Below are 72089 nucleotides of genomic sequence, written 5' to 3'. Positions count from 1 at the left end.
TCACCAAAATGGGCCAATGTTCACTTTAATGCAGTCAGGATTTCTTATTGGGTAGGTGTGATAACAGCCAGTTAATGTCACATGTTTCAAGTCTTGTCCTTGTGGGGTCATTTCATGTCAGACACTCTTTCTCTAGTCTATCCTTGATGGGGGAGGGGAACTTAACACACTTGTATGTTTCTAGTCTCAACCGTATGGGGCCCTTCCGTTTGGTTCTCACTGAAAGTGTTTTTATGTGACTGTGGCAACACCTGGCATTATCTCAACTTTGATTTTAACAGTCATTATTGTACACTGTGTGAGCTGTTATGTGTTTTAAAGTGATATTTCAAATGTGAGACACTGCAAATCCTTGTAATGACTCATGAGAGTTGCTGATACCTCAGAAAGACTATGCCAAAATGGGCCATCAATGTTGAATGCAGTCATGATGACTTATTTGGTGGTGTGATAACAGCCAGCTAATGTCACACACACTTGTTTCCAGTCATGTCATGTCACAAACACGCTCTTTCTCTAGTCTCAACCGTATGGGGCCCTTCCGTTTGGTTCTCACTGAAAGTGTTTTTATGTGACTGTGGCAACACCTGGCATTATCTCAACTTTGATTTTAACAGTCATTATTGTACACTGTGTGAGCTGTTGCATGTTTTAAAGTGATATTTCAAATGTGAGACACTGCAAATCGTTGTAATGGCTCATGAGAGTTGCTGATACCTCAGAAAGACTATGCGGTGATCTCAGTTTTATAGTTCTGTGCTGTTTGAGTATCTGTTTTACTACTAGGTAACATTGTTAGCTGTGAATGTCTCTACATACAGCTATGATTTATGTCAGCTCTAAGTGTCTTCTTGTCTGGCATCTAAATTTCAGGCGGCGGACCCTCAGACTCCTGCAGCAGCAGTAGAGACAGAGACCAGTCCTGTAGCCCAGATGTTCCTTGAGGAATCAAAGCCAGATGAGACTAACACACAGGTAAAAAGACATTGTAAACACAGTCATCACAACTAATCTGTGGTGACTTGCATGTGATGCTGTTCTGTCACCAAAATGGGCCAATGTTCACTTTAATGCAGTCAGGATTTCTTATTGGGTAGGTGTGATAACAGCCAGTTAATGTCACATGTTTCAAGTCTTGTCCTTGTGGGGTCATTTCATGTCACAGACACTCTTTCTCTAGTCTATCCTTGATGGGGGAGGGGAACTTAACACACTTGTATGTTTCTAGTCTCACCTGTATGGGGCCCTTCCGTTTGGTTCTCACTGAAAGTGTTTTTATGTGACTGTGACAACACCTGGCATTATCTCAACTTTGATTGTAACAGTCATTATTGTACACTGTGTGAGCTGTTATGTGTTTTAAAGTGATATTTCAAATGTGAGACACTGCAAATCCTTGTAATGACTCATGAGAGTTGCTGATACCTCAGAAAGACTATGCCAAAATGGGCCATCAATGTTTAAAGCAGTCATGATGACTTATTTGGTGGTGTGATAACAGCCAGCTAATGTCACACACACTTGTTTCCAGTCATGTCATGTCACAAACACGCTCTTTCTCTAGTCTCAACCGTATGGGGCCCTTCCGTTTGGTTCTCACTGAAAGTGTTTTTATGTGACTGTGGCAACACCTGGCATTATCTCAACTTTGATTTTAACAGTCATTATTGTACACTGTGTGAGCTGTTGCATGTTTTAAAGTGATATTTCAAATGTGAGACACTGCAAATCGTTGTAATGGCTCATGAGAGTTGCTGATACCTCAGAAAGACTATGCGGTGATCTCAGTTTTATAGTTCTGTGCTGTTTGAGTATCTGTTTTACTACTAGGTAACATTGTTAGCTGTGAATGTCTCCACATACAGCTATGATTTCTGTCAGCTCTAAGTGTCTTCTTGTCTGGCATCTAAATTTCAGGCGGCGGACCCTCAGACTCCTGCAGCAGCAGTAGAGACAGAGACCAGTCCTGTAGCCCAGATGTTCCATGAGGAATCAAAGCCAGATGAGACTAACACACAGGTAAAAAGACATTGTAAACACAGTCATCACAACTTATCTGTGGTGACTTGCATGTGATGCTGTTCTGTCACCAAAATGGGCCAATGTTCACTTTAATGCAGTCAGGATTTCTTATTGGGTAGGTGTGATAACAGCCAGTTAATGTCACATGTTTCAAGTCTTGTCCTTGTGGGGTCATTTCATGTCACAGACACTCTTTCTCTAGTCTATCCTTGATGGGGGAGGGGAACTTAACACACTTGTATGTTTCTAGTCTCAACCGTATGGGGCCCTTCCGTTTGGTTCTCACTGAAAGTGTTTTTATGTGACTGTGGCAACACCTGGCATTATCTCAACTTTGATTTTAACAGTCATTATTGTACACTGTGTGAGCTGTTATGTGTTTTAAAGTGATATTTCAAATGTGAGACACTGCAAATCCTTGTAATGACTCATGAGAGTTGCTGATACCTCAGAAAGACTATGCCAAAATGGGCCATCAATGTTGAATGCAGTCATGATGACTTATTTGGTGGTGTGATAACAGCCAGCTAATGTCACACACACTTGTTTCCAGTCATGTCATGTCACAAACACGCTCTTTCTCTAGTCTCAACCGTATGGGGCCCTTCCGTTTGGTTCTCACTGAAAGTGTTTTTATGTGACTGTGGCAACACCTGGCATTATCTCAACTTTGATTTTAACAGTCATTATTGTACACTGTGTGAGCTGTTGCATGTTTTAAAGTGATATTTCAAATGTGAGACACTGCAAATCGTTGTAATGGCTCATGAGAGTTGCTGATACCTCAGAAAGACTATGCGGTGATCTCAGTTTTATAGTTCTGTGCTGTTTGAGTATCTGTTTTACTACTAGGTAACATTGTTAGCTGTGAATGTCTCCACATACAGCTATGATTTCTGTCAGCTCTAAGTGTCTTCTTGTCTGGCATCTAAATTTCAGGCGGCGGACCCTCAGACTCCTGCAGCAGCAGTAGAGACAGAGACCAGTCCTGTAGCCCAGATGTTCCATGAGGAATCAAAGCCAGATGAGACTAACACACAGGTAAAAAGACATTGTAAACACAGTCATCACAACTAATCTGTGGTGACTTGCATGTGATGCTGTTCTGTCACCAAAATGGGCCAATGTTCACTTTAATGCAGTCAGGATTTCTTATTGGGTAGGTGTGATAACAGCCAGTTAATGTCACATGTTTCAAGTCTTGTCCTTGTGGGGTCATTTCATGTCACAGACACTCTTTCTCTAGTCTATCCTTGATGGGGGAGGGGAACTTAACACACTTGTATGTTTCTAGTCTCACCTGTATGGGGCCCTTCCGTTTGGTTCTCACTGAAAGTGTTTTTATGTGACTGTGACAACACCTGGCATTATCTCAACTTTGATTGTAACAGTCATTATTGTACACTGTGTGAGCTGTTATGTGTTTTAAAGTGATATTTCAAATGTGAGACACTGCAAATCCTTGTAATGACTCATGAGAGTTGCTGATACCTCAGAAAGACTATGCCAAAATGGGCCATCAATGTTTAAAGCAGTCATGATGACTTATTTGGTGGTGTGATAACAGCCAGCTAATGTCACACACACTTGTTTCCAGTCATGTCATGTCACAAACACGCTCTTTCTCTAGTCTCAACCGTATGGGGCCCTTCCGTTTGGTTCTCACTGAAAGTGTTTTTATGTGACTGTGGCAACACCTGGCATTATCTCAACTTTGATTTTAACAGTCATTATTGTACACTGTGTGAGCTGTTGCATGTTTTAAAGTGATATTTCAAATGTGAGACACTGCAAATCGTTGTAATGGCTCATGAGAGTTGCTGATACCTCAGAAAGACTATGCGGTGATCTCAGTTTTATAGTTCTGTGCTGTTTGAGTATCTGTTTTACTACTAGGTAACATTGTTAGCTGTGAATGTCTCCACATACAGCTATGATTTCTGTCAGCTCTAAGTGTCTTCTTGTCTGGCATCTAAATTTCAGGCGGCGGACCCTCAGACTCCTGCAGCAGCAGTAGAGACAGAGACCAGTCCTGTAGCCCAGATGTTCCATGAGGAATCAAAGCCAGATGAGACTAACACACAGGTAAAAAGACATTGTAAACACAGTCATCACAACTAATCTGTGGTGACTTGCATGTGATGCTGTTCTGTCACCAAAATGGGCCAATGTTCACTTTAATGCAGTCAGGATTTCTTATTGGGTAGGTGTGATAACAGCCAGTTAATGTCACATGTTTCAAGTCTTGTCCTTGTGGGGTCATTTCATGTCACAGACACTCTTTCTCTAGTCTATCCTTGATGGGGGAGGGGAACTTAACACACTTGTATGTTTCTAGTCTCACCTGTATGGGGCCCTTCCGTTTGGTTCTCACTGAAAGTGTTTTTATGTGACTGTGACAACACCTGGCATTATCTCAACTTTGATTGTAACAGTCATTATTGTACACTGTGTGAGCTGTTATGTGTTTTAAAGTGATATTTCAAATGTGAGACACTGCAAATCCTTGTAATGACTCATGAGAGTTGCTGATACCTCAGAAAGACTATGCCAAAATGGGCCATCAATGTTTAAAGCAGTCATGATGACTTATTTGGTGGTGTGATAACAGCCAGCTAATGTCACACACACTTGTTTCCAGTCATGTCATGTCACAAACACGCTCTTTCTCTAGTCTCAACCGTATGGGGCCCTTCCGTTTGGTTCTCACTGAAAGTGTTTTTATGTGACTGTGGCAACACCTGGCATTATCTCAACTTTGATTTTAACAGTCATTATTGTACACTGTGTGAGCTGTTGCATGTTTTAAAGTGATATTTCAAATGTGAGACACTGCAAATCTTTGTAATGGCTCATGAGAGTTGCTGATACCTCAGAAAGACTATGCGGTGATCTCAGTTTTATAGTTCTGTGCTGTTTGAGTATCTGTTTTACTATTTGGTAACATTGTTAGCTGTGAATGTCTCCACATACAGCTATGATTTCTGTCAGCTCTAAGTGTCTTCTTGTCTGGCATCTAAATTTCAGGCGGCGGACCCTCAGACTCCTGCAGCAGCAGTAGAGACAGAGACCAGTCCTGTAGCCCAGATGTTCCATGAGGAATCAAAGCCAGATGAGACTAACACACAGGTAAAAAGACATTGTAAACACAGTCATCACAACTAATCTGTGGTGACTTGCATGTGATGCTGTTCTGTCACCAAAATGGGCCAATGTTCACTTTAATGCAGTCAGGATTTCTTATTGGGTAGGTGTGATAACAGCCAGTTAATGTCACATGTTTCAAGTCTTGTCCTTGTGGGGTCATTTCATGTCACAGACACTCTTTCTCCAGTCTATCCTTGATGGGGGAGGGGAACTTAACACACTTGTATGTTTCTAGTCTCACCTGTATGGGGCCCTTCCGTTTGGTTCTCACTGAAAGTGTTTTTATGTGACTGTGGCAACACCTGGCATTATCTCAACTTTGATTTTAACAGTCATTATTGTACACTGTGTGAGCTGTTATGTGTTTTAAAGTGATATTTCAAATGTGAGACACTGCAAATCCTTGTAATGACTCATGAGAGTTGCTGATGCCCCAGAAAGACTATGCCAAAATGGGCCATCAATGTTTAAAGCAGTCATGATGACTTATTTGGTGGTGTGATAACAGCCAGCTAATGTCACACACACTTGTTTCCAGTCATGTCATGTCACAAACACGCTCTTTCTCTAGTCTCAACCGTATGGGGCCCTTCCGTTTGGTTCTCACTGAAAGTGTTTTTATGTGACTGTGGCAACACCTGGCATTATCTCAACTTTGATTTTAACAGTCATTATTGTACACTGTGTGAGCTGTTATGTGTTTTAAAGTGATATTTCAAATGTGAGACACTGCAAATCCTTGTAATGGCTCATGAGAGTTGCTGATACCTCAGAAAGACTATGCGGTGATCTCAGTTTTATAGTTCTGTGCTGTTTGAGTATCTGTTTTACTATTAGGTAACATTGTTAGCTGTGAATGTCTCCACATACAGCTATGATTTCTGTCAGCTCTAAGTGTCCTCTTGTCTGGCATCTAAATTTCAGGCGGCGGACCCTCAGACTCCTGCAGCAGCAGTAGAGACAGAGACCAGTCCTGTAGCCCAGATGTTCCATGAGGAATCAAAGCCAGATGAGACTAACACACAGGTAAAAAGACATTGTAAACACAGTCATCACAACTAATCTGTGGTGACTTGCATGTGATGCTGTTCTGTCACCAAAATGGGCCAATGTTCACTTTAATGCAGTAGGAATTTCTTATTGGGTAGGTGTGATAACAGCCAGTTAATGTCACATGTTTCAAGTCTTGTCCTTGTGGGGTCATTTCATGTCACAGACACTCTTTCTCTAGTCTATCCTTGATGGGGGAGGGGAACTTAACACACTTGTATGTTTCTAGTCTCAACCGTATGGGGCCCTTCCGTTTGGTTCTCACTGAAAGTGTTTTTATGTGACTGTGGCAACACCTGGCATTATCTCAACTTTGATTTTAACAGTCATTATTGTACACTGTGTGAGCTGTTATGTGTTTTAAAGTGATATTTCAAATGTGAGACACTGCAAATCCTTGTAATGGCTCATGAGAGTTGCTGATACCTCAGAAAGACTATGCCAAAATGGGCCATCCATGTTTATATTGCTTTAAAGCAGTCATGATGACTTATTTGGTGGTGTGATAACAGCCAGCTAATGTCACACACACTTGTTTCCAGTCATGTCATGTCACAAACACGCTCTTTCTCTAGTCTCAACCATATGGGGCCCTTCCGTTTGGTTCTCACTGAAAGTGTTTTTATGTGACTGTGGCAACACCTGGCATTATCTCAACTTTGATTTTAACAGTCATTATTGTACACTGTGTGAGCTGTTATGTGTTTTAAAGTGATATTTCAAATGTGAGACACTGCAAATCCTTGTAATGGCTCATGAGAGTTGCTGATACCTCAGAAAGACTATGCGGTGATCTCAGTTTTATAGTTCTGTGCTGTTTGAGTATCTGTTTTACTATTTGGTAACATTGTTAGCTGTGAATGTCTCCACATACAGCTATGATTTCTGTCAGCTCTAAGTGTCTTCTTGTCTGGCATCTAAATTTCAGGCGGCGGACCCTCAGACTCCTGCAGCAGCAGTAGAGACAGAGACCAGTCCTGTAGCCCAGATGTTCCATGAGGAATCAAAGCCAGATGAGACTAACACACAGGTAAAAAGACATTGTAAACACAGTCATCACAACTAATCTGTGGTGACTTGCATGTGATGCTGTTCTGTCACCAAAATGGGCCAATGTTCACTTTAATGCAGTCAGGATTTCTTATTGGGTAGGTGTGATAACAGCCAGTTAATGTCACATGTTTCAAGTCTTGTCCTTGTGGGGTCATTTCATGTCACAGACACTCTTTCTCTAGTCTCTCCTTGATGGGGGAGGGGAACTTAACACACTTGTATGTTTCTAGTCTCACCTGTATGGGGCCCTTCCGTTTGGTTCTCACTGAAAGTGTTTTTATGTGACTGTGGCAACACCTGGCATTATCTCAACTTTGATTTTAACAGTCATTATTGTACACTGTGTGAGCTGTTGCATGTTTTAAAGTGATATTTCAAATGTGAGACACTGCAAATCCTTGTAATGGCTCATGAGAGTTGCTGATACCTCAGAAAGACTATGCCAAAATGGGCCATCAATGTTTATATTGCTTTAAAGCAGTCATGATGACTTATTTGGTGGTGTGATAACAGCCAGCTAATGTCACACACACTTGTTTCCAGCCATGTCATGTCACAAACACACTCCTTCTCTAGTTTGCTTTCCTGGATGCATCTTTTTAATCAGACTATGCCATGTTTATATGCTACTACTATCTCAGGAACAGTTTTTGCTTTGGCTAACCTTTCTAGTTGACAGATTCCACCATATATATGGACTCTTCAAGTTAACAGATTTTTGCTGTTTTTTTATGTTTAGGTTTTTAAAATCCAAAGGTTTTCGCTCGTTGCTTATTCAGATAGTGATGAAACTGATGAAGACTGTATGGAGAACAAAACTTCCACTCCACACCGTGATGGAACGAAGAATACAGAAAACATAATGGTATGCCTTTAATGCTTTGAATTCCAGTCATTTTTTTAGTCAAGTAATTGTATAAACTTTGCTGTTATTATTTTATTTCCCTATTTTGTTTTGTAAATGAATACCAAGTGTGTTCCCTTTTTAGGCTTTATTGTATATATATTTAGATTGTTTTGAAGGTTTTTACTAGGGATGGGCACGATTCCTAATTACACAAACACCCATTCATAACAATATTATTTGAGTAACAGTTCACTATTCTCGCTGGGACTGGGAATGTGAACATGGAGCAACAGCCAGCTGCGAGACCATCAGAGAGAGAGAGATAACACTGCCGTAAACTTGTGGTGTGAGGACAGGGAATGAACTTCATTTTGCGGGCAACTTCTCATTTTTTGTATGAACAATTGAACGTAAAGTTGCTGTTTTACCAGCTGCAGGCTATATGTGTGTCCTCTCACTTTGTTTTAATTTGAGCCACTGGTGTTATGCCGACTTATGCCTGCTAACAACTGCATTCACCTCAGGCCTTAATTTTCCTGTCCATTGAGAATTCTAAACTGCTCAGTGTGTTTGTTGTGACTACAACTCATTTAGTAGTACATGCAATATCTTGTCTGCCTGGAAACACTGGCGGAACCAATGTTAACAGTCGGACATGGACCTAACAGATTTAATTTCATGGTTAAAAAAAAAATGCTAGTATTCGTTCATTATGTAATGTGAGTAATTGAATATAAAAGTAAATGAAAACGCCCATCCCTAGTTTTTAGTCCAATGTTTTGTCTAACATTATTTAACAGTATGTCTTTTAATTCATAAATTTACTTAGACTTAAAATGCTCCATGTAAAAGGCTCCATACAGAATTTTCTTTTCTTAGTATGCCTAGACATTCAAAGTATGCTCAGATTTTTGATACTTAATGTTTCAAAATGAGTGATTGACACATGATTTTGTTGTTGTTGTTGTTTTGAAAGATTCAGATGAATGTTGTGGAATCGGATGACTCAAACATAGATAGTCAAGATGAGTACATTCCATGTTCCATTGACGAAAGCACTGAAAGGCTTCATCATCTAGCTGAGAAACAGCAGCAACATTTGAATGATCTGCAAGAACACCCATCACCATCAAACTGGAAAGAGCTGGCAAAAGTGACCCTGACACAGGTTGTACTGTTTAACTGCCGGAGAACAGGGGAAGTGTCCAGGATGCTCCTGTCTTCGTACCTGTCAAAGGACACATCAGACACACTCACACATGAAGATGTAAGCTTGGCTCTTACACCACTTGAACAGAAGCTGTGCAAACATTTTGTAAGGATTACAATTGTTGGAAAGAGAGGAAGAAAGGTTCCAGTTCTTTTGACCCCACTCATGAGAGAGTCACAATTGGCCAAAATCAGCAAAGTACTACTGGCCATGGAGCAGGGACGCCTAGGAGAATACAAAGGAAAAAGTCTGGATGAAATTCAAGTTGACGTGAATGGTACTAAGTGTTATTACTTTTAAAAGTGCAATATATGACATTTATTCTTAAGCATCCAGTAAGCAAATATTTACCCTGTAAAACATATGGGAGTAATGGTGACTGGATGAGAATGACCGTTGCTCTCACATAGACACAAACATACAGATAAAAAGTAAGTTTTATTGATCTGTATTGTATTTTGACTGTATCTACCTCAGTAGTTATTGAAACAGTATGATCAGTCAAGCAGTTTTCTGCAGTATTTACAGTATGTATAGTCTTAATTGGCAGATTGCCCACAGTTTCAGCTTTCCAACTCAATAATATTAATATTATATCAATTAACATTTTAGAGACCATTGGCATGGAGGGGCCTTCAGAAGAGGACACTGAAGGTATGTGATCAATGTTTTTAAATTGGTTATAAACTAGCCATCATTGGTCATTAATTTTGCATTTGGATTTTGTTCGCACCATTGAAAGACTGCAGGTTTCCCTGATTATCAATGTCCTGACATTGTGTGAAGACAAGTATACAAAATATATCACATCTCCAGGATTGAGGGTACAAGTCTGATTCAGCAAGACGGGGGTCTGGGATTTAAATCTACTATATGATACACTGTATTGTCAAAGTACAGTGACAATATTACATTTCTCTTAACTGTCATTCATCTGTAAAACCCAGCTCACACCAAAGATTGAGGACAAGACAAAATCATTATAAAATGTTGCAGGGCAAAGGTGCAGCAGTGTGAATAGGTCATTTGCAGAACATCTGCAGCTGTTTCAAATACTTTATAAAGATCTGGCTTGGCATGCGGTGGCTTTCACAGTTAGGGAAGCAGAGCCAAAGACTCAACCGCACATTGAGAAATCACTAATTCAAAATGTGTGATTAAGTTGTTTTATAAACCATCCACACTAAAAGAAACAATTTTATGATTGTGTGCTGCCTTTTGTCCTACTTCAGAGTCTCCCCTCTGCATCTTACTGCTCTCTGCCTGGACATCTTCAGCTTTACTGCATTGAAAGCATTAATCAATATGGTAGCTGTGCAAAACTCCATCAAATGCTTAAGAATTATGTTAAATTGTAAATATGTAAACTAAATGAATTAAGTCTTAATAGACCAGGCTAAAATCATAACTTGTAAGAGCAGTGAGGCAGACCAGGCTGCAGGCAGCGGTTGCTGCGGGAGATGGTGGATCTGTGGAAACAGAGTGCGAGACACCAAGGCCAAACTACAAGAAGAGACTGTTAACAGCTGCTCCACAGTTCACCCTAACTCTGAGTGCTCACACATGTTAACTACTACTACTGTGGCCAGTCTACATGAGAAATTATTCATTCTTTTGTTTACTTATTTTTGCTTTGCTTTTGTTCACTGAGCTAACGCGCTACTAACCACTAACTGCAAGACTGTTGTTGTAGTAGGTAAACAACACAAGCACCGTTTCCACACGTCTGTGGATGTGGGACAATAAGCTGACCAGCTGTTTGACTTCTTCAGACAACTCTGGATTATATTAGTTATGAATAATTATTATAACTAGCAGTGTTAGGCTCTGTCTCGATATTCATTCCCTGATCTGCCTGACGGGTATTACAGGGAATGAATGGCAATTTGGTTAATATCCTTATCAAGCTAGCTTTACTGACTACTTAATATTAAAGTTAATATGTCTCTCTTGCATGTTTGAATAAGCCTTTTCTGTGTCCAGGAGAAGAGGGGTCGGAAGATGAGGTCAGTATGTCATCCCTGCACGAATGTACCTCCACATCACAAGTCCAAGACCAGGCAGGGTCTGCAACAGGTGAGCCTGAACAATTAAAGCAGACTGATTTTTACCACTTCTATTTAAGAGACGCAAATGCCAAATACTAGATTCTTTTATAAAATAAAATAATCGCTCTACTGACTGTTTCTTCAATTTTTTGTCATGCATTATTTAATAAAGTTCTTTCTGTGTCTACTAGATGTCAGTATGCCAAGAGAAGATGGGTCAGAAGATGGGGTCAGCATGCCAAGAGAAGAGGGGTCAGAAGATGAGGTCAGCATGTCATCCCTCCAAGAATGTACCTCCACATCACAAGTCCATAAACAGAATGTGTCTGCAAAAAAAAGAGGTAAGCTTTGGGGCTTGGATTCTCTTTTGGGCCACTGCCTTTTACCTTGCTTTTAATGAAAATGGTCTATTGCGGGTAAGGATGTCCCGATTGCGATCCCCAGGTCGGATCGGGCCCCACTGTTACCTGTTTTATACTGGCCTCAGCCATCTACGATCCCTAAAACACAGGCGACCAGTGAGCGATCACTGCTGCCTGAACAGTAGCCTATAACTTAATTAACGCACCTGGTGCCTCAGCACGGCAACCAAGCTTTGATAAAGTAGTATGTATCAAGTATTGGGTTGGTCAAGAACAAGTTAAAGCCTACATGGGCATGGCCCGTGAGCCGAAGTGCGAGCCGAACTGCTATTATGACCCTATTGCTTTAATTACGTTGATGCGCACTAATCAGCTGTTTGAAACAGTGACAGCCCTGTTAGAACAGGAGCCTGCACATCGCAGACAGAAAGTAACCTCCTCCAGGTAGAAGACAGACGGCTGCTCAGTCTCTTTCTCTGTCGGACACCGGAGCTCCGACTGAGGAGAGAGAGGAGCCGCTCTGGTGCAGGTTTTCTCCACAGCGGAGTTTCTGATCACCGCGACCTGTCAGCGGTAGCCTAGACCGCGGGACCGGGCCGGTGTTTCACAACCCTCCGTCAGCCTAATCATAACTGCTGACGGTTACAAAGCCCCATCATGGCACCTAATTATTATTTCCCAAACACTGAGGTTTAGCAAACTGTGATTAAAAGAGCATTTTATGAGATCGCCGGGTTTTCTGACGTGATCGACCATATGACTGATTTTTCATGTTGGTGCTGTTAGGCAGCAGCAAATGAGTATTGTGTTTCTTCATAAATAAAAGGTTATCTACATACAAATGGAACAGTCTCACTGAATCAGAACTGAAAAGGATCTGAGTGCTTAATTATAATATTCAGGTGTCTGTTAACATTATTAATTGGTGCAGTCATTTATGGTCAGTAAGTTTTGATAAAACAATCTGCCTTGAGTCCATATTTATATCATAATACAGCATGTTTCTTCAGTGATCTGTGATGGATATAAGTTGAAAATGCGATAACATGGTTTGTGGGCTGTCAGCCTATTGTAATGCAATAATTTCCACCAAATATATGTAGTTATATAGGCTAATATATAATTATATATAATTCAGCAATAAATATTTGTTGTTTCAATTTGATTTCGAATCATGTGGCCCTTCACTCACTTTATCGGAGTCAGTGTGGCCCTCTGGAAAAAATAATTGCCCACCCCTGAGTTAAAGCTATGGTCTACCATTTGGAAGATTGGTAATTATTATTAACATCATTTATACAGCGATTATGGTCCTATAGTCCGATCTACACAATATGAATAGCAAAAAGAACCAAAAAATTCAGTCTATCAGCCGTAGGCCTGCATAGAAATTGACCAATGTTATCCATCTGTCACGGAAGGCTCGCATTGGCTCGTACCCTCCATCCAATGCCCTCGTCTCCCCTGCTCCTCCTCGACCCGCATTGTCCCCACCCCCTTCCGCGTAGAAACTACAAGTAATTGTAACTGCCCTGAGCGGCTCAGCCACAGACACATGAACCCATGAATTCAGCGCCTGCTGCCCCCCACCCCCGGTCGGTCTGCCGCTGAAAGCCCACTAGGATTCAGAGAAGCACAGTACAGAAGCACAGAATGTGTTGCTGCCCTTATTACTGGTACCGGTGCCGCGTCGAGTCTCCCTGATCCTCTCCCCGACACACAGCCGCTTCCAGCCAACTTAATGACGGATCGATTGTCTGTTTGTTTATCAGTTCAGGGAGTCGGGTAAGGTGCTATGCAGTCAGGGCTCCTGCTATGCACTAAACGATTCGGTGAATTAATTCTTTGAGCAAATCATTTTAATGAATTGATTCTAGAGATTCAGTATAATCAAAAGAACTGCCATTCCCATCACAAAGCGGATCACAGCTCTGGAAATTGTCAGTTTAATCAAAATGTAATCTTTTTCTGCCTACTTAGGTAAGCAAGCTGCTGTAAAACGTTGGACACCGGAGGAAATTGCTGCAGTAGAAAAACACCTGAAGAGGTTCTTGGTGAGGCAAGATGTTCCAGGTAAAGCCGACTGTGAGCGCTGCATTTCTGCAGAACCTCAAGCGCTGCAACAAAGAGACTGGAAAGCAGTCAAATATTTCATCAAAAATAGAATAACTGCCATGAGAAGAAAATTAGAATGAAAGCAGTGGACTGATCAGAAGTATGGACACACGTTTTCAGTTTGCTCTCTGTTTCCCTCTCTGTCTGTCTTCTATCCCCCCTATAAATCTCTTAAAGAATCTGGGCACAATAACTGCATACAACCCCAATTCAAAACACACAGTTGTACAGTAATATCAACTGATGTCACATAAATATGGCTTTTCAGCCTGTTTACAAAGTCTTGGCTAAATTACTCAATCAATTCTGTCTCAACTAATACAAAATGAAAAGTTGATTCATTAGTTGTATTGTAAGTAGGCTGGCTTTCCTTTTCTTTTGGCATACGTTTAATTGACAAAATCCTCCAACACTTCTTTGTTCAAAGCGGAAATGGGCTGCAAGTTGAAGTAGCTGCTGTGGTTCTATCAGTTAACAACACATTAAACAAATACATGTTTTACCTCAGTTATATACACTGTTGTCAGATAAAAGTTATATGTTTGTTCATCTGGTTAATTTTCCAGTCTGTAACACTGTAACACACTGTTAATGATATTGCTAATGCAAATTACTTAGCTAATAGCAAAACATTTCCAGTAAGGGGTCATGAGCAGTGTTTGATTTGAAGACTACCCTGTTGGTATATGCACACTACACCAGTGCGGTAATCAAAACAGAACAATGGTTACAGAATACTCAAAGCTACATTAGGTATCCAACTATTCACCTTAAAGGGATAGTTCACCCAAAATTCAAATTTCACTCATTATCTACTCCCCCTCATGTGGACTAAGGGCTGGGAGAAGTTTCTGAGTTACAGGGGGTCTCGGCGTAGCAGTGCATGTCCATATAACGGTTGCAAATGGATACCAACTGTCTTCATAACAAAAAGACACACCAAAAAACATCCAAATACCTCCATGCTGCTCGTATGTAATGTCCGTCTTGTATTGAAGCCCCGAAATGAGAAATTCTTCCGAAAAAAATTAAATAAGTCTATATTTCAAGCTTGTTTGTAGTGGAAGCTCCCAGCACTTCTCTTCCCGGTTCGTCCAAATCTTGCGAGATTTGCACACGATTTGCACTGAAGCCAGTTCAAATCTCGCGAGATTTGGTCGGACCAGGAAGAGAAGTGCTGGGAGCTTGAAATATAGACTATTATATAATTTTTTTCAGAAGAATTTCTCATTTCGGGGCTTCAATACAAGACGGACATTACATACGAGCAGCATGGAGGTATTTGGATGTTTTTTGGTGTGTCTTTTTGTTACGAAGAAAAGTGGGATCCATTTGCAACCGTTATATGGACATGCACTGCTGCGCTGAGACCCCCTGTAACTCAGAGAAGCCACGGAGGACTCTGAAACTTCTCCCAGCCCTTAGTCCACATGAGGGTGAGTAGATAATGAGTGCAATTTGAATTGTGGGTGAACTATCCCTTTAAAATAGCAGCTGTAAAATGATTGGGTATACCCAATGGTATACTGACTATTAGTGTTGTCACGATACCAACATTTTGGTACCGGTATCGGTACCAACATGTTTTTCGATACTTTTCGATACTTTTCGGTACTTTTCCACATAAAAAGAGAACACAAAAAATGTCATTATTGGCTTTATTTTAATAGAAAAATTTTGGACCATAAAACAGGAAATCAGTAAACAGTTACTGCTGCTGCAGGATTAACATTCCATCTATATTAATCTGAACTCTTCCTAAATTAAAAAATGTCTGTTTAAAAATGAACATCAACTTGTTTTCTTTGCATTATTTGAGGTCTGAAAACACTGCATCTTTTTTTGTTATTTTGACCAGTTGTAATTTTTGGGAGAAATTGTTATCAGTAGTTTATAGAATGAAACACAAATGTTCATGTTACTCAAACATACACCTATTGTTTCCCAAATGTAGACCAAATTGATTCTGTTCCCCCCACCCCCATCAACGCAATATCGTTCCGTTAATTCATCTCTCCGTAGCGCTGCTTCGCCGTTCTCACTCACTCACAGAGAGAGAGAGAGAGACAGAGAGAGACACACAGAGAGAGAGAGAGAGAGACAGAGAGAGAGAGAGAGACAGAGAGAGCATGCAGCCAGTGGTGATCCGCGGTAAAAACAAAACTTATTAACGAGGCTGTGGCGGCCGTCTCTCTCTCGCGCGCGGCGCACAGACACACACACAAACACAGGCACATGGACAGGTGGCGCTGTAACGGTAATGATAAAAAGTACTTGCTTCGTTTGTGACTCGCTCTCTCGCTCCTCGCGGCTCAAATTACAATGCGGCGACTTCACGCGGCGACGTCACCGCTGCTGGCGGCGCAAAATGAAAGTACCGGTCCCATCTAAGCGCAGTATGGTACCGTTTTAAATGCGTTAGTACCCCGGTACCAATCTAGTACCGGTATACCGTGCAACCCTACTGACTATACCGACAGTCAGACTGGCAACTTCAGCCATGGCTAACATGAAGCCAGCTAGATACTGTAGCTATAGAAATGACAAAGCTCCAAATTGCTACTACAGTCATGATTATTCATTTAGATTCAAAATTGTGATTCAAGTGAATGGGGGAACAGTTTTAACATAAGTTTCCAAATAACACACTTCTATTAGTAATCTTCATTGTAGTACACTGTGTCATGTACTCGCATTATCAAAGTGTAACATGTAGTCTGTTCACTGACCTGTTTTGATAAATAAATACATGGGGACTTCAGGATAACTTGTTGTTGTTTTTTGTTTTTTTTGCATTGTAATGCACGGTGAATCAGCACTGATTTGATTTCACAATTTGGCCAAAATAAGACATAGACAATTATGCTATTCAGCTAACTTTATGCAATGTGAAGAGTGCTCACAGTTAACTCTGTTGTGTTATGTCTTGTGTTGGGCGATAACAATGACGAGACGGAGAGCAGAGTACATCCAACTTGTGTTTACTTCTTAACTCAAGTGTGCATCACATAAACAGGTCCGGGTGCAACCTCAACCAAGCGTAGCTAGATCCCTTACAGAACACCTCCCCCTTTAAGTAAGAACTCTCATCTCTTTAACACTTTTAAATGGTACTGACTCTTACAGTATTCTCCGCCATTTTCAAATCTGAACACAGTATTTATGAACGTTTATAAAACACTTTTTTTTCTCTTTTCCTTTCACACAGTCACAACTCCAGGCATTTTGGAGGGCGTGACACTCTGCCTGAGAGAGTGACATATGGTGTGTTAGTGCTATCAGTAGTTGTGTGTCTGATTGTGTCTCTGATGACAGGAGTGAGCGCATCAGTGTTGTCTGGCTCTGTGTTTTTGTTAAGTGTATCAGGTGGTGGCTGTTGTTGTTCTTTTTATAAATGACTTCCACTTGTCCAGTTGCTTGCTCTGTCCCTCTCAGCACTGGCTGTTGTTTTTTCACTGCTGCACTCTGTTTTACTCTCGTAATAGGTTTTTCTAATGTTAAATCTGCATCTAACTGTAAGCTTTCTGATAGCCTAGCATCTCGTATGCCTACAACTATACAGCCCCTTATTAACTGTTCTCTCAGGGCTCTGAATTCACAGTGTTCAGCCGGCGTGTGTACTGCAGTTATGAAAGACTCCACACTCTCACCGGGCTCCTGGCTAAAATATCTTCGGCGTCGTCACCAGCTGCATACATGAAAGCGTTCACCTGAAACTCCTCCGATTGCTTGTCCAGTCCTGATGCCATTCTGTAGCGTTCGAAGTGTTTCATCCATCTCGGCCATTCATTAGCGTCCGTGAAGTCGAACTTGCCTGGTGGGGCTAGCTGCGGAGCTAGCGGCGGGGCTACCTGTGCGGCCGCTGCTGCTTCCATATTCCCCTCGTTCTCCTCTTCTTTCTTTCTTTTTTTTTCAGGTTTAGTTCGTCTTCTCTGAGTTTACAGATCCCACGCTGACACCATGTTGTGTTATGTCTTGTGTTGGGCGATAACAATGACGAGACGGAGAGCAGAGTACATCCAACTTGTGTTTACTTCTTAACTCAAGTGTGCATCACATAAACAGGTCCAGGTGCAACCTCAACCAAGCGTAGCTAGATCCCTTACAGAACAAACTCCAGGGTGGAATAAAAAGAAGAAAAAACAGTGTTGACTCAAAATTAGATCTTGGGTTCATTCATTTTAAATGGTTAAGTGCTGGTTCTAAGGATCATTATTTGATTATCATGCTACTACCCTGTCTTCCTATTGATGATCTTTTGTCAAGATGATAGCAGATAGACTAGTTAATGAGCTAACAGGCATGTGAATTTGCAGGTGTAAAGGATAAAGAGATGGAATGAAGGAAGTAGTGAACTGAACCAAAGTCCAGCTTGTGTCTTATTTGTGTCTAGCCTACCCATATGTTCACATTTTCATATGTTTTTAAAGATATTTATTGTCGGTGCAGGAAACCTTTAACAGAGTGCATTTAAATAGTAAATGAGCTCTTTTACCATAAACAAAAGTAGTCGCAGGCAAGTAGATTTAAGGCCTTTATTTCAGATTAAAGAAAACACCTCATAATAAAATAAATAAAACAGAGCCTAATGACCCCTTGCCTCAAAATGCTCTCTTAATGCAGCATTTCCTTGCAGATCAATAAGCTCATAAATAAACAAAATGTTTTTAATTCTTGAAATCAGAGAAAACATTTGGTGAAATATTCAGTCACAGCCTTTTAACCCCCTGTTGTAGAATTTAAAAAAAAATCGCTGTTTCATCTTTCCTTTGTAATGCTATTGGCTCGAGATTGGAGGGAAGCTCATGACGCCACCCTCCCCTGCACCGGTGCGAGCACTTGGATGCAAGTGGTTAATGGGCCCCAGATAGTAACCTAACACCCTGCAAAGATATAAAAACAAGAAATGTGTGAGTGTGTGTAACACTGGACCTCACAAGTACCTTATGTTAGAAACAGACCCCACAAGTGACCAAAAAACGGGCATGGAGACAAAACTTTAGAATTTTGTTAAATTGAAGTGATTTTTGTGATTGAGATTTTTTTTTTACCTTACCTGATTTTTTACAGCATTGTAGAACCACTGGAAAGGGTGGACCCCATAAATGAGCAAAAAACTGGTGGGCCCCCTGAGGGGCAAAGACAAGTATGTGTGTGTGTGTGTGTGTGTGTGTGTGTGTGTGTGTGTGTGTGTGAGAGAGAATTTTTACAGTGTGCACTGGTGTGTTTGAGGACTAAGGACTGAGAAAACATACATAGCATATGAGAAAGATTTGATGCATGCATTTAAGGTAAACCAAACAGTAAAATATGAGAGGCCACTCTCACACACCCCACTATACTCGTACACGCTCTCTTACACACACTATTATACTCATACACACATCACTACTCTCTTACATATACCACTATATTCATACACACACACCACTATATGAGAGGGTATAGTGGTGTGTGTGTGTGTATTGTATAATAGTGTATGTTCTTTGCAAGAACAGAACTAGGAACTAAATTCAGTTCCAGGTTTTTTACGTTTATCCATTCGATTGTTTTCCACCATATACAAATATATTCATATGGGATACAATATCCACATAATTGAGGGATAAAGCAGTTATTATTAGCCCCATTATGTTGTAGTGTATTACTGATAAGACGAAACATGGCGTTGTGATTCATCCACTTCGCGTTCACCCGTGGTGTGTTCGCTGCTCAGGGCCATCACCACCTGACAGGGGAGGACGAGCCGAGACTTGGTCGCCCAGCTTGGTCCACTGGTCTCGGGAAACACTGTGTCGTGCCACAACCGCCTGCGATGGATGCCCCCGCAACTAAATTTAGTTCCTGGTTCCGGCGGTCTTGCAAAGAACCAATCAGAAACTGAGAATTTAAACTCACTTCCGTTTCAATCAAACTCTCTTACACATACCACTATACTCATACACACACACTATTATACTCTCTTACACACACTGTTATACTCATACACACACACTAGTACTCTCTCACATAGTGGTGTGTGTATGAGTATAATACTGTGTGTAAGAGAGTATAATAGTGTGTGTGTATGAGTATAGTGGTGTATGTGTGTGAGAGCAAATATGAATTATTTCCTAAACGGCCTCTCATACTTTGCAGCATCCTCTAGAAAATAAGTTTTATCAAGAAGAAGAAAGAAAGAAGTGGTTCAGCTCTATTCTGAGTTCATGCACTGATCAATAATTAGTTTGGTTTAACCTCCGATTTGTGTTTGTCCGGTTTCATCCTGCACTGTTCTCTCAGTGAGCGGTTTGAAGGTTCCTGCAGAGGAAGTCGTATTACACAACTTGACTAATCAGGTATTTCCCTGCCAGCAGAGCTCCATCAGGAAAAGTTAAAGAGTGTGAAATTAAATGTTCGGGCTGTAAACTCTGGCTGCTGTCCAGCTCTCGCTCTCTCTCTCTCTCTCTCTCTCTCTCTCTCTCTCTCTCTTTCTCTCTCTCTCTCTCCCTCTCTCTCTCTCTCTCTCTCTCCCTCTTTGCCTCCACATCTGTCTATCTGCATTTGTCTATCCTCCTCTCTCTCTTTCTCTTATTATTGTTTCTTGAGTGTATTTTATGATCCTGGCATGAAAAACTTCCCAACCAGCCCACACACACACACACACACACACACACACACACACACACACACACACACACACATTGCAAGCGCATTTCACCTTAATGGGACAAATTAAATTGTGTTTTTGATTCAGCTGGAAAACGAGCAACAAGTGTTGTGACTTTGGGAAATAAATGAAACTCTGAGAGACGAAGCCAAGACAAGAAAAAAAGGGTTTAAAATGTTCAAGAATGAGCAAGAACAATTAGATTAAAACAACAACAACAAAACTATAACCACAATTCTCCACATTTACATTTACATTTATGTTTGTCACACTGTCACTGCAGGATCTGACTCACACTGTGTTGGTATCTCACCCTTATCAATAACTATTCAAACTTGTCAATGAATGACAATAGTGTGAATAGTAAAACCATACAGGAAGCAATTGAAAAAGGTCATTAAACTGACTTAGTTGATTTTTTTCTACATAAAACACTATGCAGCTCTAGCTATAAACTGACTCTCTCACCTAGTGTCAGCATGCCCTGGTTTCTTAGATATACAAATTATAGAAATGGTGTGTTTAATTTCTAATGAATTGCTTTTAATTCTGTTTTCATAGTGTTAGTTGACATCTCACACATTTACACACTGTAAAAATCATCCTGTCAGAATAAGTTGTTATTCTGCAAATTAAGTATTTTTAAAGGTTCTAATAAATAATTGAGATTATGTCTGTGGATGAGAGACAGGTGGAAAAATGTGGAAAACAAGAAGAAGAGAAGCATGAAGATGTTCAGATGAACAAAACATTTCTGACCTGCACCAAAGGCTCGTTGAAACATTGTGCTGAAATGTGGTTTTCATGCACTAGTTAACAATAATTTGAAGTTATTTTTCATACTGTGCAGAGCAGGAGAGAGACACAGTGGGAGAGACACCAACCTCCAGCTCCACAGTGGTATGTGCTGATGTGAAGCCACCGACTGAGTGGGCAAATAAACCGCAAAGGTGGAGCCGCTCAAGAATAGTGAAGTGTGTGGGTTGTTCCTGTAACATGGTTGTATCAGCTACTGATGAAACAGCCGGTCACAATATCAACTATTTAACATTTAAAAGCAGATGTGGAAGTAAATCACAGCTTTAATTGTTTTGTTTAAATTCAGCTGAAACAACATAATAAACGCTAAAGACGATCAGCTTGATATGCATGTATTAGCTGCTTATTTAACAACTTTGTATTCATATTTATTGGGTATTTTAGCATCTTGATTAGCACTGGAGCACTTCTAATTGTCTTAATTGTTTTTAATATTATAACTATTGTCTTGTGTTGTCTGATAAGGATTCATTACACTTTTTACTGCACAAGAAATTCACCTATGGGTACAATAAAATAACCTGAACCTGACCCTTGTGGTTTTATTAAACTGGCTTCTCTCTCAGTCAGTGTCACCTTCAGGACTTTACATCCAGTTAATGCATCTAAAACCTACATGGGAGTGAGAGTCAGAGAGTGAGCCACCACCCGCAGGAGGATGCTGGGTTCAAACCGTACTGTAAGTGCTGAAAAAAGCCCAAACTTTTAGAGAGTGAATGACGGAGGCGAGAAAGTTTATCCATTACGCAAATATCTGAGGGATGGGGGAGGAGGGATGAGACCACGGAGAATGCTCAGTGGTTAGATGGAGACACTGGATCTTTGTCCTGATGAGAGAGCTTGTGGCAAAAGCCTGATGCTGAGACTTTAAGCCCTGGTGCCAGAGTCAGAGGAGGCTGGGAAATAGTGACCTCGCTCTGACAAAGACTTGGGAAAATGTCCCCAGCAGACTCTGCATGATTTGTATAAAATTATTGTCATACACTCTGTCATTAAGTGTCATCCATTTCATGATGCACTGTGGGAAAAAAACTAAACTGTTGCATAAACATCAAATTGCATTGGACTTACAGCATCAAATGCCTGTGGGACAATAATGTCTGTTTGTGCAGGGAAGGAGGAAAGCAATAAGAAAAGAAAACTCTCAAAGAAAACATCCCCTATTGTCAACTTTTTGTCTGAGACTTTTGATAATTGATACTTTTTACTTAAGAGATCTGGAAATATGGTGAGAACTAGGTTGGTCATGGCAAAAGAACAAACACCCCCTTTCAAAAAAAAAAAAAAAAGACATTTATTTCCTGAATAGTTCCTTAGAACAGGATGTGTGGTGGGGGTGACGGACAACCCAAAGATTGAGAAAAGTAATGCAAATACAATTATGCAAAACAGATCTTAAAGTTTTACTCCAAACGTGCTACTTGTCAGAAATGAAGATGGCTCAGTTTTTAATTCATGGTGAAAGAGTTAGAGATAGAGCTGCAGCAGAAGTAACACAAGCAGCCAAACTCTGCAGGCAGCCACAGGATGAGGAGCATCCAGGGCCAAGTATCACTCAGCAGCTTAGTCAGTGTCTGACTCAGAGTATGAGTCGTCTTTCTCATGCACTTTCATTTCCTGAATTTTGATTTTAAATTAGCCTTGTATTATGTTTTTCATGTATCCATTAATTAGTATTGCAATGTCTTACTTTATTGCCTGTTGTCTGCTGTGCAGCATTCTTGTTCTTGTAACGATGACAAATAAAGTACTTTGAAGTTTGATGTACCAAAAGTATCTGGTGAATAAACTTGATAATTTAGCAGTGTTGAGTGAGACATCTAAAAACTCGTTTTTACAAACTTTATATCCCAAAAAAATACAGTGAAATCCCGCAGTGAGTGTGTTTTTACAGTGCCTTGGTTCGTGGTGGAGATTTCTCTTATATTTTGTAAATTATTTGTTATGTTATTGTTATGTAACTGTGGAGGCATTTTCTGCACAGTAATTGAGTCTGAGACAAGTTTCCCTATGATGGACAATAAAGTATCGTATTGTATCGTACCGTATCGTACCGTATCGTACCGTATCGTATCGTATTGTATCGTATCGTATCGTATTGTATCGCATTGCATCGCATCGTATTATATCGTATTCAGAGGCGGATTAAGGTAGTCATGGGCCCCTAGGCTATTCTTTCTGTGGGGCCCCCTTATGCAGCAGCAGCGGCATATAAAGCTAATAAAGGCCAATAAAGCTAATAAAGTTGTATAAATCCATACAAATACATCTGCAAATACCTTAACCTAGAAGGCTATGGTACTTGCGCCAAAGTCGCATTATTGCGACAGGCAGCATTCCTGGTTAAAACAGCCCATATCTTTAAATCTACTGCCCTATATTGTTACTGCTTGGTACCATTAGTTGGTGAACACACTCGGTTTCAATCCTGACGTCATTTGTGGGTATGTTTTTAAGCAAAATATCTGAGAAAAAAAGAGTTTGACTGGAGCGCAGCCACTCCTCTTTCAGGGGCTCCCGCAGCTCGAAGCTGAACAGGAAGGGATCTTCAGGTGTTGAGAAACACTGTGTGTGTGTGTGTCCCCGTGTGGCAGACTGTAAATGTACAGAAAGAAATATTTTTTCTGTGTAAATAGGCTATGTTTCAAATTCAGTTTTACTGAAAGTCACGTAATCCAATGTGGCTGCTACCTGGTGATGTCACAATATGCAAATTAGAATGGCTTTTAACACCTTGCCAGGAAGGACTACAGTCGGAAACTAGCCGTTGGCTAACACTGGCACCTTTACATTTTATTATGTTCATTAATGTGCATTGTCCTTGTCCATTGTCCTTAAATAAAATAAATAAAAATAAATAAATAAATAAAAAATAGATGAGTAAATGTACTCCTAGCCATCACAAACTTTAGGTCATTATGAATATTTTTCTCATTTACACCATAGATTTATCCCTCACCACTTGCAATCTACAGCCTTGTGAAATCTTGAAATCCAAACTTAATATTTTCCTAAATAAACTCTGGGGCCTAGAGGGTTAAAAAGATGAATTTAAGAAAATAAGTAAAAGTCAAGAAATTGGTCTCAGACATTAACATGTCTGTGTGTGTCTGTTCATTCAGTTGTAAGCAGTGTGTGTGATTTGGTGTTTGCACTTGGAGTGTTTTGGGGGCCACAAACAAGATCATGTTTAGGGCCCCCAAAATCCTAGGGCAGGCCCTGTATGAAGGACGCGTGTGTGAATAACTGAACCAATAGCCTAATAGCTGGACTACAGAACAAGAAGGCACTGCAAACGGATTTGATTGGGATAAGTTTCTTTTGAGACTTTATATTCTTGCACATTTCTCTTCTCTGTTGTTTAGAGACAGCAGGCCTATACGGTTGTTCATAAAGGGTTACAAAAAAAAACATGTGACGGTGGGATTTAAACATTAGCGCGAGTAAGGACGGCAGCTGGAAAAAAAGGACGACAGCGGGAGCAGCGCTACAACAAAGGTAGAACAAGTTCTCTGGGAACATGAGGAGCAAAAACACATCCTTCACATCATAACTCTGAGGTGCACCGTGTTTCTGCCCCCCGCCCTGCCGAATGAACGGGCAATTGAAAAAAAAACCCAGCTCTTTACTACAACAACAACAACAACAACAACAACAACAACAACAACAACAACAACAACATCCTTCTACAAATGAACGATCGCCCCGTATAATCGTGTAACTTCGGCTATCATGATGTAACTCACTCTCAGTGTTCATCAGAGAGGTGATTGAGTTGTTTTGGCCCATGGATCTCAGTTTATAGGCTGTTGGTCTCTCTTTTTTCTTTCTCCCACCTTGCGCTCTGCTGTCGGGCCTCCGCTGTTTTTTCTCTAACATTGCGGCTCCGTGACCACATAATCTGACCAATCCCGGGGCCCTTCCACACGCGGGGCCCCTAGGCTGCAGCCTAGGTCAGCCTGTGCATTAATCCGCGCCTGATCGTATTGTATCGTATCATATCGTATCGTATCGTATCGTGTTTCTCAGTGAGTGCACAGCACAGAAACCACCTGCACCAGGATGAGGTCAAGTGAATCTGTTATAAGGTGCCCATGGACAGTGGCAGTCTAGTGGTGAATATCGTGGTTAGCGTCCATGGCAACAAGTGTCACGGGTGGCTGATAGCAAAGTAGGTGGCTGTGAACGTGGAAGTGGAGTAGATGATATCAGTGTGTGGATGAAAAACAACAGAGCACAGAAATAAACAACTACAGAAAGTTAAATAAAGAGGAAATAAATAATCTGTTAACTGTTTCCTCTGTTTTAAAGGGACATAAGTAATAAATAGTGTGTTTAAAAAAGGGTGCAAACAAGAGAGGAAATTAATGTGAGGTTATATTGTGTGTGTAGATCCCACCGCTGCACCCTCCCCACCACCACGACCGTTAGTAATGTCTTTTGACGCGCAGTTTTTCCATAATTTGCCGATTAATGTGAGGCAGATGCGCGTAATGCTTCTGTGCGTGGAGCTGGCCGAGCTCAGAGGGAGCGGGAGTGCTCAGGCTATGAGATAATGCCAGAGAGAGGCCAGACTGGGACTAACACTGCTGCCACTGCTGCTGCTGCTGCCGTGTGTGTGTGTGTGTGTGTGTGTGTGTGTGTGTGTGTGTGTGTGTGTGTGTGTGTGTGTGTGTGTGTGTGTGTGTGTGTGTGTGTGTGTGTGTGTGTGTGTGTGTGTGCACAGTCACACACACCAACCCTAAACCCCACCAGCGGATGTTTTACATCCCCTTTCCGCTCAATTACCGCCTCTCAAGGTCACAGATATCTGTCCAAGATAACTTTGCGTGTTTCCGTGGCCAAGTGCAGCCACAGTTTTTTGTTTTGTTTTGTTTTTTTAAACGTTGTTTTGAATCTTTGCATTTCAACTGAAATGTGAGGCACAGGAGACTATTTGTTTCCTCCTATAAAAGGCCATAATGAGCACCTCTTCCTCATAATGACTGGGTCTGAACCCTAATGCAGGTCGTAAACGTTACTGTGGCGTTCTTGGCTGCAGTCTGAGGCCCTTATTGTTTCTTGGCTCTTTCCTCATCGTCCTCGCCCCGTGACTTTTTTATTAGATCCACAATCCAGTGAGTTTTCCTCGAGCTGTTTGTGCTATTTGTTTGCTCATGATCACTTAATGGATTTAATAGGGATGTGAGTGTGTGTATGTGTGTGTGTGTGTGTGTGTGTTAGATACTGAGAGAAAGCGTGTTTGTGTGTAGACTGTATTCAGATTTACTTAAAACCCTCTCTCTCTCTCTCTCTCTCTCTCTCTCTATGTGTGTGTGTGTGTGTGCATTCCACCCGGCAACTCGTCCGGTCTCTCCGGATTTCAGCGCAGCGCGCCGCTCTAATCCTGCCTTCCTGTTTTCCTTCAGGAGAAGTGAGGCGGAGGAAGAGGAAGAGCAGATCAGATAATTAGCCTGATAACAGTCATAGCCTCTCTACCTGGGAGAGAGAGAAGGAGAGAGGAGAAAGTAGGGGAGAGTGGGGTAAAGTGAGACACTTTTTACATTTGCTCCCCTCTAAGCGAGCTAAAATGATTTATCAGTAAAATTTACACATTTCCCATTAATTCAGGATGTTGCCTAGCAAAGGAAATTATCAGAATGTATTTAGGACGAAGGACAGTGAAAATATGATTGTTTTAAAAAAAGTGGTCTTGTGTCTCACTTTACCCCAGGTCAGGGGTAAACTGAGACAAACTAGAAAAATCAATGGGGTAAACTGATCCACTTACTTTTTCCACTCTGAAACTACCATAACAACACATGTTGTGACAGTTAGAGTCCTGAGTCCCTAGCTTGACAACCACACTTCCCAAAACTAATGTCGGACTAGTAGCAGAATCATGGGGATTGGTCAATTAAGCACTTTTGTTTTCTCAACACAAAGTGACTCAAAACCAAAATCAAATACAACACAAAATGTTTTAATTAACATTCAAATGACAGATAGAACCAGTCAGATAGTCTGGGGGTCAGATTGTAGGCCCCGACAATCGTGACCATTTTGATCAAAAGTCCTCTTGTGTGTGGGGGGAACTGACAAAGTGGAATGTGACTAAAATTGAGTTAATTAACCAATAAAAAAGTGAGCTGACTGAGAGCACATAGCATAACAAAGCAGTGTGGCTACAGATCATTGATCACGCAAGATTTCTGGCTTGGGGGATGAGATTCTAGTGTAAATCTTTGTGTATGGTGTGCTCACAGTCTCACTCATGGATTTATTATAATACATCCATGGTCTCACTTTACCCCGCAGCATTTGTCTCACTTTACCCCAACACCCCCGTTTTAGAAAAAACAACCTCTCTTAGAAATTCAGGCTAATTTTCAGCCAGCATCATCACATGGTTTTATGTGTTGGTAGTTCATCATCATGTATCATAGAAGTTTTTCTACCTGAATCAATTTGCTTTGGCACAACAGTTGATTAAGTTGACAGCAAGAAAATTTACTTTTACATGCAAAAATCATATTTTTGTGAAAAAAACATGCTTTCCACAGCATCATGAGGTCCTCTCCTTCATGACCATGGGGAAATGGAAGGGGCTTGAAAACATAATGGTCAGATGACCATAAATGTGTTCTGTTTTCTAGATATAGGGGGTGTCTCACATTACCCGGTGTCTCACATTACCCCACTCTCCCCTACAGTGGGGGAAGAGGGGAGGAGGGAAGGCGGGGGGGGGGGGGGGGGGGGGGGGGGATCAGGGCAGTGTTTGTGTTGTTGCTGTGCACAGACAGACAACAATAGCAACAACAACACTTTTAATTTAAGTCCAGTTTCCCAGAAATCACATGGATGTTGAATGATTTACAGCTCAACCAGTTACACAAACAGAGAGACTGTGAACGGTTTCATGTGACCAGGTAGAAAGTGAAGGTGTGGAGGTTCAGGTGATGGATCTAGTGAGAGATCTGTCTTAACCACTGAGCTTAAACATGCAGGATAATTTAGAAATCAAGATTTTCTCAACTACGACTCCCAGGATGCACCTTTACAACTCTAAAACTTTAAAACTGATGCTTGCACTTGTAACGTAACCTGGCTAGCTCGATGTGTCTGGGGAAAGGTGTATTCACCTCCGATGTCCAAGAGGTGTGACCAACAGATGTAGCTCAAAATGCCTTTGTGCATAGTTGGATAGACCGCAATCCAGATGATGTATGGAGGGAAAATGTGATGCTAATGCTAGTTTTTTGTTTGTTTGTTTGTTAGTTTTTTGCTTTTTAGTAAAAAAGGTAATATTATAGTTGCCCAAAATCAAAACGACAGTCGTATCAAACAATAGCTGCTATTCGGTGGCCGCCATTTTGCATTAAAAAAAAGCTGTTGTCATCGCGTTAAGCCCCTGCGTTTGTAAAAAATCCAGTTTGTGATTGGTTCCCCAGTTTTCAGGGAATTAGAAGTCGGCCTCAACAACTTAATTTCCAGATGGATCTGCAAAGCGAAATGAAAAAATCGCTGTCAGGTTCTTCTGGGGTCACACAGGCTACTTGTTACGGCCAGGTGAGGTTTAAAATTATGCTTTTAAATTGTAAGCACATTATATTATAATATTGTGAAATGACTCTGGAGGCTCTTGTTCAACTTTTAAGAAAGATCAAATTAAAACGTTGAAAGGGAAATTTAGAGCTTGAGGGAAAACAACACTGACACATCAAAGCCTTTTGTGAGTCTAAACAGAGGTAACCAAAAGAGCAAAGGCTAATTTTTAGACTTAAGGCTATTTTATATATACTTTTTTTTTAAGTGCTGCTTTATTTCCTGCCAAAAAATATTTTGGCACATTACAAGTGTAGCTCTAAATGTTATTGACTGAATTATAGTCTATTGAATTAGAAAAAGGTGAAAGGAAATACCAGAAATCAATATTCAGCTTCCCCAATACCTCAAACATGTTCGTGAGGGATGGAAGTGCTCATTAAACAGTCACAGGAACACGTCCACGGGATAAACGACTTTGACTTTGCGTGATCCGACCAACAGGCGATCCAGTTTAATCACACAACAGACCTAAAGTGGGTTTGGATTTCCTGAAAGCTGAAATATCTGTACACCACAAACTGCTCACCCACTGAGCTTTTCCGTGTAAGACGGAGCCTCGTGTGGTTGTATGAATATTCGATTTTGCCAAGTGCATTTCTTTGTTTTCACTTGGCGAAAGAGAGCAATGGCTCACACCAGTGGACACTAAAAACAATAATAACCTGGCCAAAAATGATCAATTATTGAGAAGTCTTGATTTGTTTTTCTTCTCATCGACAGACACATTAAACAGGCGCAGAAAACAAGACTCTTTATAGGGGTTGAAATAAGGGTCAAAAAGATGTTTTGCTTGTAAAATCATGTTCACAAATAATTTGAATTATAGCAGTGAAACTTGTAAAATGAGTCTGCATGAGAAACACAAGTTTGCTTTGATATCCAAGCACTTTTTAATCAGATAATTTGTGTTCTTTCACATATTTTGAACTTTTACTTGCACAAGGACAAAGTTCATTTCAGTTCAGTTTTATTTTCAGCACCAAATCTTAACGTATATTACTTAACACAATAAGAAACTCCTGACAGAACTGGACTCAGGGAATCGCTGCAGAGGAGAAAGACAAAAGAGAAGGAGAGATACGAGGGGGACGCCATGAACAGCTGCATTTACTGTCGCACTGTACGACTGGTTTTATAACGCTGATAGAAACAGTGATGTTATATTGAATGGTAAATGTTGATGATTCATCACTCCTTTATTTTTAAGGTTTTTTTTTTCTTCTTTTTTTGTCAGATTCATGAAGATGTTTCAACAGTTTGCACTGTTCTGAGCTCTCCGGGCCACCGTGGTGTTATTACAACAGATAAATGAATTCTGTGTCTAAAATTGTACAGAAACACAATTCCTGGTCAACGCAAACTCTGTCTTCCACCCGTTGATGTCTTTATCACTTTATAATCACGTCTTTAATAATTTCACCATCAACTTCGGATGGAGCGAACGAGGCGAGTGCTGGATGGACTGTTTCTGCTGCTCTGACAGTAATGAAGTGTCTAATGGGAAACTGTCAGCAGCTCAGAGAGACCAGAGACCTCGAGACACTGTGGAGACATAGCACACACACACACACACACACACATATATTCACTACATACACACACACACGCCCACTTGGCGACGCCTGGGCAATTACCACCCACCACCAATTACTGCAGCTCACACATGGTCGTGGCTCTGAAGCACCCCCCCTCCCCGACCATGTGTGCATCGACCTGTGATGTGGTCGCTGAAGCACTAACAGACACGAAGCAGAGTTCCTCAAAACCGCTGAGCGAGGGCGTCACGGAGACTGAGGAACCACGTGAGCATCAACCTGAGGCTGCAACTTCTTCTTCCTCCTCTTTTTCTTCCCCTTCTTCTCCTTCTTTTTCTTCACAGTTAAGTTTTTGCACTTTAATAATTCAAAGCTCTTAAAAGTGTCTCATAAACATTTTAAGGTGGAATTGGCAGTAGTAGCAAGACAATTGACTTTAATTAATAAAAGCCCAAATTAAAAGCCTATATGAGCTCAGGGGAACGACTGAGAGATTTAATAAATGTTCTCAAGGTTTGAGTTCACAAACAAAGGGGGATTTAATGAAACCCATCACTATGGGGAGTTATGTCATACTAACTGTCACTAATTATCACCAACCAATGAAAAGAAGAATTTAATGTCAGATTTTATATTTTCTGGTGTGAAGAACCTTTTGTCAGAGCCACAACTCCAAAACTGTTTTACCTCTCTCTAGGTTCTTCTTTTGCCTTAATTTATACATTTGTATTCAATGTTATATTTAATGACAAATTGTGCTGCCGCAACATTATTAAATGGGATTTGTACACAAACACATGATAGATGTCACACATAACATAGCCTACTGTATGTTAAATAAAGAGGAAGTAAAGCAGAGACCTGAGAAAGCAGTCTAATTCATTTTTCTCAATTATATAACATGAATATATCAAGAGTCTATACATACATGCATGCATATATTAACGATGATACAGAATTTTACAAAAAAAAAACAAGAAAGAATAATAAATGATTCAATCTGTTGAGCAGCCACCAGTAGACTGCTGATGCTCCACCAGTTTAAAAAGCAACGATACCTTTCATATTAAATTTTCTCCTGCAGATTTTCATGTCACAGCGAAAAAGAAATGAAAGAAACACCAAACGCCTCTGCAGCCTCTCTCCTTCCATGTTCTCCAAATCGTTTAGCGGGCACAGTTAACATGAGAAAAGAGACGGGGTGGACACAGTGAGAGGTAATAAGTCATCTGGACGGGGAGGGATGAGAGACCGACCCCCTGCCTGGACGACATCTGCTGTCTATTTTTCTTTCACACCTTGAAGAAATGGCTTCGCTGCTTTCTGTCTTTTCTTTCTTTTCTGCCATGACATTAAACATGAAAATCTCTAGTGCATTTTAAAAAGGTTTTTTTTTTTTTTTAAGCCACAGTAGAGGTGGACGTTTTTCAAACCACAGAAGATGATATGACCGTGCAATTTTTGTTGGAGCACAACGCTGACCAACTCTGGGGTGAAAGGGTTTTCACATAACAACACACGACATGATAATTTATTTATATTTTACAGATATTTGGCTTTTTGTTTGACAGCGATAGGAGACACATGCAGACAGGAAATGAAGGCAGAGACGTACAGGAACGGAGATGACATGCAACAAAGGTTGTTGTTTGCCAGAAGTGAAACCGGGGTCGTTGCAATTAGGCGTCATGTATCTTAATCGCAACCAGACGCCGCCATGACAACCATCCGACCGCTCAAGCATCTGATAAGCAGCTCTGACAGACTCCGGCCGCACGCTCCCCGACAAACACAGCTGACTGGTTCAGTGGGTGGGAAGCCAGTGAGGGATCACGTCCTTGTCACTGCACTAGTAGGCCTGAAGCCATGAAAAAGGAGCATTTTGACTTTGAAATGAAACTCATTTAGTTGTTTCAAGGCTCCACAGTCAGTTCTTTCATTCACAAAATAAACCAGTTAGTCGAGCACTTTTCACTTATGTTATTAAATCCTTTATTTTTCCATCTAAAAGAGATGTTGGCCTGACCGGTGCTGCAGTCTGGCCAACACACTGTGTCTGAGTTCAGGTCCAGAAATGTTTCCCCATTAAAAAGGAGGCGGCCGTTTAGTTTTTTGGGTTGGATTGGATTATTCACACATTTTTCTGTCTCCTCCTCACACAACATTGTAATTTCTCTCTCTCCCTCAGACTGATTTTCCTGGGCAGACTTTCTTACTGTTTCCCTTTCTTTCTCCTCGGCTGCTGTAAGGCGACATGCTGCACACGCAATACATGATGAGGTCGTGACAGCTTGAAAAATGTTTGCGTAACCAGTTATCCAAAGGTAACAAAATTTTATGGAGAAACTTCAACTTCAATTAACACTGGACTGGAATTAACGTTTTTTTCATTTTTGTGAACAGAGCAGGGTGTAAAGATGCTTTTTATATGAAAACCACTTTGGGCTCCATCTTTACTGCGCTGGCTCAGATTAGAGTCTGACTCCATCATGTTGTCCCTCTCTCTTCTCCAACTTCCCTGTCTCTCTCTTTCACATAATAAAGCCAAAAATGACCCCCAAAAAACTTTATTCATTTTTACGAAGACCTTGATATTGTCTGAAATAATCTAAACATGTAACAACATTGATTATGTTTCAGTGAAGCAGGGTAGGTACTGTAAACAAAAACAGAGACAGTGACTGTTTTTTAGAGTAAACAGAGATAATTTGCAGGATATGTAAACCTTTTTCCTTTTCATCTTCATAATAAACATAAAACGGGATGTGAGTGTAATCTTCAGGAGATTAGTGAGGAGGCCGCCTCCAGCAGATGGAGGAGTTTACTATCTGCTCCTCCTGTCGTTGTCCATGGAGGATCTTTTTATAATGAGGCCTGAGGGGACAGTTTAGTCTCCAGGCTGTGACGTGCTCTCCGCAAAAAACCTTCTGCTGGTTTCAGCAGCATCGCTATTGACTGGGTCAAACACTTCACTGATGTATTCGTACACTGAACAGGCTGATGTCAGTGAGCTACTGACCTCCACTAACTGTTGTCTAGGGGATAATTTAATCAAACTCTCATTTTCTGACGGGAAACCACTTAGCACTGAGCTATAAATTGCAGAAATCTAACACTGACCTAATGTCAAAGCTACAAACGCTGCTTAGTTTGGCTGTAAGGACTGTACTGCTATCTGTGTTTTAACCCATTTACTGCTAACTACATACACTTAATGTTCATTTTCATTCCTGCTGAGCATTTTCCAAAGCAAACTGTGCTTTTGCTTTCATTTTTGTTTCGTTTCAATTCAATAAACACACAGGAATACATTAAAAATCAATTTGCAGACTCAAACACGGTTGATTTCAAGTATCATTAGGAGAACCAGAACCGATCTTAGGGGATAATTGATGTTTTGTTTTTGTTTTTTTGTTTTTTTTTTAGCTGAGGTTTTATTTTCTTTGTCACAAAATCATGAAGTAACATATTAAACATTTATAATATATATATTAACTCTATTTTGAAACATAATCATTATTTTTACTTATGAATTATGTGAAATGTGTGTTATTAAAAGACGGAACTGTGAGGTGAAAATACATCACACAAAAATACTTAAGGTTTGTCGTTCTGTCCTCCTCTACTTTGTTCTCACATTTCATCTGTCCATCTCTAAGACACCTTTGTCCCTCTCTCTAATAACACACCCTCACTCTCTCTCTCTCTCTCTCTCTCCCTCACACACACACACACATGCACGCACACTTTCCTCCCTCTTAACCTCTTGCTTGCTTGACTTCCTGTCTCCCCGCAGCCTGAAAGCCGAGCCAAATCAATTAGTCTGCAGAAATTACAGAGCAATAAATAACGAGGGCCAGTCGGCAACAGCGGAGACGGGCGGAGGGGCAGAGCCAGAGTTATGGGGCCCCTCCTGTCTGCATGTGGAGTTCAGGATGCCGGGGCCTCCAACCTCTAACAATATGACAATAAGAGCTTTTTTTAATGTGCCTCAGTGCATGATGTTTACAGGATGACGGGGTCTGTTTAGACTATTTGGTTTAATGAGAGAATAAGGACAGAACTTGACAGAACAGAGATCACAAGTTTAATAGTTGCACTTAATTTTTTTTTCTTTTAAGAGTCAGAACTTGAGCAGAGGGAAAGAGTGATGTCTCAGACAAACTTTATGTGGTGTTAATGAAACGTGTATAAAAATATATTTTGCTCTGTATTCGCTTCATAAAGCGCCTTTGTTATAGTTCTTTAATAGATAACACCATACATCTCTGTTTTGGCTCTGTGGGTAACCATAGACGCCAGGCGGGGGGTGTCTACAGTGTCGGGGTACTGGATCGCCCGTGACCTTGGTCTCTGCTCTGATGTTATTTGATCCCGCCTGTTGCAGCCTGTCCCAGTCAAATTTGTATCTTTGTGTCTGATGTACACACACACACACACACACACACACACACACACGTGCACAGACATGCAACCCTAGCCTCTTACAAATGCCATTTATATGCTGCTAATTTGCAACTGCACATATGTTTTGGGGGGAACATGATACATCCATATGATAATTTTAACTGCTTCTAATGAAAGTTTCTGGCCTGTTGCAAAAAATCTGTGAAACGTGCACATAGATCATTTCATTAAGGGAACATAAACACTGTGACAACACCAACAGCTTTTACCTCAGTGCTTTACAAAGATCGAAGAGCTTCCTGTGTTCCCACCACGATGCTACATCTCTTTACATTATCTATATTACTTTTAAATTTAAAACGTGCTTTGTTGAGCTAATGGTTTATGGTGTGAACCTTTTGTCTGAATTTTATGTATGTTAAGAAAAATACATTTAATACAGTGCATGCCCCTTTCAGTGCAACAGTAGTTTTGCAATGGTAATAATTAACAACATGATCAATAACTTCTTATTTCTTAGGTAAAATAGATCAGTAGTAAAGGGTAATCATCAATATTTTTCTGGTGGTAGTGGTGTAACACTTTACTGTGACTCTGCCAGCTTTCTGACACATACATTAATGATTAATGACTCATTTATCAATGGCCGACCGGACGTTGATAAAAGTAAATAAGAGGCTGCTTCAAAAAGTGAGTGACCAGAATATGAATGAGGATTAAACATAGAGTCTTTATTGGGTTAAATTTAGAAACTGGTTGATTTTTGTTGACAGAAACAAAAATCATGATGGAAACATAATGACGGGCTTGTGAAAGAACTGGTTTGATCAAACTTGTTGCACAACAGTGGAAAGTCATTTTTCAACGCTTTTTGGAAATCTTTAATATTTGCGTCTGTTTCTTTTCCGTGTGCTCGGCCTAAAGTGGTGAACAATTTCAGTGGTTCATATTTACATTTCATCAAACCACCACAAACCAGCCAATTAAAACCAGCTCTGGGATCTCGGTGGGTCTCGTAGGTTCCTGTGAGCGGCTGCCTGGTCAATAATTCAGCATGTCTTGTTGTCTGCACCACTAAATCAAAGCCGAGCTCTTCAGTGTAGCTGTTGTCGTCAGCTCACACTGGTCTAGATCCACGTGGCAGCTTGTTGTGTTATGGCTGCTTCTCCCTGTGATAAGCTCCTCTCATGTTGTCGCAGTGTTAACTCAACATCCTGTGTCCACACTCTCTTCCTGGCCTTATCGCTCTCAGTGTGTGTAGACACAATCACAAATACTTCCACAGGTCAATAGATAAATTGGACCAACAAACATTGCACTGGATCCTACACACACACACGCACTGGAGGGCTGCTGCAGTTGTGTGTGTGTGCGTGTGTTTGTGTGGTCCAGGGTTCACTGTGCTGAAGCAAAGCAGTTAAACTTTAACAGTTTCAAACAGAGAAGTTGTCCTGTGTCTCTTCAGTCGACCTCCACAGTCTGTTTTGAGCCTGATCAGATGTGAGAAAAGGTTGGATAATGCTGCTGAGGTCTCCAGTCTGTCACATAGAGATGAACAAACACACAAACACACACACACACTCTCGCATTCACTTTTTGTGTTAAAATCTGTTAAATTCTGACGTAATCAACCATTTCCAATGATTTACTGACATAATCAATACAGCTTATTCTTGCAGGATCACAGTTTTCTGAGTGTGTTCATCATCAGAACTGGAATCTGTACTCACGTCCATTATAATGCAATATACTGTAATAATAATAAAGCTGATGCTGGAAATACTGTGAGAAAGACAAGTCATGGACGATGTGGTTCTCCTTATCTCTGCAATCATAAAGTATTGCATGATATTAGAAATTACAAGAAAAACCACAAAGTGGCATTGTGCAAATCAAAGCCACAGCTCTTTTATGAACTATGAACCATACGTGACCACACTCAACAACACAAGGGTTCAGGAGGGCAATCATTTCTAATGGGAAAAGTAACACAAGTTTGATTTATGCCACATTCTTCATATTTTAAACACTATAATTAACTTTTATAAGAGAAAAAGGGGTTTGAGGATGTCAGTAGAGACCCTGGTTTTATCGCTCAGGTAACCGGAGGACGTTGAGAACAAGTCTGATGCAATTTGCGGCACAGCAGCATTAAATATTTAGGCTGCTCAAGATGAGAGTTTATCGCCGCTGGGATATCTTTGACGTCATAATGATGACAAGTTCAGAAAGACGAGATAGAAATTGTCAGCAGCACAGTTTATTTTGCCTCTCAGAAACATTTTTTCCTGCCTTTTTAAGTCCAGTCTCAAAGCTTTCATAACAAATATGATCCTTTGATTATTGAAAATTTCCCATGTGATGATAACTACGTTTGATTCAACAAATACAGGCTGGAATAGACTGAAAATCTGTCTGGAAAATGTCTTCATCTCTGTTCAAAGCTGACAGTTCATACACAGTATCGGCTTTTCTCTCCTTGTTTGAGATATTCTCGCAGATGAAAACGACGCTGTGAGTTAAAACAACCTACGGACACATGAGAACCAAATAAATCTCAGTTTTCCTGTGAATACCACAGAAGGAAAGCTCATTTAAGAACTTCCTGTGTGATGGCAGGAACTGTCTGGTTCATCAGGTACACTGTAAAACAAACATTTAGCAGAATCCACTCATCTTTTCTCATTAACTTCACATAAACACAGAACTTTTAACGCGAGATAAAATTAGATGTGGTCGTTTCTTTTCATCATCGTGATGAAAACAGAGCTAATCGTGACGACAGTTAGTGTTGAGTTAAGTCTAAAACCACATGCACTTATAATTAAACAAGATTAGCGGGAGTGTCCCACTGTAGAAACTCTGGATCAAAGTGGCTTCGAGACTAAAACAAAGAACTGATTCTTACAACTGAGAAAATGAAAATGGAGATTAAATGTGACTCTAATGTGTTTAAGTCTGACTGAGCAGGAGATTTAAGGGATTTAACTTAATTTCTTAATTTTACTGAACCTGTTTTCTCACATTCTGTGCATCTTGACACTCAAGTTCATTCTCAAATTCAGCTGTGTAATTGTGGTCGTACTCTATATTTATTGTTAAAGCTGTACAGAAATGAAAATGAATTTGAGCACTCTGTGGGTCTTAACATTAGTGTAATAACTCATCTATCAGGCCAAACTTTGTGCAAAATTCTATTTTTGAGTAAATCCGGGATGAAAGTGGGGTATTTTTTTTTGCATTGGATAATGCAGGCACATCGTGAGTCAGCCTGCTCACGATTCATCAGCCTGTGATATTGGATCCGTCATCCGTCGATCAAACGTCTGAGACACACACACGGAGCTCGGTCTCGCCCCAAACACTGAATATCCCGCCCGCTCGATAACGACCAATCAAATTCATTTTCTTTACTCAGGTAAACTCGTGCGGCAACTCGTGAAAACTTGGCGCGACAAACAGGACAAACATTTCTGTACACCTTTAAGGTAGAGTCAGTAGGTTTGTTCATTGCAGTTTGTAAACACAACATTCAAAGTGGGCCCCTCCTCTTGGGCTCAACCGTGCATGCCCCCTGCTCCTGACAGAAGTTGCCAGAACGGCCTTCAAAGTTTTTTTTGAATATACCACCAAGATGTGCACCCACGGCAGCTCCACCCGGGCCCGGGCCCGCACCCTTGGCTTCCATGCTCAGCGCCTTGGCCCTCCTACTTGTCGCCTTGCCTTTAAAAGGACAGTGGGGTTGTGGTTCCCACTGTCATTAAGCTTGTTCAGCAGCACCCGGAAACATCACCAAAGTCAGTAAAACTGAGCCCAGAGAGGAAAAGGAGGGATGTTTTGGGGGGGGGGGGGGGGGGGGGGGGGGGGGGTTCAGTGACAGCAACAACAGTTCATTTGACCAAATGGGAGCTGCTGGATTAGTCAACAGATGAGTCCCACAATACAGGCTGGACACTCGCTGACTAATCAGAGGAGTGGAGGAGGAAACAAGTCAGCAGATACAGCGGCTGCTGAGTCCAACGCTGCTGTCACGTTCATGTACAGTCACACACACGGAGCAGGAAAACCACCAGCACCTCTGAACCGCTACAGATCCAGGCTGCGGGTCCGGTGGTGAGATTTTCTCAGAAATGTGAAATATAGAAAACAACAACACATCTAAAAAGGAAAATCACAACAAAGAACATTATTATACACAATTACTAAGACAGCTGGGAAGTCCTACAGGATGACTGAGTATTCTGGGATTTAAGTCAAAGTCAGAAGTACTTTATTTTTCCGTTAGGATTTACACTTCCCTTTCTCACAACAGATTGTTGATTGATGTCGCTGTCATATCTGCACCACAAGAGTCTGAGCAAATCATAAATACTGAGAATGGGGGGAAAACATAAATAAACAAAATCCGCTATAGGCTACAGCCCAGAAGACCGACCCAGTGACAGCAAATATTTTGTTTGTTATAAAATGCTGCAAAAATTGAGGCGTAAAAATGTCAGTTTAGCATTTTATGGACGTTATGGGACCAGGAACTTCTGCTGCTTGCCTGGCAGCGGGCCAACACAGTCTGAGACATAACTCGCTGTTCAACCAAATGTATTTATAAAAAATATAATATATCAAATATGTTCCGGCAGGATGCTGCAAATGTAGATCCTCCTTTTCTTGGGATTTCTTTTTAATGACCTCCACTCTACACACAACTACACACACACATGCACACACATTAGGCAACCTCAACAAATCGAACAGACTGTTCTTTGGAGATAAGATGTGTTTATAGATGTGTGTGTCTGTGAGTTTACTGCATGAAGTGCTACTTCTAAACCCACATATTGTTCACACAATCAATGTTACACACACACACACACACACACACACACACTCCCAGACAGAGATCCCAGACTGAGACGTTTATCAGTGGGAGCAGGAGGCAGCTCAGAGACCTGCCGGCTGATCGAGATTTATTGTACATGGGAGATAAGACACAAATGCAAACACATAAATGTAGAGACCACACACCATCTACACAGGAGATAAAACACACACTGAAACATAATCATGCATACACACACATTCACGGACATTCACACACACTTACACACACACTCTTCAAAAGCGGGGGGCTGGCTGGGATCACTGCTGCCCTCTCCTCCCACCTCTTGACCCTTGACCTCCATCTCTTCATTCTTCCGTCTCGCCGTCTCGCTGTGTCCATCTCTGTCTTTCATCTTTCTCACATCAGTTTCTCTGTTTAATTTTTCCCTTTTTCATAGTCTCTGTCTGTTAAATTCACTAATTGTGTCAATTTAACTGCAGATTTTGTTGAAGATCTTAATTTTCTTGGGTCTTAATTTTTCCTTTCTATGCACCATGCAACATAAAGTTTTTTTTTTTTTTTTTTACCAAGTGCAGGAAATCCTCATGCATCCACCTGCAAGGACTTAAACCTACAAATCTTACACTGAACATACCAATGAGGACACACACACACACACACACACACACACACAGTTGTCACATGGCCGTAGAGTGTAATCCGATCAAACTGGCCAATTTCTGCTCAAGCTAAAACTCAGAAATCACACATGATCTCAAACTGGCTGGAGGAATGGAACAAGGAGGGATTTACCCTTTATTAAATCCAAGTAAACAAAAGTGTGAGTTCATTTAGGTGCAGAAATGAAGAGAAGCACATGCAGAGCAGCAGCCATGCAGCTGGGGAGGTGAGCACATGGAGCAGCTTTTAACAAGAACTATAGAAGAGGTGAGGACCCTCTGCTGAGGGGCCAAATGTCCCCCGAGCCTCCGCACACAGTGTGGCAAAGACACTTTGAGTCTATTTCTGTATTTTCAAGTGAACCCATCAATGCAGTCAACATTAGCCGATGGGAGCGATAACAACTTGTCCAAAAATCAAGAAATCTCTGGCATCCACTTTGGAGTCTGGTTATTGTCCCGTCTGACAGAATGAGACTGAACGTGCTGTTTTTTATTCAAATGTGAAAACAGAGACAGGACGCAGAGCTGCTTTATTTTAAATTATACTTTATTTCATATAAAAACAAAACAATAAACAAATAAATTAGATATTTCTAAAATAATTCTCTCGAGGAAATGTTTAAGAACAGTCGTGATTGTTTACAGTTTGTATCTGGGATAACTGGAATGTAAAAAGATGCAAATGTATCCGGACACTTTATGCAAATAAACGTTAAGAGCTTCACTCCAAAATGAGATCTCCATCGGTGACACCAGCTGTCACAAGGTGATTGGCGGCATAAAATGCAAACAAATGAGCAGAGTAGATGCGTTAATCCTTCGATGTGCTGCAATGAGTGGACGATGAATTTAAAGCACTTTGAAATGAAGCTCTTACATTTTCTTTAAACTTTCCAACATCTGTAAGAAATAATAATAATAAAAAAAAACAGAGCGTAATGGTGCAATTAGCCAAATGAAATTTCTTTCAGCTGACTGAAGGAGGTCGTGTGTTTCACCAGCATTTATATATATATTAAAAAAAGAAGCAAATTTCAGGACTGAGAGTAAAATTTCACCATCGACCAGAAGCAAAGTGTTGAGGATGTCGCAATTATCTGATCATACAATGAAGAAATCTCCCTCCACTTCAAAAAAACTAACCAATGGGTATTTTGTTTGTGTCTCAGCTGTGTTTGTCTGCAGACTGAGGACTCAGTTGGCTTTTTTTTTTTTTTTTTTGTTACCCCACAGGGGAATTTTCTGCAGCTGGTCCTGGTGGCAGTGGGGAAGGAAGCAGCGAATGTGAATTAAGATTTGTAATTTAAAAGATGGTGGCTATGGATAAAGATAGGGGCGTTTGGGGGAGACAGAAGAGGAGACATTACCATAATAAGAGCCTCTTCATTTGCACACAAGCCCAAGCTATCCCCACACCACCAGCACCCCCCCAAAAAAACTCCCTCTGGTCCGTAGTCACACCCATTAAGCCTGCAAAGCCCTCATTGTCCGGCCAGGCTGTGGACCTGAGGACCCCTCGCCAACAGATTGGGTTGGGTGAAGGGTTACAGCCAAACAAAGGAGGGTCCCTCCCCCTTCTCCTCTATTTGAAATCAATCACACTGGCTTTCACATTCAGTGCCCCCCCCACCCCACCCCACCCCCGCCCTGCCCTCCTCAGCAGTGACAGTGGGCCTGGGCCAGCTCCCCACAGAGTCCTCATGCTGAATCTTCAGTCGTCCTTTCAGGGAGAGTCCCACCGTGGACACACTGTCTCTGACAAAGCAGCAACGTGGGCAAAGTCTGAATGAGTTAAAGCTTGTTGTTGGAGGAAGACCACGAGATGTTGTCTCAAGTCTCGTTGTTTTGGGAGTTTTTTTTACTCGTAAATGCGTCTGTCTCGTGACCTCTGGGGTCGACGGACCGGCATGGCCAGACCTTGTTGGAGCTTTTTTGTTTCGTTTTGTTTTTTCCAAAACCTTTTGTAAAGATTTTATGGTTTTCATCCAACAACAGCAACAAAGACAATAACTCCCTCTGGTATTTACCCACAAGCTGTTTTCTCAAGGTTGGAGGAGTTGCAGCAGTTTACTACGAAATGACAAATGGAGGGTTTCGTTCCAAAATCTCCCAAGTTTTGTGCTTTTAAAGGCCCAGTCCACAATTAACCACAAACATTTGAGGCTTGATTTGTCAATGGAAAATTAGATAATTTGTGTTTTTGTTTGTGTTCAGCCTGGTTTTGTGACCATGTTTACAAAGTTGCTGATGCAAACCAAAGTTGAACAGCATCTGCTATTGGCTCATTATTTGACATATTTGATGTTTTCTGCAGACTGGGACTTTGCAGGCCAGTTTTCTCGATTGAACCTGGTGATATTTTGGAATGAAACTTAAACATGAAGACAGTGTGATGACGCCTGTGACAGGTTTGGCACTTGAAACACTTGATTAAATTCTTGAAATCCCATTTTGCCTCCAATAACCTTCATTTTTGTGTCATTCAGAATAATTTATAAAAGGCAATTGTCTTTCTGTTGTTGATATGTACATACAATATTTTAATATTCTAATATATTCACAGGAAATCGTAAATTCAGGCACTTTGCTGCTGGTACAGCAACTTCTTAGCAGGACACATCCTGAGATTTAAGACTGTTTTCTCTTCTTTTTTTTAAATAAGCAACACAAAAGTAAAATAATATTATATAGAGAGATTTATATTTAACAATCAGTTTCTTCTTTTTTATTTTATCATAGCAAAATAAATCTTTTTGTTTTTGTTAAAATGTCTTTACCACCAAGGTTTTCAGGCCCCGGTGTTGGGTTGAGTTTATGTGAGGAGATCATTGTCCATCGCCTCTCTGAAGGAGAGCCGATCAAAGAAAGCATTTCGAGCCGTTTTTTGAGTACCAGGGTCTCTTCTGTTGTGTTTAGTGCCGCAGTTTTCCAACGTTACAACTGTTCATGGGCACAGTGCCAGAGCTGATCGTCCAAAGTACCATGTTTAGTTTGTAGTCTTTTCTTCTTGCTCCTGCTTCTGCCCACAATGAAACGTTTTCCTACAAAACTCCACCGTGTAATGAAGCCCACCGGCCTCAGTGCTCCACGTGCACACGCGTGTCTGTGTGATTGTGTGTGTGTGTAAAATATGCAAACCTAAATCTAAGGGCTTCGTCTGGTGCCACACTGGAGGTCCAATGTAATACTTAAGAATAAAAACTTTAACTTAAACTTTAGAAATGCTGCTGTTGACCTCCAGTATGGCTGCCAGTAGAGCTTTTGTTTTGACAAAAAAAAGCCCAAGGTTAAGTTTCCTCACTGTGGAGTTGTGTTTATGTGTGTGTGTATGTTGCGCATGTGTTGTGTTGTTGGGCGCCTATCGGAGCGCCGTCTTCATGTCTATCTGGGAGCGCACGTCCTGGTAGCCCAGGAGGCAGGGGTCGGTGGACAAAGCATCGTGGGTAAAAACGGAGTCGTTGTCTGAGGAGCAGGAGCTCGACGTGTCCTCACACGACGGGGAATACTGCTCGAAGGGCGTCGACAGGTCCAAGTACTGAGAGGAGAGAGAGAGAGGAAGTGCAGAAATTAGAGACCTGTTGATGTTTCCGTGAAGGCAGAAAAAACAATCTGATCCACACTGACACGTTAATGACACTGGCAGTAAACAGCAGAGGAAACTGAATCTGGCGTCCTCTCAAAGGCCGTCAGGCTGCTGCTGAACGTCCGTGACAGAGGAGTTGCAGATGTGGGGATGTGCGGCTGTGACAGTTTTAGACCACCACAACAGCACGGACGAGTATTTTTAGACCAACATGATTTTTTAACTTTGTATCTAAGCTTGTAAATCTCAACAAATCGATCACATGGACTCTGATCTGCGGAAGTTGGTATGTGTTGAAAAAGAGTTTCTGACATTTCATCTTTCTTTTTTTTTAAACACATTTTTGATTTTGTTTCTGTTCTCCAGAGTTTATAAGTCTGACTCTCTACAAATTCACTCTAGTGCACTGACAACATCTGGACAGCAGATTGAGAGAGAGCGAGAGGAAGAAGAAAATGTGTGTGCATCTTCACAAGTGCATATGTTAGTGTGCATGTGTGTGTGTGTGTGTGTGTGTGTGTGTGTGTGTGTTTGACGCCCACCTCGTCAGAGATGGACAGCAGCACTTTGTCCAGCTCCTCAACCAGCTGTTTAAAGGTCGGTCTCTGGGTAGGAACAGCATGCCAGCACTCGCGCATCATCATGTAGCTGCAGAGGAAAAAAGCACAACAGGAAAAAACATTATTTCAGCACTTTAAATATGTAAAATTATCACTAATTTTCTCCTCTTTACTGGAGTAAAACTTCTCAATATCTTAAACATAACACTCATTTGGCTGATTTAGACAGTTGGAAGAAGTTCCTCCTTACAGTTCATGTGTGCAGTTGGAGGGTTTGTCCATTCGATGACCTTCCTTCAGCAGCTTGAAGAGCTCCTCCACAGGGATGCCAGGGTACGGCGAGCCACCCAGCGTGAAGATCTCCCACATCAGGACGCCAAACGACCACCTGAGGACACACGAAGGAGGAGGAGGAGAGCGTAAACAATCAGGACAGACATTCGCACTGCGTCATGTTTTTTTTTCCCCTGCAGAGACTTCAACTTACACGTCGCTCTGGTGTGTGTAGACTCTGTCGAACAAGGCCTCTGGTGCCATCCACTTCACCGGCAGACGTCCCTGCAGAGCGGACATGGAAACGTTAGAGCCCACACATTCAAACCAAACCACAGTCTCGCTCTGTGTCTCCCCCACGCCCTCTCTCGTTCCTCCCTCACAGTCTTCCCCCTGCTTTGTCCTCGTCTCCCCTCGTTTCTAATTAACTCCCATTAAGCCTGCTGCCAATCAGAGGAAAACATCAGACATCTGTCTTGAGGAGTATTAAAGCTGTGAAGGGAGCCAGGCAGGAGGAGCCTGGCTGAAAAGAAGACATTTTTACAACATAGTGAGGTAGTTTGTTTGTATATGTATTTTTTTCCACCTTTTAACATCAAAATACCTTCTTTTATTTCATCTTAACTAATATAAATGATATATTAAATTCCTGAGGTTCCGATGTCGGGTTCAGCTGATTGATTAACATGTTTTGGTAATTTTATAATGAGTAGCTGATCATTTAAAAAAAAAAAGTAAAAAAAAAAAAATAAAAAAAAATTGAATCATACAAAGCAGGAAAAGAACATTTTCTGTCTGACATGAACCACTAACAGGAGAGCTGCAGTACCTTGGCTGCACTCGAGCCGCCTCATTAACTACTGGAAAACGGAGGAGTTCTCCACTGGTGTGAAAGTGTGAAAAGTGATTCCTGAAAATAAGCCCCGGCAAAGTCTGTCACTCACGTTGGTGGTTTTCTTGTAGTAGTCGATCTGGTGGACTCCTCTTGCCAGACCAAAGTCGGCGATCTTCATCACGTTGTCCTCTGTCACCAGGACGTTTCTCGCTGCCAAATCTCTGTGGATGCACTGTGGAAAGAAAGGACCATTAAAGGAACCTGAAATTAACTAAACTTAATTATCTGAGGTTAATAAAAGCCTGAAATGCTCTTTTGAGCCTTGTAAAATGTCGTGTTTCTGGTTTGTAAAAACACAAAGGTAGGGGGGATGTAAAAAAAAAAAAAAAAAAAAAAAGATCCGCTGCAGATTTTGTTCCAGAAATGAAAAGACTCAGGAGTCTAAAGTCAACATACAGAGCCTCATTTTAGTGAACGCAACAAAATTAAAATGTCTTTATATAGAAACCTGGGAGTTTGAAGAAAAAACAACCCTTTGGGGGGGAAAAAAGAAAGGCACTGTTTGCCCACATTGAATGGATGTCATTAAGTTTATTTTGGTTTTCATTCGAAATAGACGTGGGATTTGCGGGAACGTGCGAAATGAACCAGTCTTGGTTTGTGGGTCTCCCCATAATGGAGGGTTAGTTTCAGGCTCCTGCATTCTTAGGAGGCCGTAGAGCCAGAAACATGATGCCTACACCCAAACGACGACTCTGCTGCCTGTTTGCTAACAGATTTATGGCAGCGCTAAAAAGGACAAAGCCCGGCGACAGAGGGAGGGACAGATGGATGGAAGAAGAGTAAATAGGGCCGAAGCTGCAGCAGCTTTCTGTTCAGGAATGCCTGTCTGAGACACCGGCTGGCAGACAAAGAGACGTGTTGATAAGAAGCACACAGACAGAGAGCATGCTGGGAAAATGAAAGGAACTGAAACATGGGGGGTGGGAATGGAAAGAAAAGAAAAGAAAAAGAAAAGAAAGGGACAGACAGAGGCACAGAGAATGACAAGAGGAAAGACCTGGAGCTGCTGTCCAAAACTGTCTGAGCCACACTCATCCATCTGAAGGCCAAGTGCCCAAACACAAAAAACACGGCACCACACAAAAGGATCCGAACCCTAATCACACTTCCCCTTGTGTCAAAAGCAAAACCTCCGATATTACAGCTGAGAAGTCCGCAAATGCATGAAACATGTTACCATCCTCCCTTCATTTTGTGGCTCTATTTCCTGCCATGAGACATGGCTGCAATTAACTGTAATGAGGACCCACATGTAAACATTGAAGTTTGCAACGTTAAAAGTTCCTCCCGGAGCATAAATCTCCCATCTGGCCTGCACCAAAACAATTACAATTTGTATATATAGCAAATCTCAAGTTATATCGGAACAGTGCAAAACATATGTGTAGAGATATGCAGGGAAATGTCCAAAAACATGGTCTCTTCCAACTGTACAAGATGCAAAGCACTTAACCTTCTTGACTTGGTGAACTACTTTTACAATTTATCTACATTTAATTACACCACCAGGAGATTCACACACACTCTCAGAGAAGCTGCATGGCGCCACTCTTTTAAAGTGAACGTACCCTTTTAGAGGCCAGGTACTCCATCCCTCGGGCCACCTGGTAGGCACAGGACAGCAGGTCTTTGAAGGTGAGCTGCTCCTCAGGCACCTTGGTCACATCAAAGGTGTAGTCCATACCTGGAGGTCGTCGGGCCCGCAGGTACTCCCTCAGACTGCCTTTGGAGGCGTACTCCACCAGCACGTACAGAGGGCCTGAGGAGGCGGAGGGGGGCACACAAGCAGGGTTAGAGATGTTTCTATTGTTGAGCTAAAACAACATCATGTCTAAGTTGAAAAGGTGCCATTCTTACCATCCTGTGTGCAGACACCCAGCAGGTTGATGATGTTCTTGTGTTTGTCCATCACCTTCATCAGCTCCATCTCTGAGATGAGATCTGCCAGGTCTTTGTCTGTTGCATCATCTGAGGGCGGGGAAAACAACCTCTCATTTAAAACGAGCATACTTTTGTCTCAGACAAGAGACTAACTATCTAAGTCTGGGTCTTTTTGTGTCTATGTCATTTCTTTCCTACCTTTGAGCATTTTAACCGCCACAGTGGTGGCCGGGTCTGGGCAGTCCTTGTTGATGCCGTAGGCCTCTGCTCTAACCACCTGACCAAAGCAGCCTTCTCCCAGAGGTTTGCCCAACGTTAGACTACAGAGAAAAAAAGAAAGAGAGAGGCAGAGAGTTAGTGAAAATAAGTATGTCCAAATGAAAACTGTACAAATCCATAATTTTGGGCTCTGGTTTCTTAAAACACGGGTTGGGCAGAGCCAAAAATGGGCTGCGGACTTGTTTCTTTTTAGGTCCCCACATGGTGCGAGAGCTACAATGTTTAAATTAGTCTGGATCCGAGCAGCCAAACTAAACTTAGTGAAGAAACGCTCTCTATGCATGGGGGCAGAAGGTTTTTACGTAAAAGCGAACATTTTTTCAAAACAGCTCGCTTTCATAATAAATTAATACATGTTGATTCGACATGACAGATTACTTACTTCTCTCTGGGGAACTCCCAGTCCGGGTCGTAGGGCAACTCAAACTCCATGACTCCAGCCAGCATGGGAGAGCAACTGGACGAAAGGCGAGCCACCCTCATCAGAGACGCACTGGACTTCCCTGACGAGTTGGACTCCACCGAGTACTGAAGTAGAAAACGCAGAAAAGGACGATTTAGTTAATCAACCAGGAGCGAACAGAAGGATTTGAGGTGTGCAAATCAGACATGATTAGTAGGAAACTCCAAGAGTACACTGTCGTTATGTCATATCAGACAAAAACCTCCCATGATACACTGCTGCCCTTTACCTGTCTGCGAAGAGGAAACTTGGAGAGCTTCTGGACTGGAAGAGCGTCGAACGGTTCCCTTCTGGGGTGGACCTGCATCCGGCACAACACCACGATGATGATGGCCATGATCAGAGCCAGGAAGCCGCAGGCGTAGATGATGATGTCTGTGTATTTGGTCTCCACGGTGTCCATGGAGTCTGCTGCTTCCTCCTCTGTTGGGCGGCAGGAGGGTGGGGGCAGGATTTACTAAACATGCTTATACCTTCAAGTTTTCATTTTTTTAAAGAATTTAAAACCAAATCCTGCAACCGGTTAATTCAAATCTTCCTCCTTTACCTGATAGGACGGTCAGCCAAGCGGACTGGTGGGCAAAACCTATTGAGTTTCCAGCCAGACAGGTGTACTCTCCTGCATCTTCCATGGTGACTTTGGACAGGTAGAGCACCTCCACCTCCGACATGTTCAAACTGCCAGTCTGCACAACAGAGTAGACTTGATATAATAACACATTTCAGAAAATTCGTTTGGTTTCTTCTGATCAAAATGCCTCTGATCTGACACTGACCTTGATGACCTGGACGTACGGTGTCCCATCAGGACCATAGCGGCTGCCGTTTCTTTCTATGTGTTTCAGCCACTGGATGTGAGGCTGGGCGTCGCTGTAGACTTTACAGTGGAACTGGACGTCGCTGCCCACCACTGCTGTCGTGTTGGCCGGCAGACCGGCCTGCAGGATTGGCCTGTGGGGAGAGCGCTCTGTGGAAATGGGGGGAGAAATCGAAGAAGACGTAAGAAAAGTGAGCAGAGAAAAGAGCAGTGAAAGATCTCGACAGGATCTGGAGAGAGAAACGAGAGCTTAAAGAATTCACGGGTCAAAGGGTGACCCGGGAACATGGAGATGGAGATTTAAATAATCTGCAGGGATCAAAGGGAATCTGGAGTGCAACAAACATCCAGATATTTGGCCGGTTACTAAACAGGCCACAAACAAATTTCTAAAAATGGCTTGCAGTTGGTGCTGTCACCTATAATGTGTTTGTGTGCTGGCAAAAGAGCAGAAATGTCATTTTGGGATTAAAAAAAATGGTTCCATTAGCGTGGCTCTTTGTCAGCTGGTCGCCGGGGTCTCTTTGATCTGCGGTTACTCTCGCTCTCTGATCTCGTTAGCCGTCTCGTTAGTCGTTTCCCCCCGTTGACGGGGACAGAAACTGACCCCGTGGTGGACGGACAGCGAACAAATGAACAAATGAACAAATAAACCGCAGTCCTCCTTGATCTCCTGTCACAGGTCAGGTAGAAAACTGGTGTGGACGCCTGACCGTCCACATCCTGCCCGCCACAGCGGACGCCAGGCGCCCCTGTCACCTTCTGCTCACCCCTCTGCTTTTGCCCTCCCTCAGACTGGAGGCTTTTATTTGTGGACATGACGCTTTTTTCCATAAAGTGCTGACTAATAACTGTTGTGCAGATTACTGAAAGTTTTACGAACATCATAAGTGCTGATATTTTATCCAGGACTTCAACGAACAAATACACAAAATAGTCTGAAGCATTAAAACACAAACGGGGCATGGGTTGTGTATCATCATCATCATCTTACCCAGGACATCGAGGATGTAGCTGTGCAAGATGGAGCCGTATTTATTCTCCACCACGCAGGTGTAGTTTCCTCTGTCTGAAGGAACGACGCTCTCCATCACCATGCTCCAGTGCTGGTGTCTCAGCTATAAAAAAAAAACATACAGAGAAACACAATCCATCATTAGTTTAGACAGACACAACCTGGGATCGCCCACCTTCTCCCATCACCGCCCTGCTGCCGTTCTCACCTTGATGCCACCGATTCGATGCTCTCCTCTGAATTCACGTCCATTTTTCAGCCAGCGGATGCTCGGCATGGGGCTGCCCATGGCCGCACAGCGAAACTTCACCGTGTTGCCTGCAGGAACAGCGTACAGCTTCTTCTCCATGCGCTGGGGGTGGGTCCAGTAGGGACCTGAATGGACAAAGACTTTAGTCAGAAAAGCCCTGAGGAAGCCTGGAGACCTGAGTTTTAGTGAGTGAGCAAACAAACCAAACAACCAACGCACCCCTGGAGAAGTAGACTTGGTCGTTCTCGATCTCAGCCGATGAGTCCTCCAGGCCGTTGTCCTCGTCGTCATCCCCCGACCCCAGCGAGTCTGGACAGGTGAGAAATAAAAACAGTGAAGGCAAAAGTAAATACCCACATTTATGCGACTAACATCAATTAAATGTTCATACTATTAATAGTTATTGCAGATATATAATTATGCCCTGAGCTCCCTAAGAACAGTGTTGGTGTCTTTACCTGTTACAGTGATTGTGAAGTTTCTCACGGGTTCTTTGGTTCCTCGGAGAACGCAAACGTAAACGCCCGAGTCCTCGTAGGTCACGTCCGTGATCTCCATGATGGCGCTGCGGATCTGAATCCGTGGCGTGGCCAGAACCCGCGATCCCTCCTTGTACCAGTTCACCGCCATGCCGGGCCGGGTGCTCATGTCACAGCGCAGTTTCAGCACGTTACCGGGCTCCAGCAGGAGATGTTCAGTGGTGTCTTCACTCAGGTCCTCGAGAACATCTGTGGAAACCAAACAATCAAGTTTTATTTTTTTTTCTCTACTTCTTCTTCTTCTCTTTTACAGAGTCGGACCGGTCAGTGGGTCTTTTCTTCTTCTCCTCTCTAAAGCAAGTAGCCATCCCCTCTGCTGTGACCTTCACCTCCTCGACCCCATTATCTCTCATCCCCATAGCACACACACAATAAAATCACCACGGAGACCAGGAGGCCTAACCGACCCCAGCCCACCCCCACCCCTTCATCTTTTTTGTTCCTCTGTGGATTATTGTGGGACTGAGAGCGATCCAGCTAACACTGCAAACTCCCTCCTTCACTCACTCAGAAAAAAAGATAACAACAAAGAAACAAGAAGGACGAGAAACTGAAGCTAATGAACATGTTGCAGCGTGACAGTGGACGGAGACTAAATCTGAGGGGCGGTGAAGGTTCAGTGGAGATCTAAGTGAGGAGGAGGCCGATGTTTGAGCCCACACAGATGGCCCTGATAGCACCTCCAACACTCTGTCGTCTGTTTTCAGGGGGGTTTACAATACAGCCTTATCTTTTTACATTACAGACAACTAAATGGATTAAATTAGCATGCACTCAAATGCTCACAGTGGGTGTAATAGATAAGCCTTCAACCGTCAACATTTCCAGCAGGAGAATGAAATTACCTGGAGGGATATCAGCAGCAGACAGGTCCACCGTTTGGGAAATGATGGTGCCTGTGGAAGGAAGAGGTTGAAGTTATAAAACAGTGTCACGACTGAATGGTTGCTCAAGATGTTACTATAGGGGAACTTAAACACTAGAAAGACGTGTGTGTCTGTGTCTCACCAGGAAGGACAGCCAGCCACGCCGACTGCATGGCCTGCACCGAGTGCGCCCCGTGGGTGCTCTCGGCCATGCAGATGTACTCGCCGGCGTCCGCCATGGTGATGTTGGACAGATACAGGGTGTTCGTCTTGGATGCATTGCTCTGCAGGGCCTGCGCAGAGAAGAGGTCATTTTAAGAACCCAGTCTGAGTAGAGCATGAAAAACCTAATTGCACTTTTATTTATTCTATTTTATTTTTTTGGTTTATGTCACGTCTCTCACCGTCAGAGCTCTCAGGCGAAGAGGTCCCTGAGCGCTGACCTCCGTCTTCAGCCACTGCACCTTGGTGGACGCCGGTCTGTGGACTTTACACACCAGTTTCGTCTGACTTCCCGCCACCGCTGTGGTGTTCTCTGGATAACCTGGCACGATCAGAGGCCTGGAGACCCATAGATCTGGCAGGGGCAAAGAGAGAAAAATCAAACTTACAGACTTAACTTCTAAAAAGCTACAACACTGGGTGTGGCAGTGTTTTTACATAATTGAGGCGTTTAGGGTCTTAATAAACCCTTTCAAACCTCCTTGGTCTGAAAACACCCAGATAAAAATTGTTAAAACACATAGTGGAGGTTTCAGTTTACCTCTGAAAGGTCTGGCAACAGAACACCGTGTTCCTGAACAACGTGGTCATTTAATGCTACCAGCGACCGGTGATAGAGTGCCCTGATAACCCGGCTACTATCGTGTCACCATCAGCAACAGTGCCATCCATTCAGTGGGTCACTCGCCCATTTATGTGCTCGCCCACTCACTTGTTGGAGCATATGTGCGCCCTGGCTAGGGACCTCGCTCACTGCTCAGTCACTCAGAACAAGCAATTTTCCAGGGCAATTTTCTGTTTGATTGCTTCCTGCGAGCGCTTAGTGAAAAGGCAATCTGTTCCCTTGTCGGAGTGAAGTGCTGCCTTCTTTCCCAAATCGCCCAGAGTACACGTAGAGGTAATGCTTTCAGGAACAAACACACGGTTGCAACCTCGTTAGCGGAAAATCAGAAAAGCAACCGAAAGTAAAACAGATTGATGCAAAGGTCTTGATGGTCAATCAGTCCAGCTCACAATATGAGTGTTATCACAGGAGGCCGCGCATTTGTCTCTAATGGAGCAAACCTGAACACCAGTGGTCAGCAGTAAAACAAATAGATGAACACACACACACACAGTTGTGGCCATGCTAATGAACTTCCAGAGACAGGGACGGTGCCCTGGAGTTGAACTTGCGGCAGAGTGTGAATTGTCACCCAGAGGCGAGGGGGCAAACAAAACACAACACAACACAAACAAACCTCTCAGCTGCTGCGAGCCAGCCAGCCAGTCAGCAGAGTCCTGACAGCAGAGAGTCCTCTATGGAGAGACCGGTCGGGACAATGAGGAGGCCTTCATGCCCCGGTCCAGGAACTTGCCCAATAATATGCAGCCTACTTCCATAACAGTTCAATTACAGAGAAGTCTTGTTCCTGATTGGCCTCCCTCAGGCCAGTTTGCATTAACGCATGATTTATAGCTCCTCCTGTGAATTACGCATACTGGTTTATCATAGATAATGTATGATTGATAATATAACAGTTTTGATTGGTTTTCTTGCTAAAGGATATATTTTATTTCGGTATATAAATCAGCTTTGAACTTAAACTTTGAAGAAGCCGCTAACTACTGGTCCAACTCTGGCCTGGACACTGTGTCTGACCAGCAGATGCACTCCCGACAAAAAAACGCCAACCCACTTAATCTGTGCAGAGACCAAAGCGAAAAAGATGGCATTCCCTGGCACAGTCTGATCTCCACACTGTTGCAAATGGCTCCCGGTCAATGATAAATGACAGGGAGCCATTTGTGATTTCAATTCAAATCTGGTTCAAAGGAAAAAAACACAGGATTCATCCGGCCAAGATTTTAAAGTCGCCATGTGTCCTTTTACACTTGTGTAAATGTGCTGCGTTATATTCAGCTCTGTGGGGATGAGGAGCAGCTGAAATCACAGCGGCAACGTACGGACAAAAGCTACACTCAGACTTTTATATAATCTGTAATGATGTGGGAGAAAGCAGGGCTCAAAATAAGTTTATCCAGGGGTGCGGAAAAAGAAAAAAACTTTGGACAAAGTCAGATCCCTACATTTAGCAGCAGCATGTGGTTTGTAACATTAGTAGATGTATAATTATATTTATGAGGGGGTGGTGTGATTTATTTTCACTCATTATCAGATTAGCAACATGAGATTAATCAAATCTTTCTTAGATAAAACTTAAATAGACTCAAACGTTTCTCTGCATCATCTTCCTCCAGAGTGAGGAGCGGGTGAAATCGACCCTGTCACAGTGCATTGTGGGTCAATCTGACCTTTGTGACCTTTGCTGAGCTGGAGTCATCTTTAAGGAGCTGGTTGAGTCTCTTTTAACTCTTTCAAATGACAGGAGGTGCTGGCTGTTTTTCTGATGTCTCTGTCTCCTTCTTCATTTATGATCACCTCCTTTCAATCAAGCCGACATGACACCGAGACCATTTAAATCAATACATTAAAGCACTGAATGTACTTTACTGAACGACTTTGGCTCTTAAAACTTGTATTGAGTTCCATGTATTTTATGCCTCATTCTTCCAGTTTGACCAGATATTTGGAAAATGGATCTTCCTCTTATCAACTCTTCTTCCATATATCTTGTAATTGAACCTGAGAGCTCCTTCCTGCACATTGTCAGCTGAACTACAAACCCCGACCGGCTCTGCTTCTCGCTGGGCCTCCGACTTTTGTGCTCAACACCTCCAGGACAACAATCCACTTTATCTTCCATCGATCTATACACACAACCTCAAAAAAGACTCTTCCTTTTAATCTGACTTGAGAAAACTTGTATTTGTGAAAATACAGAGTTTATTAATCCATTACACCGATCACACTTCAACTTGGCAGAAATATTTTGCTGGAACTTCAAACTGACGTGAGATGATTTATTGCATTGGCTTCTCTTTGTAAAGCATCAATGAAAAAACCCATGCAACCCCCCCACCCCAACTCCATCCTTTACAGCTGGCATGCAGCCAGGCAGATTTACACTTCCGAGCCCCAGGGCCTCGGACGGATCAGGTAGCAGAGTTTACGACAGCAAAAAGACTGAGAGCTTTTTTTTCCTTCTTCAGCCTCTCTGTCATTTTTCCTGTCACCTGGACTTCCTCTGCCACGAAGCTAAAACTTACTACCAAAAAAAGTGACAGTGGACCAATTGAAACGAGTTAAAAGGTGTGTGTTAGCAGAAGGAGGAGACGGAGGAGGAGGAGGAGGAGGAGGAGGAGGAGGAGGAGGAGGAGGAGGAGGAGGAGGAGGAGGGGTGATCCCATCAAATCCCCAAAGATAAGGTGTAATGACATGAAAGGAAACTCAACAGAAATTGTTCTCTAGTTTCTCAGGTCGGTTACTCGGGTCTTACCTTTAGGTTTTCTCTCATCGGTGGGCCGGGCCGAGACGCTTTCCATCAAACAGAGCAGGAGAAAGTAGAACGTGCAGACCCTCGCCATCTTCTATAGACGTGACGTGTGTCTTGTGGTTGAACGGGACAAGTATACGTTGGAAGCCTTAGTGGGCCTCACACTCCGATTCCTGGCATTGGCAGGAATCTCAGAAACCCACAAAGTCCCTAAATCTGGATCCTGTGGAAGGAGACGGTGGGGTGAGGGAGGGGGGCAAACAAACACATGGCAGACGGTTTGGTTATCTGTTGATCAGAAACTTGATTCCTTGAGGAGATCTGCAGCTAAAGACAAAAAACTTTTCTGTTCACTTTCCAGCCAGGTGGCAGAAAAACACAAACAATTGTTGGGGCGAACAGTTAAAGACAGAGCCTGTTTTGACTGCGAGCAGCTGTATTCTTAACCAGATGTCCTGCTAACTGTCCCATCGGCCTTTTACATTGTCCAGGCTCTCCTGCGTCATGAATAAGGAGCAGGGCTGTTACCGCCTGTTGTTTGTCAATGGATGGCACTCAGTCTGCTCCAGGATAATGGGCCCTTACTTGGAAAAAAACACTTGAAACTTGCCAGGAAGCCACAGAATCTGAAGGAGCCGCAGAGGTTTCGACTGGCAGCTGATGAGACTTCAGGTTCACGCCGGAAACGTAACGAAATAGACGAGAGTCCATCTCCTCGCTGAGATACACATCTCATTTCAGGGAGGTGCATAACTCTAAACTTAGATAACTTGTTAATTTCCTGGGCGTGACACCTTACTTTATTTTTCAGTCCCGTTTTCTGTACACTTGTTTGATTGATAACGTGTCAGAAGATAGTGAAAATTCCCATCACAGCCCAAAGTGCTGTTTATAAATGTCTAATTTTCCCTGTACAACTAAAAATCAAAAGACAGGTTTCTTTTTAGCATCAATGCCCAAGAAAACAGTATTTAGACATAACTTATGAACAGTTTATTCCCTTTTGGATGACTTTACTATTAATTGATGATAACTGTTCTAAGCCTGTTTTCAATTTGTCTAACCTGGGAATGAATGCAATCCAGATTTGAATAAGAGTCAGTAAACGACATCCAGTTTCCACACATAAGCATCTTAAAGTTTGACTCAAAAAATCCCTAAACACAGTTAATTTAGGAAATATCACATCGCCTCAGTTGGTATTATTTTAAAGTCTCTAGACAAAACTATAAACTCTGACAGCTTAGAAGAAAGCTAAAGGAATAATGCGCTGATTTTTCTGCTGCGAGTCGGGCCAACTGCGCTCAGGCGCCAGACCCTGGTGCGTGCGCTCCATGCATGCAGGCAGCGCCCACACACACACACACGCACACACACACACACCGTTTAAAGAACCAGGTTGCTGAATGAAACGTATTCTTTCTCAATTAAGGACTGGAAAACTTTTTTCCCCGCTGCTGCTAATTCCGCTGGCTCACTGCCTGGTTGCTGCACGGAGCCAAAACACTTCTACTGTTTTCTACTTCTTTTTTTTTTAGCCCTAAAACATGGAGAGAGGAGCGGGCTACTGTTTATTTCTCTCACATAAATCACAGTCAATAAATCCAGCCTATATGCCCTATTAGTACCAAACAACCCTTGTAGGTTATAATGAACCTGTGAGCTGCCAAAATACTAGTCAGACCTGTCACTATTTATGCTGTACAGTGGTCACAGTGTCCAAATCGTGCGCCTCCCGCCGTGTGTCAATCAAATCAATCAACGTGTCACACCTCCTGGGATCAGAAGGGTATGTTGACTTTTCAAAGATCTTTTTTTTTTTTTACTCTCAGATTAAACCACATCATTTCCCATCAAGCCCAGCTAGGAGGGTTTAACACCTGGTTGTGTGCGTGCAGACACAAATGAAATGCATGACTTTATATGAGGTTTACTGGGATCCGAGTCCAGACTCCGCTCCTCTCTCCTGACACTGTGGAGGGTCCAATGTCTAATAAGTGACTTGTTTGGCTACGCGCGTTGTGTGCACACACAACAAGTGAAGCTTCGCCTTGGATCAAAAAATAGAGTGGACTATCCTGAAATCCCGGTTTAAAAATATACAAAACCTGCATCAATTCACTCGGTTTTAACGCCAATATTGATCCGGTCAGTGCAGATAAGAGATAATACCGTGCTTCAGTTCAAGACATTTTTATAGCAACTCCCTGGAAACTAATAAAAACTAGAATAACTTCAACTATGGAGAAAGATTAGTATTTTTTATACGATTTTATGTTAAGTTTTCTTGAGTAGATTGTAGTTGTAATCTAAACCAATTGCTCCTCCATGCCTTCAGAAAATGAATGAAAACAACTCTCCAAGAATCTCCAGCTGTCTCTGTCTGTTTTCACCCACCTTTCCTTTCCTCCCGGTCTGTCCTCGCCGTGATGACTGGCAGGGAGATCACTCCACGTCCCGGTCGACACGAGCGAATATTGAAATCCTCATTTGGAGCTCTTGTTGTATTTACCCTTCTCACAATAAAAGAAAAAAACAAAACGGTCTGTGAGCGGTGTCTCGGCTGTTTTTGTATCCGGTTTGACGCGGAATTGAGCTTATAAATCCATCAAAAACAGCCTCCCCTGGAACATGAACGACAGCTGCCGGTTCTCCTGCTGCCCGGAGGGAGGAAGGAGCTGATCCCCGCGGGGCAAAGTCCGGTGCAGCCGCTCGCTCAGAGCGCTAAATCCATGGAGAGAAAGAAAAACCCACACAGGCCAGTGGGAGCGTGGAGTTGCGCGTGTAAAGACTTGTCCTTTCTGGCTCTGGTGATGTTTCAGAAGAAGAAGATCCGAGACAATGAGAGAAAAAGCTTGACACAGAGGGTGATAAACGCGACCCCCAAGCTCAGAGTCCACTCGTGGTTAAACTGTGGATAAAACTCTTCACGTGCGTCTTTTACGCAGCGCCTCTGTTGTGTAGTGTAGTCCTCCTCTGCTCGGTGGGTTTATCCCGGTTAGATGTGAGCTCTGCTCCTAAAATGTGAAGCTCAGCCTCCTCGGTCCGTGTCCTTTCTACAGTAGAGAGAGAGAGCGAGTGGAGAGAGGGAGAGAGAGAGAGAGTGACTGCGTCCCCCCCACACACACACAGAGACACACACACACCAGCCCTCCTACCGCACTGTGCTGCTCTCCGGACGGCAGCCACAACAACAATGGTCTGAGAGCGGCCAGGGGAGCAGGAGGAAGGAGGGAGGAGGGAGGAGGGGGAGAGAGGGAGAGAGAGGGGAGGGGTACGCTTCTGTTATCCCCTCCACCCCCACCCAAACCAGCCCCCGTCCCTCCAAAGAGCTGGCAAATAAAACCCAAGACCCCCTGCCTCTCCCTCCTCTCCACAGCGGCACCGCGCACTGGAGTTGCTCCTAAAAGTACTTCTACTTCTTCTTCTTCTTGTTTAATACACAAACTAAACTTTATGAAACTGTTTGTGTTTATCCGTCGTCTCCCGCAGAAAGCTATAAATCAAACGCACTGCATAAATCACGTTATTACGACAGATTTTTATGACGACGCGTGATTTATTGCGGGTTAATTGTCCTTTTCTGCAAACAGAGCATTAAGGGCACTTCGGAGGGCGCATTCAATTAAGTTGCTTTAGTGAGTGAATACGTGTGAATTGCCTCCATGTTTTAATTGCATCAGCAAAAGAACAGGAGCGAGTAATCCCATTAGCTGCAGCTCAGAATCAAGATCAGCTCCGGTTTTTATGAGCTTAACACTCTGAGCCTTAATGTCTCCACTCTGATGAAAGCTCCTTGGCGTACAAGAGCCATGTATTAATTTCTCAGGCAGGAAGAGAGGGTTTTAGATTGAGAAAAAGCATCAGCACAAGCTACAGCAAACAGGGGAAGTGAAGAAAACACCTGATGATGATGATGATGATGATGATGATGATGAACAATATGAGAATATGCTGCAACTCCTGGGATTTTATCAATAAAAATTTGAAACTATAGAGAGGAAATCTCTGACTTTACATTCTGAATATCCTCTCCTACATGGACTTGACATAAAACAGAAACCCGGAATGAACAGAGGAGAAATTAATTAATCTTTTCATGTTTCCAGAGTCTGAGATTTTTGATGCGAGAGCAGTAAAGAGGTGACGTTCATCACCAGCTATATAATCACAGGGAACTTCTGTCACAGGTCCAGACCAGTGGGTTTTATGTTATGTTATGTAAAGTTATTTCAGCCGTTATTAATCAGCCAAATGCTGCCATCAGTTCGAGTGAGGTAGCAGACATCACTGCACTGTTTCGTGATGAAGATGCTCTCGTGCATATGATTCATTAAGATTTTTTCCTGGTTTGTTTTGGGAAGGACTTGGTTGAAACTTCAAACTTAGTTTCCATGTTATTCCATGTTTGCCGGTTTCCCCATGAATCCTCTCAGTGGTGAAACTCCACCAATAAATTCATCTAAAGCCCCTTATGAAGAGAGACAGGAAGTGTTTGGGGAAGAAAGGCCTCACTGAAAAGCTCTGCCGACTTCAAAATAAAAGTTCCAAATAAATCACAAAAGGAGGTAGAGAAAAGACGTTGCACACTCCGTTTACTTTTATCCGCGGGTCAAACTCCTCATGTGGCTGCAGTATGAGTGGTTTTAGCTGAAATTTATGTGTCGAAATAAATTCCAGATTTGACCTTTGACACGGCCCAGTGCTACCTCGGGTCAGACGCCGCTTTACAGCAAAGTCAAAGTACACAAATAAACCAGGCAGAGTGGAAGTCATAAAGGAGATAAGAGCTGTGCTAATGCCAGCCAGCGCTACATGGTCGACTGCTCGGCCTGGCTCCATATGTTTGTGTCATACCTAAGAGAGTGTGTGTATATATATGTGTGTGTGTGTGTGTGTGTGTGTGTGTGTGTGTGTGTGTGTGTGTGTGTGTGTGTGTGTGTGTGTGTGTGTGTGTGTGTGTGTGTGTGTGCCTGCTGGTCCAATACAACAGCACTGACAAGCACAGATTCTACTAATGATTAATTTGGTTATAGGCTCCAGGTTTGTGCTGAATTGAATGGGAGCCAACTTCATGTATTTACCACTAACATATGTCCTAATTACAGACAATGAAGTCGTCCATGTGTGTCGCCTGGAGATTACTTCACGCTAGCGCTAGCACAGTTTGCACAACGAGTGATACACAATCAAAGTTATCTCACCCAGAATCTAAATGAAGTATCTGTAAAGTCTAATCATACAGAAAGCTTTTTTTTTTATACAAGAATGCATTGGAAAACACACGTGTGTTTTGCAGTCACAGGTGTTAATATTCACACAGCTGACACACAGGCTTATCACCACACTGGTTTCCAGAGCTGGTAAAGCCTCGACGTCACCTGTACACAAACTCAAAACTATCCCCACTGGTGAAAATGTTTATTTATATTTTTTTTTTACAAAATAAGAGCCTCAATGACTCAAATAAGTGTCGCACTTAAGTCAAAATTTGCACCGCTGCCTGCAGTAGGTCGGTGACTGACAACTCTGTTTCACCTGTTGAATCTTTTCTACTTCAAGACTTTAACAATCCCGCAGCGTTTTATAATCCAAACTTTTATGAACCCATGAGGCTTTAGTCGTCACAGCGCTGGAAAAAAAATTGTCTGTGACACACGGAGAGTCTGCTCTGTGTTATTTCACACCGGCCTCTGCAGAGGTCTGCGCTCTCTGAGTGCCCTCCTAGTTTTTTTTTTTACAATGTCATGCCTCAGTTTTATGTATAAAACTTTTATAGTTTTATAAGCTGCTTTTTACTAGTTTTTTTTATCTGTCAGTATGTCTGTGTGCTTTTGTCTGCTGTTATTGTTTTTTTTCTTTTTTACTTTTGATGAACATGCAGAAAACGGTGGTATGTAAAAGCAGTTTCATAACAGAGTAAAACCACAATTAACTAAACGCTATAAACAGGCGACACTGGGACTGAAGTCGTCTTGTTTTATGCGCAGTTTGGTTGGTGGATGACACAAAGATCCCTCTGTGGAGTCCGTTCGGCTTCTCAATGTAGTATTTTTCTTCATGTAATAAAACATAAATAGAAATGTTTAATAGCGCTGCAGCATCGTAGGAGTTAAAAATAAGCTACAGCTTCCAGTCGTTATTCCTACACTAAACTAACACACTAAGTTCTACTTTGCACTTTAAAGCCAGTAAGTTGTTAACTAAAAATGTTGAATTATTCCTTTAAAACATCCAGATGTGTTGCTGTTCTCGACAAAAACAAGCAATTACAACTTCATGCATAACCTACGAGCGTTAATTTTCTGCTTCGCGATCAAAATCTCTCACTTCTGCTGATAGAATCAAAATGCCTTAACTTGAGACCACCTCCTCCACCTCCTTGACCAGGGCCAGACCCTCCATCCCACCTCTTTATCTGATGACATCAGTGATATGGAGGATCCTCCTGACCCTCCCGGTGCCCCCAGGTCCAGAGAGCATTGATAGGCCGCTGCATACTGATGGTAATGCTAATGGGGAATACCAAGGCTGGTTGGTGCCTGACAGCTGATAACAGATTGGGGAGGAGAAGGGGTGATGTTGGGGTGAATGATAATCATCAGGGTGAGGTGAAGTTAGGAGTGTGTGTGTGTGTGTGCGCGAGTGTGTGTGTGTGTGTGTGTGGAGGGAAAGTGAGGTGGAAAAAAGGTCAGGAGGAATGTGTGAGGCGTGGCCGGGCTCTCATTAGTCGACTTCACAGCAGGGAGACATTATGGAAACATCAGGTCCCATTTACATTTAAATTCTAAATTCTTAGTGTTTAGCTAATGCTCCTCTTCAAAATGACCACGTCAACACGAGTGCACCTTCATTTTAAAAGTGCATCTTTTGTTTTGGTACTAGATCCAAATTAGAGGCCGAGCTTTGACTTGTTCATACTTTTTTTTACAGTGCGGCTGCTCCTGAAAGTGGAGCAAGAAGCATATTGACACAAGAGATCAATAAACATTTTGGCCCATATATCAGGTCTGTTTGAGTGAAAGCTCAGACAATAAGCTGGTTATTTGCAGTGGAGATAAAAAAAAGTGAATAAACTTTGTTTTCTTTCCGTTTACAACTTTTTTCGAGTCCAGCACCCAATTGACTCGTGGTTTCTCTGGAAATCACAAATCAGACGACTGATTTTGACACAATCTGATCAATACTTGTAGGAAATTAAACATTAAATTGGCTACAACAGGTTCAGTTGTGCAGCTGACACAGTCTAAACTGGTGGAGGTGTGCTCATCTTCACAAGACATCTCTATAAACGTAGGTAATGAGCAAACATGAGAACTCAAAGTGCAGACTTCTGCTCGTGAGCTGGTGTCTCAGCACAAGTGTGCCCTCGATTAAACAATGTTGCACTGGGAACCAGGATGTGCAGATCAATATGTGTGAAAAAGACAATTACAATGGATAATAATATCTTGACGAATTTTATGTACATAAGGTCTATAGGTCTCATAGAGTAAAAATCAAAGGTGTGACGGTGCAAAAAGGGCTGAAAGAGAGGCGGAGGGGGGAACGAGGAGGACCAGAAATAAACCACATTTATTTCCTGTATTTCATGAAACGTCATGAAAATAAACCAATAACAGCCAGAAGCTTTTCAGCAACGTGGTGAAGGATTTTTTTTCTTCTATTTTTAACTTAAACAATAAAGTTGAACTCACACAGTTTTGGTGTCTTGGTCAGTGACGCCACCGTCTGCTTGTCCCGACCTGAAGGCGATCGACTCCCACGCTGGTTTGGTGCTGAAGCCTCCCATTGTTGTGTGTTTGTGTTAATCATTACCTGCGATGTTCGCAAGACAATGGGACAAGCAGAGAGTTTTGGGCTTTGTGATGCAGGCGAGCGCTGCTGCCAAAACACAGGGCTGAAAGAGAGGCAGAGGGGGGAGGGGGGGGAGGAGGGGAGGAGGGGACAGAGAGGGGGGTGAGGGTCCCACAGCAAGAGAGCTGCTATTAAAACATGTCATCTGATGAGCCAGTGCTGCTGTCACTACAAACACATGCTGGGTTCAAACACACAGAACTTTAACATACTGTTCATTAAACATCCTGCGACGATCTGAAAGTTTCTAAAGATTCGAAACGTGCCAGGAGAGAGAGATGAGAACAATGATGCATAAAAACAAACATCCAGGATATTTCCCACACATAGGAAAGTTGAATTTGCAGCCAGTATAATCATATATAGTTTCGAAGAGCTGGAACAAGCTGACACATCGTAAACTGTTCAACAGTGTGACATAAAATGACAACCAATATCACAAGTGAGGTGGAAAAAAGAGGTCACATATAGACTTTATATAATGTATATATATTGTTACTTACGTCATATTATTAGCGTCAAAGTGATGTGATTATACTTGATGCTCTCTGTGCTAATATATGAAACCTGATTTTGGATTTATATTTTTCACTTTTTGACCTACTGGTGTTGAAACTAATGTTTAGTTTAGTTTAATTTAGTAAGAATCTCACTGTAAAATAACGGTAAAATACTTGCAGCTGAGTTGCCAGTATTTTCTGCTGTCATTTATTTTAACAGTATAATACTGTATGTAGGATTACTGTACATGAATATAGATTGACAGCAGGTTTTATAGTTGTTTTACAGTAGTTTAGTTTAGTTTAGTTATGTGTACATTTCATTCTCTTATTTGAAGACCACACAAACACAAACACACACACATACCTACACACACCCGGCTGTTTTCACGAAGATGGATATCAATGACAGCCAATGTTTTCCCTCGCCTCTTCTCCCTTTCTTCTTCTTTGCTCCTCTAATCACATCCAGCAGGGGAGTCCCGTTCCCCCCTCTCTCACACAGAAGGCTGAACCCTGTCTGAACCCTGCTGCTTTAATTAATCTCACTGACTTTGTTAATTATTTGTTTGGCTGGCTAGCTGGCTGACTGCCTGTGTGTTCGTGTGTGTGTGAACGCGTCGCTCTTTGAAGTATTTGGGACGTATGCCACGGCTGAAACAACCCCACTGGCCCAGCACTGATAACCTCGAGCAGAGGAGGAGCAGGAGGATTCCCCTCTTTCTCTCTCTCTCTCTAATTTTCTCCTCTGTGACGTCACTTTTCTTGGCTTTATCTGCAGCGAGAAAATCTCACCACTGATCGAGAGCATTGTCGCCTGATTCATAAACAGTGGAGAGTCAGGCGAGGATGTGATAGATTTCTGCAGGTTTGAAAATTGCTGGAATAAATTAGGATTTTACAAGGATGTCTTCTTTTTTGGTCATTTTATAACTTTAAATCATCACTATCGGTTAATAAAAGACTGTATCCAGAGCATTTATAGATTCAAGTTGAGACCCAGCAGCATTATCTCTGTGGTCTTGTGACCTCCCATCATGTTGCACTCTTTTGTCGGTGTGAAATGTAACACCTGGCGAGTCAATCAGGTGACAAGAAAAACTAATTGGGACAACAATGTATTGTTCTTACATTAGAGTTAATCCTTAACCATCACTATGAATGTGAATCAGGCCACAGCCTGAGTCATTTGGACACAGGTTTACATTCACACTGAATTACCAAAATTATATTAAAATAAAGAGGGTGTTTACATGTGTACAGTAGATGGTTGTAGTTTTATGTTTACTGATAAAATAGAAACGCCCTGTTCAAACATTCAAATCGTTAGTCACCTCATTTTTCTCTTATTAATTCCAGATGGATTAGATTATATTTTATTAACATAACAAAACAACATTTCAATAAATGTTTCACTAAATGTCCAAAACCACAACATGTGCATTTTAAATGTTTTGATCTTAGTTCAGGTTGAGGAAAGATTGTGCTCTTGGTTGCATAATGAAATAGTCAATGGCTGTGGGGCATGATTACTTTTTTACAATACGCAACTAAAACTACAATCAAAAAGAGTGTTTCTGTGGTTTACAGGCGCTATTTGTAAAAAAAAAAAATCTTCTAAATCTGCATATAAACATCATTAGCTCTGTATGTACAAGTGTAGGTGTGATTATAACCTCTTGTTTAATACAGACAACAACAGCCAAAGCAACAGTCACCACCACTCACTCCCGGCAAGAAATCACTAAATGACATCAAGTCCATCATTACCCAACAATCTCTGCTTGACAAAGATCTGAGGACCGAAACGTTGAGCTTTTTTTCCATATTAAAGTTTTTTGCAAGTCAAAGGACAGTGTGCGGGCAACTTTTTTTTTCTTTTTTCCCATCATTCCCCACCACAAAAACCTCCCTATAGTGAAGTGGAAAACAAACATTTCTACTGATGACTTGTTTTTCCTTCAAAATGCATTCGGCAAAAAAAACGTTTCAGTCATATTTAGGAGACAGGGCTGTTACATAACTGCAGGAGCATCACTCGTGTCATGTTTTGCATTTGTTTTTCCTTTGACTCACACTGATTTTGCAAACAGAGATTAAAAAGTGGAAACAATTGAGAACTGATGAAATGTCTCTTTTACTGGCTTGTTTCCCTCTTTTTCTTTTAAAATGTATTTTTATTGTCTATAATGTTAATGTATTTCTGTAGGTCACTCACTTTGAAGTGCCTGGTGCATGAATTGTGTTAAACAAATAACTTTGCCTTGCCTTGCCCTCAATGTAAAGAGTCATATTGTGTGCATGTGTATAAAAAGGCACATTTCTATGTGGTGTATTCACATGTGTGTTGTTGCAGATAGTTGGCTGGCAACAGAGGGATTACTGCCGTCCAAACACTCAGTGTGATATACCCAGGATGTACGTGCGGAGACGTGTTTGGTTAACCTCAGGACTGTGGCTTTGAGTGAACGCAGACTCCCGGCTGCAGTATTCTGGAGGAAATCCGGTAACGTGTTACATATGGGGGGTATTATTCATGATTACAGTTCAATAAACAGAAAGAGAGGATGGAAACGGATCTGTGGTCTGACTCTTCCTCCTGACCTCTCTTAACCAAGGATCTCCTGCCTCCTGCCTTGACAAGCACCCAGAGTTCAGACCAGCAGGCAGAGCCGCAGTTTAACACGCCCCTCTGCTGGTTCCCTCTTGTTGTCACCCACCCAGCCTATAGAAACTGTGTCTGCCTCGAGGCTGTCTAAGCCTAAACCCCAATCTAGAGGAGTTGTTTATAGCAACTTAGTTAAAATCAAAACCACTGCTCCAGCAAGCCAACCTAATAGAACTATTAAATGTGGTTTGCTCAACATTCGTTCTCTCCCATCCAAGTCTCTCCTAGTGAATGACTTAATTACAAGTCACCATATTGACATATTAACACTAACTGAGACCTGGTTGCAGCAAGATGAATATGTTAGTTTGAATGAATCTACCCCTCCTAGTTACATTAACTGTCATGTGCCTCGTAACACAGGCCGAGGAGGAGGAGTGGCTGCTATTTATCAGTCAAATCTGATTATCAACCCTAGACATAATAGTTCATATAATACATTTGAAAGCCTTACTGTCAGCCTCTCTCACCCAGACTGGAAAGCAGAAAAACCACTCTTACTTGCTGTAGTGTATCGTCCTCCTGCACCTTATTCTGAGTTTCTAGAAGAATTCCCTGACTTTCTGTCAAATTTAGCAATGAGCTCAGACAAAGTCATTATAGTAGGTGACTTTAACATTCATGTGGACGTCGATGATGATTGTCTGGCTACTGCGTTCAAGTCACTTTTGGATTCAGTCGGCTTCTCTCAGAGGGTAAACAAACCCACTCACACTTTTAATCATATCCTTGACTTAGTACTTACTTATGGAATAGAAACTGACCATGTCACAGTTCTTCCTCAGAACCCCGTCTTGTCTGACCATTCTTTAATAACATTTGAATTTACTTTAACAAATTATATCCTACCTGGGAAAAAATCCCGCTACAGTAGATGTCTATCTGACACTGCTGTTTCTAGATTTAAAGAGCTTATTCCAGCAGAGCTTGGTGCCACATCCTGTAACCATATTATGGGCAGTTATGCTGATTTCACCCCCACACAGGTGGACTATCTTGTGGATAGCACTGCAGCAGCACTCCTTGGGACACTTGATGCTGTAGCTCCCCTGAAAAAGAAAGTTATCAATCAGAAAAGAATAGCTCCCTGGTACAGCCCAAATCTGCGCGCTCTGAAACAGAAGACCAGACAGCTGGAAAGGAAAACACATTCCAGCCAACATGAGGAAGACCGTCAAGCCTGGAAGGATAGTTTATTAATATATAAAAAAGAACTCCGTAATGCTAGAAGCAATTACTATTCATCTTTAATAGAAAAGAATAAGAACAACCCCAGGTTCCTTTTCAACACTGTGGCCAGGCTAACCAAGAACCATAGTGTCGTTGAGCCATCCATCCCTCCAACTCTCAGCAGTAACGACTTCCTAACTTTCTTTACCGAAAAGATAGTTAATATTAGAACGAAAATTGCTAGTAATGGACCACAGATTACGGTACCTATAGAAGCACCTCCCAGACTTGGTACACACTTGGACAGCTTCTCTCCCATCGACCTGTCAGACTTAACTTCTGCAATTACTTCTTCCAAGTCAGCCACATGTCTGCTGGATCCAGTCCCGACAAGACTACTTAAGGATGTCTTTCCCTTAATTAACATTTCTTTTCTGAACCAAATCAATCTTTCCTTAGCCACAGGCTACGTGCCACAGGCCTTCAAGGTGGCTGTCATTAACCCTTTACTTAAAAAACCTTCTCTTGACCCAGATGTCCTCGCCAACTATCGGCCTATATCCAACCTTCCTTACATCTCTAAGATCCTTGAGAAGATTGTCCTGGAGCAGCTACATGAACATCTGCACAGCAACGAGCTCTTTGAAGCTTTCCAATCTGGATTCAGAGAACACCATAGCACTGAAACAGCACTTGTCAAAGTCTCTAATGATCTTCTTATAGCTTCAGACAGAGGTCTCGTCTCTGTTCTTGTACTTTTGGACCTCAGTGCTGCATTCGACACCATCGACCACAGCATCCTGCTGCAGAGACTAGATCATGAAATAGGGATTAAAGGGCCCGCCCTGAAATGGTTTAAGTCATACTTATCTGACAGGTTTCAATTTGTTAATGTTAATAACGACCATTCAGAGTATAGCAGAGTTACGCATGGTGTACCGCAGGGTTCAGTCTTAGGGCCAATCCTCTTCATTCTTTACATGCTCCCATTAGGTGGCATCATCCGGAAGCACTCAATCAATTTTCACTGTTATGCGGATGATACGCAACTCTACTTGTCCATGGAGCCAGATGACAGAAGCCGGCTCATCAATCTGCAAGACTGTCTGAAAGACATTAGATCCTGGATGTCCTCTAACTTCTTGCTACTGAATTCAGATAAAACTGAGGTCATTGTGTTTGGACCTAAACATCTCAGGGACACTTTCTCTGATCAGATCGCTACTCTAGATGGCATCACCCTGACCCCGAGTACAACCGCGCGGAACCTTGGAGTCATTTTTGACCAGGACCTTTCCTTCAGCTCCCACATAAAACATGTGACTAGGACCGCCTTCTTCCATCTGCGCAGTATCACTAAGATTAGGAATATCCTCTCCCAGAGTGATGCTGAGAAACTAGTGCATGCATTTATCACTTCTAGGCTAGACTACTGCAACTCTCTCCTGTCAGGATGTCCGAAAAACTCTCTAAAGAGTCTCCAGCTGGTCCAGAATGCCGCAGCGAGAGTTTTGACAGGAGTTAGGAAGAGAGAGCACATCTCTCCCACCTTAGCTTCTCTCCACTGGCTTCCTGTAGGATTTAGAATAGACTTCAAAATCCTTCTGCTGACTTACAAGGCTCTTAATGATAAAGCTCCAACCTATCTGAAAGAACTAATCATTCCTTACTGTCCTACCAGAGCACTCCGCTCCCAGAACGCAGGTCTGTTAGTGACTCCCAGTATCTCTAAAAACAGACTGGGAGGTAGAGCCTTCAGTTACCGGGCTCCTTTACTGTGGAACCAGCTCTCTCCATGGGTCAAAGAGGCAGACACTCTAACTACATTTAAGTCTAGACTTAAGACCTTCCTCTATGACAGGGCTTTTAGTTAGGGCTGGTTCAGGTAGCTCTGAACCATTTTATAGCTACGCTGCTATAGGCTTAGACTGCTGGGGACACATCTGGTTACACAGAGCCCTCTCCTTTCCTCTCCTCTCCCCTCCTCTCCTCTCCTCTCCTCAGTATATTTTTAAACTGTCATTTTCTGTTGTCATTTTCTGTTGCACTTTGTAGTTTGGCCTTGGTGTCTCGCACTCTCTCTCTGTGTTTCCGCAGATCCACCGGAGCTCCATCTCTCTGCACCAGCCGCCGCCTACATCGCCCCCCCTCCCACCCTTTCCCCTGCTGTTAGACTGGCCTCCCCTCCCTTCCCATGGACCAGTCTGCCACCCAGTCCTCCCATCAAGCTGACCGGCTCTCCCTGCCCCCCCCCCTCCCCTCACTAGAGACTGCCCTCATCAACCCCTGCTAACATTTCCATATTCCGCACATTCTGTGACAAACTGTAAACTGTTTTCTTGTCTGTAACAACATCTATTGCACGTCTGTCCGTCCTGGGTGAGGGATCCCTCCTCTGTTGCTCACCCTGAGGTTTCTCCTGTTTTTCCCTGTTAAAAGGGTTTCCATGGAGTTTTTCCTCAGTCGATGTGAGGGTCTAAGGACAGAGGATGTTGTTACGATGCCATGTAAAGCCCTTTGAGACAAACTGTTTGTAAAAACGGGCTATACAAATAAAATTGCCTTGCCTTGCCTTGCCTTCTCTCCTCCTCTACACGTATTTCCTTCCTCATCCCTCTACGTGGGGCAGGTTGTTAGTTTCTCCGTCGTTTCACTATATCTTTCTGATATCAGCTAAAAATAACCTATAAGCTGTGATACAGTAACTTGTTATTGTAGTTCTTGTTAAAGATTTATTTACCTTTTGGGTCTTTTTGGCTCTCATCTTCAAGAAACGACTGCAGGACATACTTTTGTTATGATTTCTCTCTTTTTGAGCAGGTTTTTAACCTTAATTAGTCGTGAACACAGGAAACAGAGAGTCCAGGCATTGTCGAACCACTCGACCAAAGTGCCAGAACAAACTGGAGAAATGTATCAGTTACACCTTCACTCTGTTCATTTCATTCATTGATGCCTAAACAGGGAAATGTTTGCTCTAAATGGTTTTAAAATGTGTTACATTTTTTACAGAAGCACAATCCATCACATTCAGGTGTCTGCAAAGAAAATACTGAAATTCTCAAGACGGCAAAAAGTCATCACATCGAATCATGAAGATTATATAAGACAGTGTACTGCTCCTCATCTCCCCTCTCATTTATATCAGGTTTTAGATTTAGATTTTATCCCACATCACACCTGTTGTGACAGATAAACGTCAATATGTTACAAATGCAGTCTTTGTAAATGTTGTGTAAGGGTTTTGAGATGTTCCCTAAAGAAACCATATAAGTTCAAAGGGGGAAAAAAATCTTTTCACCTATATATCCAGCCAAAAGACACTTATCTGTCACTGCTTTTCCTCTGTGGCCCATGCCAAGGCGACGATGCCTCCCTTTATGTCCTCAATCTCAGTATTTGGCATTCCCCTAGACACAGCTGTGAGACTCTACTCTTAACGTCGAGCCATCATAGGATGACACAGATCTGTGTGAGAGACACAAACAATTAGTACTGTCACAGCACCTAAGGAGAGTTAAATCTTTATCTTTAAATTTATGCTTGAAGTCAAGAGTTGCAGTTTGTGGTTTGTCTCCTCAGAATTGAGGTGGGATCATGCACACTTGTATCGATGACTCCTCTGCTTTCCTTGGCCAAACTCAATGAAAGTCTTCAGAGTAAGACATCCAGGACTGCAGCACATTTGTGAGAACAGTATTTTTAGTACTGGCCTACAATAACATCTATACAATATATTTTCAGTATCTGCTCAGTCACATTCAGTCTATCAATGCTAAAGAAAAAACATCCACACACTTCACACTTTTTTTATATGAATGATCAATACCAGGACCAAATTATACTCAGTCAAACTGGGTACTAAAACAGATCTCTGTATTTCTGTCACATCATCATGTGACTGAGCTGAGAAGACGTTTCAGGGAGGACAGAGGGTGTGGCAGGAGGGGGGCGGTGGTAATAGATAGGGTTCAAAGGGCCTCGGGGTGACATCTGGGGGTGAGAGATGGCTGAGTGGGATGAAGAAGGACAGGAGAGGATGAGGGGAAGAAAGAGGGGAAGCTAGAGGCCTGGATTGAAGGTGAGAAGGGCTCATACTTTACATTTGCTCTAAGGTGAGGGATGCAGACAGTGGACGCAGACAAAGAGATGAGCATGTGAACAACATGCAAAACTACAACATATGATTGCAGCTCGACAGCCAGCATACTCAGTCATCTGTCCACTTCACCTCCCCCTGTCTCACCTTCTTCAGATACACAACAACAGGAAATTTAAGTGTCACAAAATGAGTCTGATCAACATCAAGTTTAGCAGCAGGTAAACTATGCCACATGTTGCCCATCTGAGCGATGAGTGTACACATTAAAATGATGGGAGTGGTTCTGACATGTTATACAGAATCTGAGGTCATACGTATAGAAATATGAAACTTGGTTTACATGTATAAATAGTGTGTCAGTTATGTTAGCAAACAGGTATTTAAAAAAGGTGCGTTGTTGTCTTCAACTGCACTGT

The 72089-nt window shown here is 42.2% G+C and overlaps 2 protein-coding genes across 3 annotated transcripts; one reads left to right on the top strand and one right to left on the bottom strand.

Moving 5' to 3' along the window:
* The first annotated feature begins 6105 nt into the window (after window positions 1-6105).
* Window positions 6106-14134, top strand: LOC310996777 (uncharacterized protein). Of its 2 annotated transcripts, none has more exons than XM_083986246.1 (8): window positions 6106-6195; window positions 7148-7249; window positions 8012-8137; window positions 9096-9386; window positions 9942-9983; window positions 11313-11405; window positions 11569-11718; window positions 13720-14134. In XM_083986246.1, the coding sequence occupies exons 1-8, from the start codon at window positions 6154-6156 to the stop codon at window positions 13735-13737; spliced, it is 864 nt and encodes a 287-aa protein (XP_083842372.1). In that variant the 5' UTR covers window positions 6106-6153; the 3' UTR covers window positions 13738-14134. The 2 variants fall into 2 exon arrangements, with proteins under 2 accessions (XP_083842372.1, XP_083842371.1); XM_083986245.1 differs by having other exon boundaries at window positions 9096-9606.
* Window positions 14135-40969: 26835 nt separating this feature from the next.
* fgfr4 (fibroblast growth factor receptor 4) lies at window positions 40970-58381 on the bottom strand. Its single transcript, XM_083987202.1, has 21 exons — window positions 57774-58381; window positions 55380-55599; window positions 52182-52354; window positions 51920-52070; window positions 51757-51807; window positions 50831-51100; window positions 50592-50681; window positions 50331-50497; window positions 50102-50225; window positions 49067-49257; window positions 48838-48976; window positions 48520-48713; window positions 48210-48355; window positions 47747-47868; window positions 47525-47635; window positions 47236-47426; window positions 45714-45836; window positions 44984-45054; window positions 44747-44884; window positions 44479-44584; window positions 40970-43888 (listed from the first exon to the last, which is right to left on the bottom strand). The coding sequence occupies exons 2-21, from the start codon at window positions 55465-55467 to the stop codon at window positions 43712-43714; spliced, it is 2823 nt and encodes a 940-aa protein (XP_083843328.1). The 5' UTR covers window positions 55468-55599; window positions 57774-58381; the 3' UTR covers window positions 40970-43711.
* Window positions 58382-72089: the final 13708 nt, after the last annotated feature.

The sequence above is a fragment of the Trachurus trachurus genome, assembly GCF_905171665.1.
Source record: "Trachurus trachurus genome assembly, chromosome: 14".
NCBI classification, from domain to species: Eukaryota; Metazoa; Chordata; class Actinopteri; order Carangiformes; family Carangidae; genus Trachurus; species Trachurus trachurus.
This window is presented reverse-complemented; position numbering and strand designations above follow the sequence as displayed.

Bases quoted from the DNA above. Each gene is read 5' to 3' on its own strand.
- fgfr4 (XM_083987202.1), bottom strand. From the start codon at position 55,467: ATGGCGAGGGTCTGCACGTTCTACTTTCTCCTGCTCTGTTTGATGGAA. The intron at 52,355-55,379 runs GTAAGACCCGAG...TGCCCCTGCCAG, and splicing joins CGATGAGAGAAAACCTAAAG to ATCTATGGGTCTCCAGGCCT. The intron at 51,808-51,919 runs GTGAGACACAGA...TTCCTTCCACAG, and splicing joins GTGGCTGGCTGTCCTTCCTG to GCACCATCATTTCCCAAACG.
- LOC310996777 (XM_083986245.1), top strand. From the start codon at position 6,154: ATGTTCCATGAGGAATCAAAGCCAGATGAGACTAACACACAG. The intron at 8,138-9,095 runs GTATGCCTTTAA...TTGTTTTGAAAG, and splicing joins AGAATACAGAAAACATAATG to ATTCAGATGAATGTTGTGGA. The intron at 11,719-13,719 runs GTAAGCTTTGGG...CTGCCTACTTAG, and splicing joins TGTGTCTGCAAAAAAAAGAG to GTAAGCAAGCTGCTGTAAAA.